The sequence below is a fragment of the Hemiscyllium ocellatum genome, chromosome 11 (assembly GCF_020745735.1).
Source record: "Hemiscyllium ocellatum isolate sHemOce1 chromosome 11, sHemOce1.pat.X.cur, whole genome shotgun sequence".
In the NCBI taxonomy this organism is placed as follows: Eukaryota; Metazoa; Chordata; class Chondrichthyes; order Orectolobiformes; family Hemiscylliidae; genus Hemiscyllium; species Hemiscyllium ocellatum.
In genome coordinates, this window is record NC_083411.1 from 74,731,205 (window position 1) to 74,803,293 (window position 72,089).

General features: G+C 40.6%; 1 protein-coding gene across 1 annotated transcript; it reads left to right on the top strand.

Moving 5' to 3' along the window:
• Nucleotides 1-1,558: 1,558 nt before the first annotated feature.
• Nucleotides 1,559-52,069, top strand: aifm1 (apoptosis inducing factor mitochondrion associated 1). Its single transcript, XM_060832211.1, has 17 exons — nucleotides 1,559-1,709; nucleotides 10,833-10,969; nucleotides 17,478-17,583; nucleotides 19,690-19,722; nucleotides 26,491-26,618; nucleotides 27,988-28,118; nucleotides 31,744-31,834; nucleotides 32,163-32,247; nucleotides 33,423-33,499; nucleotides 37,958-38,066; nucleotides 39,509-39,616; nucleotides 41,028-41,116; nucleotides 41,238-41,378; nucleotides 45,080-45,222; nucleotides 45,349-45,473; nucleotides 46,421-46,617; nucleotides 51,781-52,069. The coding sequence occupies exons 1-17, from the start codon at nucleotides 1,622-1,624 to the stop codon at nucleotides 51,850-51,852; spliced, it is 1,860 nt and encodes a 619-aa protein (XP_060688194.1). The 5' UTR covers nucleotides 1,559-1,621; the 3' UTR covers nucleotides 51,853-52,069.
• The last annotated feature ends 20,020 nt before the right edge of the window (nucleotides 52,070-72,089 follow it).

Below are 72,089 nucleotides of genomic sequence, written 5' to 3' on the forward strand. Positions count from 1 at the left end.
GACGTGGGGGTGGAAGGTGTTGGTAAAGTGGATGAACTGTTCAACCTCCTCGTGGGAGCACGAGGCAGCGCCGATACAGTCATCGATGTAACGGAGGAAAAGGTGGGGCGTGTTGCCAGTGTAGCTGCAGAAGATGGACTGTTCCACATATCCTACAAAGAGGCAGGCATAGCTGGGGCCCATGTGGGTGCCCATGGCTACTCCTTTGGTTTGGAGGAAGTGGGAGGATTGGAAAGAGAAGTTGTTCAGAGTGAGTGAGGACCAGTTCAGTCAGTCGAAGGAGGGTGTCAGTGGAAGGGTACTGGTTGGTATGGTGGGAAAGGAAGAAGCGGAGGGCTTTGAGTCCTTTGTGATGGGGGTGACTGGTGTCTGGTTGCTCCTCACCCTTTCCCAATTTACCACTCAGATGAAAATGTTTTTCCTACTGAAGTAGATAACGTCACACTCATCCACATAATACATTATCTGCCATGCATTTGTCCACTCATTCAACTTGTCCAAATCACCCTTAAGCATCTTTGCAATCACCTCACAGTTCTCCCTCCCAGCTAGCTTTGTATTCAGGGCATTTAGTTTCCTTATCCAAATCATTAACATTTATTGTGAATATAGGTAATTCTTCTATAACATGATAGTTGCATTCTTGTTATAGAAAAATCGCGCTTTAGAAACAGAGTTTCAAGTGTTGGCAGTGTGTTCGCGTTACTGCCAACGCACACGTTATAAAAGGTCATACTTTAGAAACAATGTCAGAGACAAAAAAAAACTGCAGATGCTGGATTCCAATGTAGACAGGCAGGAGGCTGGAAGAACGCAGCAAGCCAGCCAGACAGCATCAGAAGAAGGAGAAGTCAATGTTCCTGGCCTAACCCTTCTTCAGGACGATGATCCCAATTCATCAGTCGCATTACAGTGAATTCATGTTAACGAAACGCATGTCATTGCAGAACGATTTGCAACTGGGGTCCAAGTTTTAAAAGTTGAAAATGTGTTGCTGGTTAAAGCACAGCAGGTTAGGCAGCATCCAAGGAACAGGAAATTCGACGTTTCGGGCATAAGCCCTTCATCTGATTCCTGATGAAGGGCTTATGCCCGAAACGTCGAATTTCCTGTTCCTTGGATGCTGCCTAACCTGCTGTGCTTTAACCAGCAACACATTTTCAACTGTGATCTCCAGCATCTGCAGACCTCATTTTTTACTCCAAGTTCTAAAACCTGCGGTGTCCCATAGTCACTGTCTGCCACTCAGAAAAATACCTGTTCTGTTCTTGCTCCTTGTTTCCTGTCTGCCAACCAGTGATCTACCCATGTCAGTACACCAATCCCATACTAACCCCTCATGTGGCACCTTAGCAAACTTTAACTTGCTTCCCTTTGGTGCAACTTTGTGGCTGTTTCTCCTGCAGCCTTCCCCGGGGTGGGACCTGTGACAGCGCCCTCTGTCGGCCGCGAGTGTTCCCCTGGTGGGGGAGCCGCAGACGTGTCTGACCGGCGCCTGCGCAGAGTCGGTGAGCCGGCTGAGGCGAGGGCGGGGGAGGGGAGGGGAAGGGAAGGGGAGGTGGGTTTGTGTCTTGTGTGGCCGCGGGAGGGGCGGTTTTGGTGGAGACGGCGAGCCGGAACCATGCTACGGTCCGCGGCGGTGTGGCAGCGGCTGGTGCCGCTGGGCGGAGCGGCGTCCGCGTTGGTGAGGAGTAGCGCCAGGAGGCGAGGTGAGCGGGGCTGGGGGTCTGGCGGGGCGCCCCTGTAGGCCGCGGCGTTGCTCTCTGCCCATTTGCATTGCTCTCATGCCGCTGGGCCAAGGTCGTGGGAACCTCCACAGGGTCAAACTTTCCGTTGCCGTGGCCTCCTCCCTCGCCAAGCACAATATTTGTCCCGTTGGTGCGGGCATGTGCTCCGTGCACCCTTCCCTTCACCTTGGTAGGCTACAATCTAGAAGTTGCAACCTGTGCCTTTCAGGGTGATCTGTTTGCTCTTTGCATTTGCCCACTTAACTATTACAAGCGGATCTGTCCACGAAAATACCTGTCCGCGGGCGCTACTCATTTCTGTGTCTCGAATTTTTTTTGCTTTCCTGTTAGTTTTTATGACCAGTTTCCATTGAAAGCTGCAGAGGTCTTAACTCTGGCATTCGGCATTTTCTTTACTGGTCCAAGGTCAGTGTCACCAAGAGGTAAATTAAACGGGGAAGTCGCATTCCGTGCAAAAAAAATCTTCAGGACGTGATGCAGAAGCAGAAACTAAAACAAAAACAAAGGTGCTCAACAGGTCACAGAGGCAGAACTAACATTATGTCCATAACCTTTCAACAAAGCTGGGAAGGAATACAATGTTTAAGTACGTAAACATGCTGGAAAGTGGGGGTTGGGAGGCTGGAACAAAAATTAAGTTCTTTGAACGTGTTGAATAGGGCAGTGCTTTTGATTCAGGCTACTTGGACTTCAGCAAGGCTTTTGATAAAGTCTTGCATGGGACACTGTTAGCAAAGCTAAGAATCCATGGCATGCAAGGAAATTTGGAAACTGGATCTGCAGTTGGTTGAATGGCAGGAAGTATAAGGTGATGATTGAGGGTTGTTTCTCCAACTGGAAATCTGTGTCCGTTGGGGCCCCACCAGAGGTCTGTGTTAGGGCCTTTGCTGTTTATGTTTTATATAAATGATTAAACTTTGGTACGCACCACCCCCTACTGTAACATCATCTTTAGATTTAGGGTTAATCAGTAAGTTTACAAACTTTATGAAAATTGGTGGGGTGATAACTGGATATATATAACAATAGGCTGGTCAGATGTGTTGATCAATGGCAAATGGAATTTAATCTGGCTAAATGCAAGGTGTACAATCAAGGCAAGGGAATACATGAGTGAGGACCTTGAAGTGCCAAGGATCAATTGGAATAAGCTGTGTATGGTCAGTGATCCCTTAAGGTAGTGTGACATGTAGATAAAATGGTTAGCAAGACTTATGGGATACTTGTCTTTAATAGAGAGTTTAAGAGCAGGAAGATTATGCTGGAACTGTATAAAACATTGATCAGGTAATGGCTAGAGTATTGTGTATAGTTCTAGAATCCACATTATAAGAGGGATGTGCAGAGGAGACTTAACTGAAACTCTCCGGCCTAGGCAACACCTTGTTATAAAGAGATTGGACAGAATATTGTTTCCCTTAGAGCAGAAGAGATTGTGAGGGGGGATAATTCAGATCTATAAGTTATGTGGGGTATAGCTAGGATAAACAGGAAGAAACGTTCCCCTTGATGGAGAAATCAATGAATGGGGCATAAATTTAAGGTGAGGAGCAGGAGGATTTAAAGGGGATGTGAGAAATCTTTTGTTCACCCAGAGGCTGGTTGGAATCTGGAACTCGCTGCCTGTAAGAGTGGTAGAGACAGAAACCTTCAACAGTTGCAAAGTGTTTAGATGTGCACTTAACGATACCAATGCATACAACGCTGTAGATCTAGTATTGGAAAATGGGATTAGAAATGTTCGGTACCTGTTTTTGACTGGCACAGATGTGATGGGATGAAAAGCCTTTTTCTGTATTGTAGATCTCTGATGGGATGAAATGATAGAGGTGATGAGCAAGTTGAAAGAGAGTTAGTGGAACAAGTAGATACACATACAGGGAGTCGAAAGATCTTAAATGACAAAGATGAACCATTATCATCCCATTACTTTTGGATAATTGATTAGGGTAGTGGTTATGGTTTGAAAATCTTGAATTTAATGTTAAGACCAAAGTGATTAGGATGTCTAATTGAAAGACGGGGCTGTCTTTCTTGAGATGCCTGTTGAGCTTCATGAAAACAGTGTAGGAGAGTGAGGATGGAGAGAGACAGAATCAAGAAGGCAAGCAACCAGGCACTCAGGATCACGCTGGTGTGCTGCAAAGCAATTTAGTTTGTCACCACTAGTGGAGACTAAACACTGGTCAATGTATACAGTATACTAGATTGCAAATGAATTTCTGTTACCAAGGTGTTTGGCTTCATGGTCATTGGGAAGGATGGTGATGTAAGTTTAGTTGCGTGCCATAGAAACAATTGATTGTGTTAAGAGCGTGCCAAATTATCTGAGATGGATTATTCAATTTGGAATATTGAACAGAGTGGTGGGGCAGAGTAAAAGATACATTTGCTGGTGACGTGCTACTGGAACTTCAGGAAATTTGAATGATGATCTACTGAAGATGCTCGAGGGTGAAGACAGGGGGAATATATCATGGTCAAGGAGGGAGGGAGGGAAAAAGGTGAAACAGACATGAGATGGAGACAATCAAGAGCCCTTTCAAACACAGTGGTAGGCACCCTTGGTGGCTGTTCTTGATTAGTTTGTACATTTCTAAATGCTCATTATTTTTATCTTAAATTATCAATTCTAAGAATTTTCTCACAATTACATAAGAGCGTGAGAAGCAGGAGTAGATCCATATTGCACTATGAACTTGCTCCACTATGAAATAATCTAATTTTGGATCTCAGTTGCTCTTTGATGCTTATTCTCCATAACCACTGAATTGTATTTAGTTCAAACATCAGTGTATTTGGTGCAACCAAATTAGGTACAGATTTCCAAAAGATTTACGATCCTGAGAAAAGAAATTCCTCCTGATCTGATCTCCACGTTAAGTGGGCAACATTGTTCTGAAACTGTCCCTTTATTCTCCATTCCTGTATGGGGAGGCGGGAAGAATTTTCTCAGTATCTACTGTGTCAAGAATTTTATGTTTTAATTCTTCAAAACTCCAAACAGTATAGGCCTTACCTGCTTAAAATTTCCGCCCTTGTTTTGTGAATAACAGTATTACATTTGCTGTTTTCCAACCTGCAGGGACCATTCTAGAATCTTTTCTTTTTTGGATTATAGCCAATGCATACACTATTTCTGCAGCCACTTATTTTAAGATCCTGAGATTCAGACTATTAGAGCTGCAAATGTGTTGCTGGAAAAGCGCAGCAGGTCAGGCAGCATCCAAGGAGCAGGAGAATCGACGTTTTGGGCATGAGCCCTTCTTCAGGAATGAGGAGAGTGTGCCAAGCAGGCTAAGATAAAAGGTAGGGAGGAGGGACTTGGGGAGGGGCGTTGGAAATGCAATAGGTGGAAGGAGGTTAAGGTGAGGGTGATAGGCCGGAGTGAGGGTGGGGGCGGAGAGGTCAGGAAGAAGATTGCAGGTTAGGAAGGTGGTGCTGAGTTCGAGGGTTGGGACTGAGACAAGGTGGGGAGAGGGGAAATGAGGAAACTGGAGCAATCTGAGTTCATCCCTTGTGGTCGGAGGGTTCCTAGGTGGAAGATGAGGCGCTCTTCCTCCAGCTGTCGTGTTGCTATGGTCTGGCGATGGAGGAGTCCAAGGACCTGTATGTCCTTGGTGGAGTGGGAGGGGGAGTTGAAGTGTTGAGCCACGGGGTGGTTGGGTTGGTTGGTCCGGGTGTCCCAGAGGTGTTCTCTGAAACGTTCCGCAAGTAGGCGGCCTGACTCCCCAATATAGAGGAGGCCACATTGGGTGCAGCGGATGCAGTAAATGATGTGTGTGGTGGTGCAGGTGAATTTGTGGTGGATATGGAAGGATCCCTTGGGGCCTTGGAGAGAAGTAAGGGGGGAGGTGTGAGTGCAAGTTTTGCATTTCTTGCGGCTCTCAGACTATTAGACCCAGGGGACACTTGTGAACCCTCAACTTCATATGTTTGTCTGATACTTTATTCTCCAATGACGATGGTTGTTTTATGTGCCTCCTAAATAATGTTAGTGTACAGTTACTCAGTTTATCTTTTTCTCCAAATTTAAGCAGTCTCTAAGGTACTCCCTTTGAAATACAAATTTATGCATTCAAGCTGCAGTCTTGTACTTGAGTACGTAATCTGTGCTTGCACCATTGCAACAGTGTTACACTGTGTATCGTGTCCTTTTGATAAGGTCTGAGGAGATTTGCTCTCGGGTGGGGGTAAAGAATTCGATGGCACTATTTGAAGTAGTGCAATATTTCTTAATTGCTGTTTTAACTGCTGTTTATCACTCATAAGTATCAGGTACCAACAATCTGATAATTTATTTTATTGTCTCTTTTGGGACTTTCTGTGCACAGCATGGGTGAGGGCACTTGTCGTATAGTGGTAATATTCCTACCTCTGAGCCAGTTAGACCTGGGTTCATCCTACCTGCTCCAGATATCTGAACAAGTTAATTAGAAAATACTTTGTACAGTTTGGATACTGCAATTCCTACAGCTACAACAGCTACGGTTTAAAAGTGTATTGTTTTCGATAAAAGACTTTAGATTCTCCTGAGATTTTAAAAGTTGCTCAGTAAGTGCAAGTTTTTTTGTGAGCAGCTATATTGACTATGCTCTGATCATTTAGTATGGTTTCCAAATTTACTAGTTAAAAATTATGGCCAGGGCCCACTATTTCGTCAGTTATTGTCAACAGATAATCACATTGTGCCTAAGCCGAGTGATATAACCTCATTCGTTTTATTTCTTTTCCCCAAAAATTCCTTTTCGCAATATGAACAGTTATTCTTTACTTACTATTATATATCACCCCACTTAGGCCATCCTTGTAGGCCTGCTCTCCATTGTCCCCCTGCTCCCTCGGTTACTCCACTAGCTTTGCAACTGCTACACCAAAGTTTCACAACAATTTTCAAACCTTGAAATATGTTCGTAGTGGGAAAACATTTGGGAAGTGCTTCCTTAATCCTTAACATTTTGTCTGATTTTATTCTTGAGTGATCCTACTCTCTGTAACTGTTCCTTTATATTTTTACAAGAATATGTATTACTATTCTTTTCAATATTATGTACTCTCTATTTTTAAGTTTCAATATTATGTACTCTCTATTTGTCCTTCTGATCTTCCTGTTACACTTCCGCATCATTCATTTTGCAGAGAAGGTGACTAGAGTCAGAGTCCTACAGCACACAGACAGGCTCTTAGGTCCAAACTGGTCCATGCTGACCAAAATGTCCGTCCACACTAACCCTATTTCCCTACACTTGACCTTCTAAACCTTTCCTATCCATGTAATTAACAAAATTTAAAAGGCATTTGGACAATGTACCCGCCTCAACCACTTTCACTAGCAGCTCATTCCATCTGTACACCACCCTCTGTGTAAAAAAAGTTGCTCTTCTAATTCTTTATTCTTTCCCTCTAATCTTAAATTGATGCCTTCTACTCATCGATTCCCCAGCCCTGGGGAAACAACTGAGTGCGTTTATCCTATCCATGCATCTCATGATCTTATGCACTTCCATAAGACCCCCTCAATCTCCTATGCTCTAAAGAAAAATGTCCTAGCTTGTCCAACCTCTCCCTATAACTCAGACTCTTGGGTCTAGGTGACATTCTTGTAAATTTCTTCTGCACTCTTTCTAGTTTAATAACATCCTTCCTATAACAAGGTGACTAAAACTGAACACTGCATTCCCAAGTGCAATCTCACCAATGTCCTTTACAGCTGCAACAAAACTTCCCAACTTCTATGCTCAGTGCCCAGACTGATGAAGGCCAGTGTGTCAAAAGCCTTTGTCACTGCCCTGTCTACCTATACCCCTACTTTCAGAAAACCATGCACCTGAACTCGAAAATCCCTCTGCTCGCTACACTTCATAAGGCCCTACCATTCACCGCGAAACTGCTACCTTGATTTGACGTTCCAAACTGTAAGACCTCGCACTTATATTAAACTCCGTTTGCTATTTCTTGGCCCATTTGATTGACATCCTGCTGCAATTTTTGATAACCTTCCTCACTCTCTCTGATACCACCTATTTTAGTGTCGTCTGAAAACTTACTAATCATGCCTTGTGCATTCTCATCCAAATCATTGAAATGATAATAAACAGCAATGGGCCCAGCATTGACCCCATGAGGCACATACCTCCAGTCCGACGAGCATCCTTCCTACTATCAAGCCAATTATGTATCCAGTTTGCCAGCTCCCCCTCGATTCCATGCCACCTAACCTTCCAGAGCAACTTACCATGTGGAACCTAATCAAAAGCCTTACTGAAATCCATATAGACTACGTCTACTGCCTTGCCCTCATCAACCTTCCTGATTACTTCATCAAAGAATTCTAACAATCCTGTGAGGCATGATCTCCCATGCACAAAGCCATGCTGACTGCTCCTAATAAAACCCTGTTTTTCCAAATACATGTATACCTTATCCCTCAGAATCTTCTCAAATAATTTAACTACCACAGATGTTAAGCTAGTTGTCATATTGCAGCATTTGTAATCCAGAAGCTCCTGCTCATGCTCAATAGCTAGTGATATCTAAATTCCATGAGTAAAATCTGGAATTTAAAGTTAGTCTCAACCACAGTGACCATGTTGGAAATCTCTGTGTGGTTCATTAATGTCTGTTAGGGAAGGAAATCCGCCATCCTTAGCAGGTCTGGTCTACGTATGACTCCAAATTCACAGCATTACGATAGACTTTTAATTGTCCTCTGAAATGGGCTAGACGGCCAAACCGTTCAAGGGTAACTAGAGATGGGCAACAACTGCTGGCCAGCAACTCCCATATTCCATGAAATACCTTTTAGAAGGTATTCTGTGTATTAAAGTGTTACGTTATAATAACTGATTTGTGCTGTGTCCATCTTTTCATTTGAAAATTTTCAGTGGCTAGATCTATTGGCCTATCTATAAACTTTTGTGCACTCTTAGTATAACTTCTATGTCTTCATATTGTAGAACTTTGATTTTTTTTAGGTCCAACATAGTTGTTTTTGCACCTAACCAATCATGTCCAGTACAAAATGAAAATCTACCCAAAATCTGTCAATGTATTGCAGAAATTATGAAATACAAAATTGTCAGATATAAGTGTACTTTAGTACTTTTTAACAACATTCTTGAAACATCATTTTGTAAATACCTATCAAGCTATGTATTGCCCTTGATTCAGAGCTATTCTTGCTGGAGAAATCAAAGCATTTTGAAAAAAAGAACTTCCATGTAATGGATAGTGTCTTGAGCAGATAAATCAGTAAATTGTTCATTATTTTGTATTCATTAGCATGCTGGAAACAATTCACCAGTGTTGTATCTCACAAATTTAAATCTGAGAAATTAAATTTAATAATTCTAATTAATTAATTAAAAGAACAGTGTTAGCTGGAGGAGCTGGGGTTGTTGGCCTGAGAGCAAAGGAGGTTTTTTGGGACGTTTGACAGAGGTGTAACAAGTTAAGGCAAGTTCAGATAAAATGGGGGCTTGGTCTTAGCTGATCGTACAATGACTGAAAAACGTATGTTTAAGATTTTGGACAAAAATGTAGGGGGCATGTGAAGAACAACTTGTTACACGGTGAGTGATAATGACCTGGAACTCTCACTATAATGGTGATGAAAGCAAAATGATCAGTAATTTCAAAGGAATTCAGTGCATACTTGCAAGAAATGATTTGCAAGACTATAAGAATAGAATAGGGAAATGAATCTGACTGGATTGCTTTACGGGCTGGCATGGCCTCCAAATGACTGGCTCAATAAGTCTATACTGGCTGTTGTAACTCTTATTTCCACGTCGTTTCAATCTCTGATATAAGAGTGCGAAACACTTGGGAATGATTGCATACTGTTTACTAAAAACTGTAGTTGAAGGTGGCAGATTTAAGCTTTTCATTCCTGGGATCATTCTCATTAACCTCCTCTGAACACAGTCCAGGGCCAGTGCTTCCTTCCTGAGAAGATGGAGTCCAAACCTGCGCACAATACTCCAAATGTGGTCTTATCAGAGCCTTATAGAGAAGTACATCCCTGCTTTTATATTCAAATCCTCTTAGGCAAATGCAATGATAGCATTTATTTTTTCTAACTACTGACCCAACCTGCAAGTATAGCTTGAGAGAATCCTGGACTAGAACTCACAAGTCTCTTTGCTCTTCAGACTTGTGAATTTTCTTCCCATTTAGAAAATAGTCCATGCTGCTATTCTTCCTACCTAAGTGCTTAACCTCACACTTTCCCACGTTGTACTTCATCTGCCAGTTCTTTGCCCACTCTCCTAACCTATCCAAATTCTTTTGCAGCCTCTCTGCCTCCTCAATGCTACCTGTTCCTCTACCTATCTTTGTACCGTGTGCAAACTTAGTCGGAATGCTATCAGTTCCTTTTTCTGGATTGTTAAATATATAAAGTGAAAAATTGTTGTCCCAACACTGAGCTTTGTGGAACACCACTTGTCACTGGCTACCATCCTGAGATGGATCATTTTGTCCCCACTTTCTGCCCTCTGTCAGATGGCCAAGCTTCTATCCATGCTGGCATCTTGCCTCCATCACCATGGGCCATTATCTTAACTCTGTAGAATCCTGTGTTACAGGCTCTCTTGAAGTCCAGATAGATAACATCCATTGGCTCCCTTTGGTTTAACCTGCTTGTTACCTCCTCAAAGAATTCTAACAGATTTGTCAGGCATGACCTCCCCTTGATGAAAACATGCTGACTTTGCCCTATATTACTATATACTTCCAAGTATTCAGAAATCTCATCCTTCACAATGGATTCCAGGATAATACCCATGACTGAGGGTAGGCTAATTGGTCTGAAATTTTCATCTTTTGCCTTACTCCCTTTTTAAACAGGGGTGTCATGTTAGTGATTTTCCAGTCCTCTGGTACCCATCCTGATTGTAGCAATTGTTGAAAGATCGCCACTAACTCTGCTAACTCCTTCAGCTCTCTCCGTTAGTACACTGGGATGTAATCCATCTGGTCCAGGTGATTTATCCACCTTCAATTTGATAAAATTCTAATCTTATTACTCTTAGCCAGCCTTTGATAATTCTCTGACTCTTTTGCAATAATTTTGTCTTTCAGGCACTTTGCTACAACGATGGAAGCTTCCCTTAGATCTTCAAATGAACAGACAAATGGCTAGTGGCATTGAACCTCGTGGCTCTGGCACTATTTATTTTGTGCTTTTTGGCTTGACAAGTTTAGGAGCTGGCACATATGTAAGTAACACACGCCTCAATAAAAAGAATGAGCTTTTCACTTCCTCTGTCGATAACCTGCTTTTCGTTCCACTCAGTTTTCTCTCTCTTTAAATGCATTACATTTTTTTGTTTAGATAATTAAGGTGGCTGGATAAGAGATTATAAAAGACTATGTGGATTACATAAATCATTTAAATTTTCCTTACTGTTTCCTCTTGATATCATTACCTTCTAGATCACTTCTTGATTATAAGTTTTATTGTAGTAGCACGTTCTCTCATTTCTTATCATTATGGGATTTTCAGTTAACTTCATTGATCTAAAGTTCATAAATCAGGTTTATGTATAGGAGTAGAATTTATCCTGTATTTTTAAAAACAGTGCAAGTGCAGAAGGCATTCCCTGTAAATGCAGTAGACCCTCTAATCTATCTTGCAATTTGCAAGATATGGCTGACAGTGGCAATAATTTATTCTAATAGCTTCGAGAGAAGTGTGCAGCTTTGGGATACAATGAGCTTGGAGACAGTGGAGGGGAGATCACAAGATGAAATGAAGTTAATGACTGCTGTAGACACAGTAGCCTGACATTCCATGGTGGGGTCATGATCCAGGGAAAAGGAGGTGGTATATCAGCCTCTGCAGTATAGGAAAGATGTTGTTAAACTTGAAAGGGATCAGAAAAGATGTACAAGGATGTTGCCAGAGTTGTGGATTTGAGCTATAGGGAGAATCTGAATAGGATGGGGCTTCTTTTCCTTGGAATGTCGGAGGCTGAGGGGTGACCTTATAGAGGTTTATGAAGTGAATGTGGATGTGCTGGATGTAGGTTTGCCCACTGAGCTGGAAGGTTCATTTTCAGACGTTTCAACACCATACTAGTTAACATCTTCATTGAGCCTCCGGACGAAGCACTGCTGATGATTCCTGCTTTCTATTTGTATGTTTGGGTTTCTTTGGATTGGTGATGTGATTTCCTGTTCTTTTTCTCAGGAGGTGGTAAAGGGGGTCCAAATCAATATGTTTGTTGATAGAGTTCCGGTTGGAATGCCATGCTTTTAGGAATTCTCATGCTTTCCTCTGTTTGGCTTGTCCTAGGATGGATGTGTTGTCCCAGTCGAAGTGGTGTCCTTCCTTTCCTGTATGTAAGGATAGTAGTGACAGAGAGTCATGTGGTTTTGTGGCTAGTTGATGTTCATGTATTCTGATGGCTAGTTTTCTCTGTTTGTCCAATGTAGTGTCTGTTAGAGTTCTTGCACGGTATTTTGTAAATCACATTAGTTTTGCTTGTCTGTATAGGGTCTTTCAAGTTCATTAGCTGCTGTTTAGTGTGTTGATGGTTTTGAGGGCTACCATGATGTTCGAGATATGTTTGATGTAGGGGAGAGTGGCTCGGGTTTCTGGACGTGTTTTGTCTGCTTGTTTGGGTTTGTTGCTGAGAAATCAGCAGACTGTGCACATTGGGTACCCATTCTTTTTAAACACACTGTATAGGTGATTTTCCTCTGTGTAGTTCCTCTGTGCTGCTAAGTGTGGTGACTCGTTGAAATAATGTTCTGATGCAGCTTTGTTTGTGGATGTTAGGGTGATTGCTTCTGTATTTGGTCCGTATGTGTTGTTTTCCTGTAGACACTGGTTTGAAGTTCTCCATTGGCTGTTCGTTGTACTGTGACATCTAGGAATGGCAGTTTGTTGTTGTTTTCCTCCTCTTTTAATGAATTTTATGCCAGGAAGGATATTATTGATGGTCTTGAAGGTTCCCTCTAATTTGTTTTGTTTACTGATGACAAAGGTGTCATCCACGTAGTGTATCCACTACGTAGTGGGTTGGATGGTTGGCAAAGCTGTTTATTAGAGTCTCTGCATTACTGTCTGTGCTAAGAATCCTGATATCGGAGATCTGATTTATAAAATACCGTGCAAGAACTGTAACAAATGCTACGTTGGACAAACAGACAGAAAACTAGCCACCCGGACACATGAACATCAACTAGCCACAACACAACATGACCCTCTCTCACTAGTATCCTCACGTAAAGATAAGGAAGGACACCACTTTGACTGGAACAACACATCCATCCTAGGACAAGCCAAACCGAGACAAGCATGGCATTCCTACTGGAACTCATCAACATTGACTTGGATCCCATTTACCATCCCCATGAGAAAAAGAACAGCAAATCCCATCACCAACCCAAAGAAACCAATCATGTAAATAGAAAGCAGGAATCGTCAGCAGTGTTTCGTCCAGAGGCTCACCGAAGGTGTTAAGTAGTATGGTGACGAAACATCTGGAAATGAATCTTCCAGCTCTGAGCGTAACTACATCCAGAACCTCAACCTGAGCTACAAATCTTCTCAAAATTCAATAAAGTGAATAGCCATGGCCTTTCTCCCAGAGTAGAGGAGTACAAAACTAGGTGGCATCGGATTAAGGTGAGCAGTAAAAGATTTAAAAGGGACCCAAGAAGCAGTGTTTATATGCAGAGGGTGGTGCTTGTATGGAATGAGCTGCAGAGAAGGTGGTGGAATTAAGTACAATTACAACATCTAAAAAGCATCTGGATGGGTACATGAATAATAAGGGTTTAGTAGGATATGGACCAAATGCTCTTAATTGGCACTGTATCAGTTTAGGATTAATTGCAGCCAAATGAACCTAGGTTTCTGTGTGGATGTTACTTTGAATGTTAAATAATTTAATTTCAAGCGTATTTAAAATGAAGACAAATTTTAAAGAAAATCGTGAACAGAATTGGTCAAAGAAAGGACAAATCAACAGGACAAAAGACTGACGAGGATTTCCTATACTGTATAGCACCATTTTATCTCTGGTATTGTGATTTGATTTACTTCAAATTTTTAACATAGACCTGGCTGATATACCTCTTAATTTTCATTTTTCTCTGATAGGTATAAAAATAGTGTGTAATATGTCTATAGAATGGAAATGTATATTTTAAATTTAATGTATTATACATTATTGCAGCTAAGCCTTTGCCTTTTCTTAACAGCTCTTATTTGCCAGGTGACATGGCATTAGGTGATTTGTTCTTAAGGAGAGCTGGCTGGCACAGGCTTGGTGGGCAGAATGGTCTCCATGTGCTATAAGAATTCTGTAAAAGTAGATTAGAACTGAAATAAAAAGGCTTTGAAGCTAAATGATTTTCACCAGTTCATCCAATTTTGATTTGTCTTCCCTTTACACTTTTCCTGATTAGTTTCTTTCTTGTTCTATTTTAACCAGTTTTTCAAACTGCGTACCATAATACTTTTCAAAGTGCTTGACATTCCCAGCTCTGTCAGGAACAGCAGCAACAGTCTGATGTGCTGTTTCGTTGTAGGTGGAGATTCATTGCAGGAGTTCCATAAGCCTGCCAGTTTTATTATTGTATTTCAAATATTCCTTCCCATGTTTGGCTACTGGAGCCTTTTTGGCATTTTTTAAAATTAGGTTTCATTTCATGCAGTGTTGTCAAAAAGATATCACAGTCAATAGGGTGAATGGGAAATCTTAAATTGTTATAATTTATACAATTAGAGTATTTATGTACATTACTTCGAGCATGTGTAAATACATCATGGTGCAATCCCAGTTGAATGTGGAAACCAAATTATGCATTTGTGTATCTTGGAATAAGTGCACTGGATCCTGTTTAAAACAAAAATGGTTTTTATATGGATTCCAACTTTTTCAAAAAGGATCATGGGGACACCAAACTCTGCTGCAATCCCCATGACAACATCCTCACCAATCAGAATCAAATTCTTAGTCTGAAAATTAAAGTTGACAGTTAATTGTTCTTTCTGCATCTCCATGCCAACTAATCAGTGCCCTTTTATCATGCTGTATAAAGTTTCTCTTTTTTTTTCAAGCCTTTTTCTTGCATCCAAACTTCCTTTGTTCTGATGTCAGTTTGTCTAATCGCACTCCTGTTCATCACCTTTCACTATGTTCTGACATTAAAGGTACTATATTAATACAAGTGACTGCACTGCTGAGGTGAGTGAGTAAGGAATGCATATAAGAAAGATAGAAGAGCTTAATATTATTTAAATGAAGAAACCTGCAGCATTGAGGGATTTTGGATCCTTGTGTACAAGTCACGAGTACAAGTAATAGGGAAGGCAAGTGGCATGTTAATCTTTGTATTCAAAAAGGTTGGAGTATGAAAATATTGCTAAGACTATACAAGGTTTTAGTTAGACCACACTTCGAATTCTGTGAACAGTTTTAGTCCCTTTTATTTAGGAAAGATATATTGTCATTGGAGGCAATCCAGAGAAGTTTCATGAAGTGGATCCAAGGAATGGAGAGATTTTCTTATGAGGACAGGTTAAGTAGGTCTGTATTCATTGGATTTACAAGAATGAGAGTTGACTGTTTTGAAACATAAGACTCTTAGCAGGCATGACAGGATAGGTACTGAGAGGTTGTATTCCCATGAGGGAGAGTCTGGGACCAGGGGGGACGTTCTCAGAGAGATATCTGGGTGACCCTCACCCCTTAGACAGAGGAGGAATTTCTTCTCCGAGGATAGTGCATCTGAAATTCATTACCACAGTGGGCTGTAGAGGTTGGGTTACGAAGTATATTCATGACTGAGATGAGAGATTTTTAATAAGGGAATCACTGGTTAGTGGGGAAAATGCAGAAAAATGAAATTAAGGTTTATTTGATCAGTCATGATCTCACTGAACGGCAGAGTGGCTTCCTTTTGCTCTTATGTCTAAGCTTTTATTTTCCATCTGGATGATTGGAAATGTAACCTCATTTTCTCTAATCTGATCTGCTAGTACCTCCCCATTAATCTATTACTACATTGTTTATCCTGGTCTCTACTTAATGTTTGCCCTAATTAACCTCATTCAGACTTGTAGTTCTGGCTGTTGCAAAACATCATCCGTACAGTAGATTCAGATAGATGCAGCACTATTTCTCAACCTACGTTAATCTATTGTAGGGATAAAAGTTTAAAATTCATTTGTATCTACATTGTGTGTTGAACATTTACAAAGGTAATTTGTTTTCTGCCTAATCCCTGGAAGCACTGAAATGTTGAGGTGCATTTTGCAAACATTTGCCATCCTCCTGTAAGCTTTCCGACAGAATCGTGTCTTGACCTAACAATGAGCACCGATGAGCTGTTGATTCATGGAGGACATCATTCCACTTAAATTGTTTTTCACCTGACTTTCTTTCCCCTTGCTGTCCTGCTCCATACCACAATCCAGTCATGGAATACTGAATCAAACTTTATTATCCCAACTGAGGATACTAAATATAAAACTGCTGGTCTATTCATTTATATTTCACTGAGCATTGTCTTCTCCTCCTGGGTTAACAGAAGAGCAAGATCATTTAACATGGATAAAATAGTATGCAAATGAATTCCATTGTCATTATCGTTAGAAATAAAGGAAGTCTTGGTTTAATATTGACACGGCAAATGTTATTTCACTTTTTTTCTCATAAAATTGTAAAAAAAATTGTTTTCTGTTGCAAGTTTGACTTTAACACTGTTTTTCACAGACCTATGTTCTCTGACCAACCTGCTTGCTTTCCCTTTTCTCCAGTGCTTCCACTCCTGCATTCAGTTGTAAAGTCCCTCTTCCTTCTCCAGCCCCCATTCTTAACCTCGATTCTTACTTTTAAAGCCTCCAGTGTCCGTTACCACTGTTAGGACTCCTCCTGCTCCAGCATTGCTTATGTTTTATAGAACATAATATAGCATAGTAGAGGCCCTTTGGCCCTTAATGTTGTGCCAACCTTTTATCCTACTCAGATAAATAAACCTACATACCCTTCATTTCACGATTGTCATGTGCATATGCAAGAATCACTTAAATGTCCCTAATGTATTTTGTTCCTGTCCCTGCCCTTAGCCTGCCTTTCATTCCTGTCTCCGTGTCACCTTTAATGTCTCCATTGTCTTCTCATCACTGGGGACATTTTGCATCTCTATTCTCCTGACTTTTGTCCTGAACTTGCCCTGAAGTCCTGGGCTCTACATAGTGGTAGAAGTTAGTATGTACAGCAAGTTCTAGACTTACAGTGCTACTTGCACTGACCATTTTGTGAAACTAAATGGAGCTGAATCAATTAAAAAATCATCAGGTGGGTGTTATTTTATCATTTATTTAAATTTATACAGTATTGTATTATATTTATCTTCATTTAGATGTCATTTCATTTATATAAGTAGACATTTGAGAATGTACGTCATTTCATCTTAATGTTTTACAGATGTTTTCTGCTGAGAAATTTACACCTACACACTGTAGCCTGTACATTTTTTCTTAGACAAATGTCTAAAGGAAACTAACTCTGGTTTTAACATTGACTTCTGTGGGAATCTGATTCACATCCACTTTTTACATCAGCCAAACTGTGAAAGCTAAATGAATGACAGCAAAATAAAGATATGAGAGAATGTACACAGAAGTTGCATTTTTATTCTTGATTATTAATTTGGATTGTTGAACTTTTAGAATTGAACTAACTGCATATTCATATTACTTGACAGGTATATAGGACAATAAAAGAGGATCGAGAAAGGTACAAAGCAAGAGTAGAAGAAATACTTTCAAGATCAACTGCAGAAAAGAAACCTGAAAAGTTGTCGATAGAGAGTATGTATGCTTATTACCTCACTCCCACAAATGTACAGTCCTGAAGTGGTGCCATTTCATGTTTGGCAGCAGCCCTTTGGAATTATTGTGTTGAGAGTAGTAAGCTGTGAATCAAATTATAAACTGGGAGACTTTGAACTTGGAGTGTGGGGCTTTGTCATTGAATCCTAATCTATACCCTTTTGCCTTAGCTCACATTTTCCACCTGAACTACTGGACTGCAGTTAAAAGTCAAAAAGCTGTCTGATTTTGCTTCTCCTTTTACCTCCTGCCACACCTGCTTTGGTTGAGGCCAGTTACAGTGACCCTGGTATAATTCTGACATTGAGCTGATTTATACTGTAATGAGCCTTAAATTGATTTCATTGATATGACTCTGCATAATAATTGCCAGTATATGTATTGACTGAGCCAGCAGGACCTTTAGAAAATGATGAATAGTTTGCTTGATTCTGTAATAATTGGGGGAAAAAAAACTTACCATTCCAAAGTTCTGTTGATCTTAGCGAGTTTTGAGAAGATTTGTAGCTCAGCTTGAGGTTTTGGATGTAGGTTTGCCCAATGAGCTGGAAGGTTATCTTCCAGACATTTCGTCACCCTTTTAGGTAACATCAGGCATCAGGCGAAGCTCTGCTGACAATTCCTGCTTTCTGTTTATATGTTTGGGTTGGTGATGTCATTTCCTGTGGTGAAGTCACTTCCGGTTCACTTTCTCGGGGTGGTAGAGTGAGTCTAACTCTGTGTTAGTTGATTGAGTTCCGATTGGAATGCTATGCTTGTAGAAGTTCTCGTGCTTGTCTTGTCCTAGGATGAGTGTGTTGTCCCAGTCGAAGTGGTGTCCTTCCTCATCAGTATGTAAGGATACTAGTGTCAGAGGATCATGTCTTTTTGTGGCTAGTTGGTGTTCATGTATCCTGGTGACTAGTTTTCTGCCTGTTTGTCCAATGCTATTTTGTAAATGACATCAGTTTTGCTTATTGTCTGTATAGGGTCTCAGACCCCCCTGGCAACATGGTAGCCCACAAACCGACCAACACACTAAAACAGCAACAAATGAAGTTGAAAGACCCTATGCAAACAACAAGCAAAACTAATGTAATTTACAAAATACTGTGCAAGGACTGTAACAAACCCTATATTGGGCAGACAGGCAGAAAACTAGCCACCAGGATACATGAACATCAACTAGTCACAAAAAGACATGACCCTCTCTTACTAGTATCCTTACATACGGATGAGGAAGAACACCACTTCGACTGGGACAGCACATCCATCCTAGGACAAGTCAAACAAAGACATGCATAAGAATTCTTAAAAACATGGCATTCCAATCTGAACTCTTAAAAACAAACACATTGACTTGGATCCCATTTATCACCCCCTGAGAAAAGGAACAGGAAGTGACTTCACCGCAGGAAATAACATCACCACAGGAAATGACATCATCAACCCAAAGAAACCCGAACATATAAATAGAAAGCAGGAATTATCAGCAGTGCTTTGCCTGCTGCCCAATAAACATGTTACCTAATAGGGTGATGAAACGTGTGGAAACGAACCTTCCAGCTCAGCGAGCAAACCTATATCCAAGTTCTGTTATCTAGTTTAAAAAAAACTATGCTGTGAGAAAGTTTATCTTCCATTAAGTATAATTATTAAATGGAGCGAACACCTGTATTTTGCTTTTTAAAAAAATCACCAGGGAAACTCAGCAGGTCTGGCAGCATCCATGGAGAAAAATCAGGGTTATTAATGTTTTGGGTCCAATGCCTCTTCCTCAGAACTGATGGTAGCTACTTGTATTTTGCAGCTTGCTCTGTTCACTATTGCAGAAAATTGGAAGGAAAGTACAGTGAAGATGAAATTCTCAGACAATTAACCAGTGTTAACCAATGTCTTATGTGGAAGAATGACTGCCCCTAGTTAATTTGTATTCTAATTTTCCTCTTCCTCTGTGAAAGTTTTTTTTACAATAGTTTTTTAATAGTGCAAGGTAAATTTATTTTTTGATTTCATTCTATTGAGTCTTAGAACTGACATGCTTCTTTACAATACTGTCTTAATTAATAATGTTAGAAATAATAAGTTGTACTTTTAAATTTGTAGGTGAAAAAGAAGAGGCGGTACCGGCAGATGGAGGTGAATCTTGTATTGCATTGTTGCTTTGTTCTTCCAGACCATGGCATCACTCCCAGCTATGTAAACAAGCAGTACTGGTTAGAAATTCCGGTGTATTTCATGTTTTCCTTCATTCCTGATTCTGGCCAAGTTAATTTATGGTTTACATCGAGTTGGATGAAGAATGAAAAGTTTCCTTTTATCTTTGCAGGAATATATGTAGGACTGCAAGCGTGGTATTTGGAAAGTTAGTGTCAAATGCCCTGTTAAACTTTAAACCAAGCCCATTGCAACTTTTGAAATCTTATCTCTTGTCTATATGATATCGATATTCCAGTACTTTCAATTGGGAAGAGAAAAATGGAAAAAGAGAGAACTTTATTTTAATAATAATTAGTTTTGTTTATAAAGTACTGCCAGATGTAGTGCAGGTAGCAGGATGTGGATAGTAATATGAGAATGGTTCAATAACACAATCAGCATATAGATTGGGTAAACCAATTGAACACTGAAGCTGTGGATTGTGCTAGGATTGGATTTCTTGACCAGTATGTTAAGCCAAAGTGAGGGCATGCTGTTTTTTGGTCAACTATTATGTAACTGAAAAGGACTAAATAACAATTTTGTCATAGAGCTTTTTGGGATAAGTAACCATAATATGATCCAATTTAATGTTATGCTAGAAAATGAGGTAGTTTAATCTGAAACAAGGGTATTAAATTTGAATTAAGGGAAATTATGGAGGCATGAGGCATAAATTTACTGAGATAGATTAGGAATATACATTAAAAGGCAACATAATAGGCAGTGGATATATTTTTTAAAACTATTACATGATTTACGTTAACTATACATTCCTTCAATGTTGCTACCTGTGGCTAACAGAGGAAGTTCATGGTTATATAAAGTTAAAAGAGGAGGCCTTAAAAGATACCAGAAATAGCAATAAATGTCATCAAAGAAGGACCAAGAAATGTTTAAGGAGAGGGATAATTGAATGAGAGTGCAGTCTTACTAAATACATAAAAAGGGACTGTAAAAGCTGCTATAGCTACATAGAATCATAGAATCCCTACAGTGTGGAAACAAGACATTCGACCCAACAGGTCCACACCCAGAATCTACCCCACACCCCCATCCATGCAACCCTGCATTTCCCATGGCTCATTCACGTAACCCATATCTGTGGATTATATGGGCAATTTAGCATGGCCAATCCACCTAACTTGCACCTCTTTGGACTGTGGCAGGAAACAGAGTACCTGAAGGAAACCCATGCAGACACTGAGAGAGTATGCAAATTCCACACCGACAGCTGTGCAAGGCAGCAATTAAACCAGGGTCCCTGGCGCTGTGAGACAGCAGTGCTAATCACTGAGCCCCGTACAATGAAAGGAAATGTTTGGCTAAGGCCAACATGGGTCCATTACAGCCAGATTCTGAGGAATTTATAATGCTGAGTAGAGAAATTGCAGAGAAGCTAAAGATTACTTTGGGTCTGTTTTCATTGAAGAAAATAAAAGCAGTCTCCCAGAACTAGAGATCCAAGTGGCTAGAGAGAAAATTGGAGTTGCAAGAAATTAACCTTCATAAGACATTGTACTGGAGAAAATAATGAGGCTGAAAAGAGAGAAATCCTGAGGACCTGATGTAGGGCTGGACAGTATTGAGACAGTTGAAGCATTGATGATCATCTTTGAAAATTCATTAGATTCTGGAATGATTTCTGCAGATATAAAAATAGCAAGGTAGTATTTAAGAAGTGAGTGAGAGAGAAATCGGAGCTGAAGATATGTTAAATTTACATCAGTCAGAGGGAAATGTTCAAATCTGTTACAAGGGATGTGATAATAGAAACTTGGATGATAATGATCAGATTGGCATAGTCAGCATGGATCTGTGATTAGGAAATCATGCTTGACACACCTGTTGGTATTTTTTTGGAGATGTAATGGGCAATCCCTGGATTGCGAATGAACATAAGAACCAGGAGCAGGAATAGACCATCCGACCCTTCGAGCCTGCTTCGCCATTCAATAAGGACATGGCTAATCTTTTTGTGGACTTGGCTCCACTTGCCTGCATTTTCACCATATCCCTTATTTCCTTTATTTTTCACAGAAGTACCTACCTTAGCTTTAAAAGCGATTAATGAAGTAGCATCAAGAACTTCCCTGGGCAAGGAATTCTATAGATTAATAATCCTCTGCAAACATTCTATCTGTCTCTATTTTATCGATCCCCTTCATAATTTTATGTTTCTAGAAGATCCCCTCTCATTCTTCTGAATTCCAATGAATATAATCCCAGTCTACTCAGCCCCTCCTCATAAGCCAACCCCCTCAACTCCAGAATTCCTCTGCACCCACTGCAGTGCCAGAACATCCTTTCCTTAAGTAAGGAGACGGAATCTGCACACAGTACTCCAGGTGTGGCCTCACCAAAACTTTGTACAGCTGTAACATTACTTCTCTGCTTTGAAACTCAACCTCTTTAGCAATGAATGATAAAAAATTCCAATTGTCTTCCTAAGTAACTTGTTGTACCTGCAGACCAACCTTCTGCAATTCATGTACAAGGACACCCTGGTCCCTCTGCAAATCAGCATGCTGCAACTTTTTACCATTCAAGGAATAATCATTTTGCTGTTCCTCCTACCAAAATGTATGACTTCACATTTACTAACATTGTATTCCATCTGCCAGACCTTTGCCTATTCACTCAATGTATCGATGTTCTTCTGCAAAGTTTCACAGTCCTGTACACACTTTGCTCTGCCACTCATCTTAGTGTCATCGGCAAATTTTGATACCATACACGTGGTCCCAACACCGATCCCTGAGGCACCCCACGAGTCACTGATCGCCAGCCAGAATAGCACTCATTTATCCCCACTCTTTGCTTCCTGTCAGCCAACCAATCCTCTATCCATACTAATACTCTACCTCTAACGCCATGCATCCTTATCTTATGCAGCAATCTCATGTATGGCACCTTGTCAAAGGCCTTTTGGAAATCTAGGTGCACCACATCCACTGGGTCCCTGTTGTCCACTTTGCTTGAAATGTCTTCATAGAATGGGTTCCAACCTGGAGTCCATTCACAGGTCAATTTGTATGCAGGTCTGGGACAGTGTAAAGCAGTTGTTCATAAGTAAAAGAAACATTCATATCCTGGGCCTTTAAAACCCTTGTATGGGATTGAATTTATAGGTACAAGCATTCATAGGTTTGACGTTCGTAAATTATAGACCCACTGTAGTAACAAACTGAATAAAGGTGAACTGATGTTCACAGTACACTTAGGTTTCAGGAGGCTTTTGATAAAGTCTCCAACAAGAACCTGGTTGGAAAAAAATTCAAGCACAAGAGATAGGAGACAATGTACTGTGAGAAGATTTGTGGCTCGATGCTCGTTGTAGTGGTTCTGTTCGCCAAGCTGGGAGTTTTTGTTGCAAATGTTTCGTCCCCTTTCTAGGTGACATCTTCAGTGCTTGGGAGCCTCCTGTGAAGCGCTTCTGTGCTGATTCCTCCAGCATTTATAGTGGTTTGAATCTGCTGCTTCCGATTGTCAGTTGCTGTCCGCTGCAGTGGCCTGTATATAGGGTCTAGGTCGATGTGTCTGTTGATAGAATTTGTGGATGAGTACCATGCCTCTAGGAATTCCCTGGCTGTTCTCTGTTTGGCCTGCCCTATAATAGTGGTGTTGTCCCAATCGAATTCATGTTGTTTGTCATCTGAGTGTATGGCTACTAGGGATAGCAGGTCGTGTCGTTTCGTGGCGAGTTGGTGTTCATGGATGCGGGTTGTTAGCTGTCTTCCTGTTTGTCCTATGTAGTGTTTTGTGCAGTCCTTGCATGGGATTTTGTACACTACGTTGGTTTTGTTCATGCTGGGTATCGGGTCCTTTGTCCTGGTGAGTTGTTGCCTGAGAGTGGCTGTTGGTTTGTGTGCTGTTATGAGTCCTAGTGGTCGCAGCAGTCTGGCTGTCAGTTCAGAAATGCTCCTGATGTATGGGAGTGTGGCCAGTCCTTTGGGTTGTGGCATGTCCTCATTTCGTTGTCTTTCCCTTAGGCATCTGTTGATGAAATTGCGCGGGTATCCGTTTTTGGTGAATACCTTGTATAGGTGTTCTTCTTCCTCTTTTTGTAGTTCTGGTGTGCTGCAGTGTGTTGTGGCCCTTTTGAATAATGTCCTGATGCAACTTCGTTTGTGTGTGTTGGGGTGGTTGCTTTCATAGTTCAGGACTTGGTCTGTGTGTGTGGCTTTTCTGTATACCTTCGTGGTGAATTCTCCGTTCGGTGTTCTTTGTACCATCACGTCTAGGAATGGGAGCTGGTTATCCTTTTCTTCCTCTCTCGTGAATCGGATTCCTGTGAGTGTGGCGTTGATGATCCGGTGTGTGTTCTCTATTTCTGTGTTTTTAATGATTACAAAGGTGTCGTCTACATATCTGACCCAGAGTTTGGGTTGTAATTGTGTTAAAACTGTTTTTTCTAACCTTTGCATTACTGCTTCTGCTATGAGTCCGGAGATTGGTGAGCCGGTGGGTGTTCTGTTGATTTGTTCATATATCTGGTTGTTGAATGTGAAGTGTGTTATGAGGCATAGGTCCAGTTGTCTGTTATGTATGTCCAGCAGGTTGGATATTGTTTCTCTGGCTATTATAGGGCAGGCCAAACAGAACAGCCAGGGAATTCCTAGAGGCATGGCACTTATCAACAAATTCTGTCGACACATCGACCTAGACCCTATATACAGGCCACTGCAGTGGACAGCAACTGACTACCGGAAGCGGCAGATTCAAACCACCATAAATGCCCGAGGAATCAGCACAGAATCGCTTCATAGGAAGCTCCCGAGAACTGAAGATGTCACCTAGAAAGGGGACGAAACGTTTGCAACAAAAACTCCCAGCTCGGCGAACAGAACCACTATAGACAATGTACTCTCACGGATTATAGCCATGTCAATAGTCTTGAAGGTAGTTAATATCTCTTAGTTTGGTGGAAAATAATAGTTTGATTGTCATAAAAGAGGCAAAAGAGTCCCGTTAATTTGGCGCGTTGTGGTACAAAAACGTAAACTACAACTTAGGGCAAATGAAAACTATATAAATGCTCTGAAATTTTCAGTTAATGTGCAAGAAAGATTAGTACACTACATGGACCCAGTATTGTTTTTGTCTAGAAATTGAAAGAGCCTATATGAAAGCAACTGAGGCAGAATTGCGACTTTTAAAAGGAAACGTCTTATGTCTGTTCACCATTTCAAAGTTAGCTCTATTCACTTGACTGTTACCAAGAATAGGGGAAAAGTTTGTGAGGAAATGTTGAGCAGCTTGGGCCTGTACTGATTGGAATTTAGAAAAATGAGGGGTGACCCTATAAAAACATAGAAAATTCTTTGGGGACTTGACGGAGTAGATGCAGAAAGGTTGTTTCATCTCATGGGAGAGTCCAAGACTAAAGAACATAATCTCAGAATAAGGAATTGCGCATTTAAGGTGGAGATAAGGAGGAATTTTATCCCTGAGGGCAGTTAATCTAAGGAATTATATACTGTCTCCCCCAGGGCAGTTGAAGCCGGGCCATTCTGTATGTTCAAGTCGAGAGATATTTTTAATCAGCAAGTGAATCAAGGATTGTAGGAAAGGACAGGAAAGTGAAGTTTTGGATTATTGGATCAACCATGAGAAAGAGGGCAAAATGTTAGTCATTTGGAGACGGTGCCTGTTTAATCACTGTAAACAAAAGATGCGATCACTTTTGGAAACACGTCTTTGATGTAACTTTTCTATCGGGACCTTGAGATCTTCTTCAGATAATCCGATTTTTAGATAATTGGTATTCATATAATCAAGGTTCCCCTGTAAATAGAAAGCAGACATCATTAGCAGTGCTTCGCCAGGAGGCCCACTGAAGATGTTACCTAGTAGGGTGACGAAATGTCTGGAAATGAACCTTCCAGCTCAGCGAGCAAACCTGCATCCATTGGCATTATATGTTCATTGCAGGAGAGGAACCCAGGTCACAGAAGCCAGGGATGATGAAAAGTTCAGTGTCATTTGTTCTTGATTGGTTTCGTGTGCAATTTAATTGCCCTGTTAACTGTAGGAGAGCAAATGATGATGTCAAGAGAAATAATTCAAAACAGAGATACCTCAATTATCCAAATATTGGATTAACCGGCGAGATCACACGATTCTGATGCCTGGCTAAATTATGTTATCTGGCATTCGATTATCCAGAATTCAACTGAGTGAACAAAATATTCCCTGCCCATATCCTTTGGATAATCGAGTCTCCTCTGTAAATGCTTCAGTTAAAAAAGTCTAGTTAAGGCCCTTTTGCAAAAAGATATTGCTACCTTTCTAATTGTTGAAGCTTGTAAACATGAAGATGATGTTTCCAAGAAGCACTTTTGAGATAATAATTGTAAACATTTGATGAAATGCATGCTTTTTTTGAGCAAAGTATGTTATTTGCAATTTTCATGATTGCTACTTGATACAATTTCTACCTGTTCTGTTTGTTAATTAATGTAACATTACATAAGGTGTGTGCTGACCCGTTGCCAAATCCATTAGAAATAACATTCGTGGCAATGAGTAGCCACTTTGTAGTTTTGAATATGTTGTCACTTGAAGACATTCCTGGAGATGCATATTTTACCTATTGATTGATGGTAAATTTACTTATTTGTTTGAGGTTTTGATAAGATCATTGCTAATGCTGAATCCTGTGCAGATAGAATTTGGTTAATAAAGATGTTCCTTCCTTTATGACAGCATCAACAGTTGTGCCAGTCAGTTCTCGGCCTGATATCCCATCACATGCTCCTTATCTTCTGATCGGTGGTGGAACTGCTTCATTTGCAGCAGCTAGATCTATCCGTGCACGAGATCCTGGAGCAAGGGTTGGTAATGATTCGCTTTTCATTAGACATTTATCTAATTAAATGCACATTTGGATGACTGCATTCCATAATGTTTGTGGGTGGCGCAGTGGTTAGCACTGCTGCCTCACAGCGCCAGAGACCTGGGTTCAATTCCCGCCTCAGGCGACTGACTGTGTGGAGCTTGCACGTTCTCCCCATGTCTGCGTGGGTTTCCTCCGGGTGCTCCGGTTTCCACCCACAGTCCAAAGATGTGCAGGTCAGGTGAATTGGCCATACTAAATTGTCCATAGTGTTGGGTAAGGGGCAAATGTAAGGGTAGGGGTATGGGTGGGTTTCGCTTCGGCGGGTCGGTGTGGACTTGTTGGGCCGAAGGGCCTGTTTCCACACTGTAAGTAATCTAATCTAATCTAATGTTTAGGTGATTAAGGCAGTCCTCAGGACTGTGCCACTTTCAATGTGCGCTATAGTAGCAGGGCAGAAAGTGGAGACCTACAGTTGATTTCAGGACCTGCTCTTACAGAAAGGAACATCACCTGGCCTTCTGGCTCCTGATTGCTGTTCAGTGACACCTTCTGTAGGCCAATGCATTAAAATGTCAGTTGAAGACTGGATAGTTTTTCCTACAGTTGACTATCAAGTTGATATTGTGTGTTCTTCAGGATCATACAGAGAGAATAGACATTTGAGCTAAGTATTGAAACTTGGTTAGTACCAGTGAGGCTTTATTTCCAAGAAGGATGCATTGCTTTGAGAAGTAGAAGGGAGAAATAAATCATGTACAGTAGCCTGAACAATGATGTATTCTCAATTTATAGCAGCAAATTTAATTCTGTTATATTTCCTCAAAAAAAAATGTGTATCCCTCTTGCAACCTGCCCTTCCACTTTTTCTTTGAGGGAATCTGCAAATTTGGCTGCAGTAGATTTGCTTACTCCAAGTCATTAATATATATTGTAAACTGTTACAAGTTCAGTACTGATCTCTGTGGAACCACACTGGTCACAGGTCACCAACATTTTAGAGTACTTAATATTGATTCTTTGCTTCACCAGATGAAAATGTAGGACAGGAATTAAAGCTGAATATGAGGTGAGGACGTAAGCATCTTATTATAGCATATCATCTGACTCATCTTGAGAGTCTGTCAGGTACTTTGGCAAGGCATAGAGGTAATAGAATCGAAAATGAACTTCAGTTGATGAGATAGAAAATTAGCGCAGAATCTCATTTGGCTAAGAACTAAAAAGCATCTTCCCATCTGTGATATGGCATATCTGTTGTATTGCTGTCTTGGTTGTCAAACAAGTCAGAAGTGTCTAACAGCATTTTTATGGGGTATAGTCACAATCTAGATTTTTAAATGCTTGGTATTTTCTATATGTTTCAGGTCTTGATTGTTTCAGAAGAACCAGATTTGCCTTATATGCGGCCACCACTTTCAAAAGAGCTGTGGTTTTCTGATGACTCCAGTGTACCAGAAACATTGAGATTTAAGCAGTGGAATGGAAAAGAGAGAAGGTCGGCATTTGACATTGTTGAAACTAAGTCACTTTTTTGGTGCATCTTTTCTGTTCCAACTTTACAATGCAAAGTCCTCACACCGCTTTGAGCCCCATATCTAAGGAAAGAAATGCTGGCAATGGAGGGTGTCCAGAGGAGGTTTGCAAAAATGATCCCAGGGATGAAGGGCTTGTCATATGAGGAGCAGTTGAGTCTGTACTCTATCGAGTTCAGAAGGATGAGGGGGAAGCTGCTCGAAATACTGAGAGGCGTGCAGAGAAGATATTTCTAGGAGTTGCAGAAACTAGGACAGGAGGGCACTACCTTCAGAGTGAAGAGTTGACCCTTTAGAATTGAGATGAGGAAGAATTAGACCCGGGTTCAATTCCCGACTCAGGCGACTGACTGTGTGGAGTTTGCACGTTCTCCCCGTGTCTGCGTGGGTTTCCTCCGGGTGCTCCGGTTTCCTCCCACAGTCCAAAGATGTGCGGGTCAGGTGAATTGGCCAAGCTAAATTGCCCGTAGTGTTAGGTAAGGGGTAAATGTAGGGGTATGGGTGGGTTGCGCTTCGGCGGGTCGGTGTGGACTTGTTGGGCCGAAGGGCCTGTTTCCACACTGTAAGTCTAGTCTAAATTCAGCTAATGAGTAATTAATCAGTGGAACTCATTGTCACAGAGGGCTGTGGAGGACAATTATTGAGTGTATTTAAGACAGAGACAGGTAAGTTCTTGATTAGTAAGGGGATCAAGGGTAAATGGGAGAAAAGGTTCGAGAAGCATGGACAGCCATGATTGTATGGTGGAGCAGATTGATGTCCAAATGGCCTAATTCTGTTCCTATAATCTTATGGTCTAACAATAAGAATTTTTGATTTCTACGTTTCTCATTTTTCCAAAAAAGCATTTTGGAGAGAACACTGAGTGATGGGCCTCCTTTTCCTTCTTTTTGGAATGACAATTAATTGAGATAAAATACATGTGAGGAAAATGTCAAATCTTTTTCACAAAATTCACTTCGTATTTTCTTCTTCTACGGTACATTACTACTTATTTAAAAGAGGCAGAAAGATCATTCTTGACCATTGAGCACCCCTTCAAAACCAGTTTTTGTAGCCAAATTGACCAGATTATACACAAGCAACAAATACATGGAAAAGCTAATTTAGATGATGGGTTCAAAGTATGCTATCTTAGTTTGCAAATGACACAAAAATGGGCAGAAAAGTATGTTGAGAAAAAGACATGGAGATTGCAAATGGATTGGTTGAGTGATTAAGCAAAAATCTGACAAGGGGAGTGTAATGTGGGAAAAATTGAAGTTGTTCACTTTGGCAGGAAGAGTGAAAAAGCAAATGGGAAACGACTGCAGAAGTCCAAGGTATAATGGGATTTAGCTGTTTTGATGTACGTGTCAGATAAAGTTAGTATTCAGATACAGCAAGCAATTATGGCTGAGGAATATTGTCTGTTGTTATAAGAGGAATTGAACATGAAAATATGTCCTTCAGTTATACAGGGCTTTAGTGAGACCAAACCTTGAAGATTGCACAATTTTGGTGTCCTTATTTAAGGATGTAAGTCTGTTGGAAGTGACTTAATGAGGTTTAGCTAGAGTGATACTTGGAATGACTAGGTTGTCTAATGAGGAAACAAACTGATTTATTTCCGTTGGAGTTTAGAAAATGGAAGGGTGACTTGATTAAAGTGTATACGATCCTGACTTTTCTTAACAAGGTGAACATTGAAAGGATATTTCTTGTAGGTGTATCCAGAATTAGGGGCACTGTTTTTAAATTAGGCATTAACTTTTTAGAACAGATGAGAATTTTTTTCTGAGAGTTATGCAAAGTTAGAACTCTGCCTCAGAAGATTATGGAGCTAGGCTCATTGATATTTTTAAGGCAGAGGTAGATTTTTGTTAAGCAATGGAATGAAAGTAAATGGGACACAGAATTCAAAACTCAAACAGATCAGCCGTGATCTTATTGAATGGCTGAATTTCCTTATCCTGCTCGTAATTTGTATAACGTATCCGTATTTTATCAGAAAAAAAACGAAAATGGCATATACAGAGGAACCTTGATTATCTGAAGGACATGGGTGTGAAGAATTTTGTTTGATTAATGGAATGCTGAACAACATAGTTTAACCAAGATCGGGATCTTGTGATCTTGCTGGATAATCCTGTATTCGGATTATCGAATACGGGATAATCAAGGTTCCTCTGTACAAAAACAGTGAAATACATTTTAGAAAAGTGATGCTAAAGAGTTCCTGTAGTAAAGCGGCCTATTAGGATCATAGCTTCATGCTGAAGATCAGTAGAAGTTCGCTAAAATGGTGAATTTAAGTATTTTAACCATGGATCACTTAATTAGTGAGGTAAACATTAGAGAATAAAACTAGTAAAACATGAGTGCTCCTATTTGCACTAAAAATTCAAATGCCATAATTTCATCCTTTTTGTATTTACAGTGCAATTATATCTAGTATTTAATAAGGTGGTGCGGTCATATAGTTAGTAAGCTTAGTGATAGTGTGTTGAAATGTTAAATTGGAAGACCAACTGCTGAGATTGTGTTCATTATACAAAGAGAGACAATTTATACATAATGGCACTTGAGGGAATTAACATGCAAAGGCTAGACTTGAGCCTCTAATTAAGGAATTGCATTTTGTATTTTCTTAAGTCATCTGCCTGGCAGGTAACCAGTCTTGGGTGTTCTGAATTTCAATGCTGTTAAGTGTCACCATTTTTAAAATGTTGCTTGCTTTGTTACTCTCTGTAATTCACATTTACCACATTGCCTCCAAAACTAGATGAAATGTCTCTGAAACCAACTAATCACGTAATTGGAATCACTGAATTCAAATATCCCCACATATTTCACCCTGCATCTAAAATGTTGTGAAATACGTAGAGGTTAAGATGCTGCAAATCAATAGGATAATCAAAACATATTACAAAGGTAGCAAGAATTACAGGTCATTCTCATATAGTAGGTGTTTCATTAATGCAAATTCGCTATAATGTGATTGATGAATTGGGATACTGCTTCTTTTAAAGCAAGAACTTTTAAAGCATGTATTAGTCAAAATGTGATTCCGGCCCCATTAGTTTAAATGGTGCTGCTTTGACTCAATTTTCTTACAGCATGGGATTGCACGAGAATGGTACTACTCTGTTATAGCAGAACTGTTAATCTGCCAAAGAGAACTACAGAACAACCTCGGTTATCCGAATGGCAGTTATCTGAATTTCAGATTATCCTAACAAGATCTCTCAAGGTTCCGTAAAAACATTATCCTTATCCGAGTAGTCAGTTATCCGAACAAAATAGTGCTTCCTATCTCGTTTGGATAATCGAGGTTGTTTTGTAAATACATTGGCACTAAAATCTGTGATTTGAGTGGCTACAAAATCACTAAAGGCTAGGCATTCAGATTCCTAGCTTCTTCGTGGGATATTAAGCACAAGATTGACTGAAGTTTTTTCTCCACTATCTAGAGAAGGTGCATGAATGCTTTTGTACCTAGTAACAGAAAGTTTAAATTAAAGGCCCTGATTTTTAAGTTGTCACGTTACTTCTCAGTTTCAAAAGACGTAAGAAGAACATAGTTAATCTGCCATCTTCGTTTTACAGCATTTTCTTCCAGCCCCCATCTTTCTATGTCAGTCCTCAAGACTTGCCTTTTGTGGAGAATGGAGGAGTGGCTGTATTGACTAGCAGAAAAGTGAGTCCAAAATCAAAAGATTGTACCAGCTTATTATCTGAGTTTGTATTTAAAAATGGTGGAGATGCTCCATAATTTTCTATAATTCAATATGTGCTTGCTTAGTTTTAGAAAGGGTTTGTCTCAGGAACTGCATGTTCTTGCACTTGATAGAAATGTTAACAGGACTTTCCATTTCTCATTTTGTTTTAGTGAACTTGCTCTGACATTTTGCTCTGACATACTTGATACCATATGAAGTCAAGCTTGGGTTTAAAAAAAGAAAATTCTGTGTGGGAGGCCTTTTTTAATTTCAAGATGTATATGCACTCTACATTTGCATCTCTAGGTCTTGCACATGGATGTCCGAGGGAATAAAGTAAGATTGGACAATGGTTCTGAAATTGCTTACGATAAATGTTTAATTGCAACAGGTAAATGTTTCTTTTCAATCATACATGACCCTTTTGAATTTAATTTATGACCATATCTGAGCTGCATATTTATTGCAATTTATATTTTATTTGTAAGTTTAAGTAATTTGTGCTACTTAGTTTCAGTATTAAGCACAAGTAAGCTATGGTGGAAACACTTTTATGGATTTCATATGTTGTGAACAGGAAATACCTTTAGAAACTATGGTGCAAAACAAGCTAATTTTGTTTTCTTTGGCCAGTGTTTTATTTTTCAGATATGCTACTCAGGCCATAATATTCTTTTTCAGGTTCAATGCACAAAGGGAGGAGAATTACACAGTTCCATAAACCCAACCTGTCAATATAGTCACCTGGACACCCCTTATTTTCAATCTGGGGAAGCAGGTTGGATTAAGATTCCAGAAGCCCAAACAAGCCGCCTGCCCCATTCACCCACTTATTACCATCCTTCAAGAGGAAGTGACTTACCCAGTGTCACCCAGGATCATATTCTTAGAGGATTACATGGGGTTATTTTGACTCTTCAGGAAGGTGGCCTGATATTCAAAACAAATCCACAAAGTTTCGACCTGCTCATGGCTGCTATTAAATGATCAGCTGATTCCTCAAAACATGCGTGTGCAAAACCTGTCCTGACTCCACTCCTGTCCTAGTGATAATAGGAAGTACTGTTTTCAGAAGTGGGACTTAGGATTTTGGTCATATTACCACAACTGAGTCTCTCATGCCTAAAATTTGGGCTTTAATTTTTCTTAGTCATAGTCACAGAGTCAAACATTATGGAAACAGACCCTTTGATCCAACCAGTCCGTGCCAAACTTAATCCCAAACTAAACTAGTTCCACTTCTCTGCTCCTGGCCCATATCCCTACAAACTTTTCCTATTCATGTATCTGTCCAAATGTCTTTTAAATGTTGTAATTACGCCTGCATCTTTGCCTGACCTTGCCACACAGTACTCCTACAATCATATAGTGCAAGCTCAAGAGCTCAGTGAGTGACAATTACAAGGGGGGAGCCCACAACCCACTGACTTTATAGTATGCCATCTCTGTTTCACTATTGCCGTATGAACATTTTTAAAAAATGATTCGAAGAACTTTTGCTTAAGTTTGTTCTTCCTCCTCCCCTTTCTCTCTCTTTCTTATTCAACCTTCTCCTTCTGTCCCTAGGTGGTACTCCACGTAACCTTCCAGCACTTGAAAGAGCAGGAGAAGAGGTGCAAAAGCGAACAACTCTATTCAGAAAGGTACAATATTACTTCTGCGAGTTTGCCACAACCCCTGGTTCAATTTTTGTAGATTTTCTTTTTCACTTTCCTAGCACTTAAACTGCAACTCATTGTCGAAGACAAGGTTTTGAATATAGGACAGGAGCATTCAGTCTTGACTTGTATTAAATTAGCTGATTGAGGGAGAGTATTAGAAATGCTACTCAATACCCCTCAATTATGGGTAGGTAAATTATCTGGATTTGAATCCTGATTGTAACCAGTGATCCTTATTCACTGAATGCGTGCGTTTGAACAGTTATCCACATCTAAAGGAGGGTCTGATGCTGTCCAAAGTCAAGCAGGTTATTAATGCTTCCTGTCTGGCTGCTCACAGAGCTAATTAAGGGAATATTGAGAATGCCAACCCTTTATGGAATGTAGGAGATTCAGAATGATAAAGCAATCAGACATTTCGACATGCTGCTCAACTCACCTACATTGTTTGATCCCAGCAGACATGGTGTCCAGTCATTTTGTTCATTGCAATTTTACTTTATTAACTTGGATTATATCTCATTGCAGTAAAAGATAGATATGATCTATGGGCTGATTCAGGACAATTACTAAGCTAACATGGACTATTTAAACAAAGGAAATCCCTAAATGCAAAGCAATTTAAAAAAAGAAACTCAGCTACACCAGAAATAAAAAGTTGAAAATGTTTATTATTATGTTTTATTCTTATTTTAGATATTAATTGTAAAGGTTCAATTTGTCTTTCTACAAGGATCTATCTCATGGCAATTTTCCTTTTTAGTTTTCTTAATTAATTAACTTAGATATATCAATTCTTCTAGCCAGGCCTAATGACTTGCATTATAATGCTCAAGCTCTATATTAGTTTGAAGTAAAAATAGGCAATGAATTTTGATCCCCTAACTTAGTTACATTTCTTTCACAAACAGCAAATCTAAAAGATAGCTGATTTTACAAAGCAATTATGGTTTTCCAATCTTAATTCAGTAACACCTACCCAACACCAATACATAATCATAAGAATGTATACTGCAAATTCTATTTGACCAACCTCTATAGCTGGTGCACTTCTTGTAGTAGGTTTATTTCACCATATCTTTGCTGCAAACATTCTCCTTTCTCCCTACGTGTCCTGAACGTATTGAACAATGATGTGCTGATTCACAGTTATGAGACACTCTCAATATATTTCGCTGAGTATGTGTGAGCTTAAAAAAAATGCTTATTTTCCAATAAGTGCATACTTTTCTTCATCCAATGTTTATGTACACAATGCTTGGCATAATTTATTTCCTTTTCCTCCATCTCATCCACCTTTTCTAAACCTTGAGTCTCTGAGTCTAGTTGTAAAAATGCAGCATTTGTATACCTTTAACTTGTACAGTAAACATTTAGTCAAGAATTGAATGGAATTAATTTAACTTTGCACCTCTGTAGCTAAACAAGTCTGATGCTAACTAGCTAAGCCATCAGCCAAGTTAGCAAGCAAGCATAAACTCCCTTGATGTTAGATGAAATGTTCTCACATGCTACACAGCTCTCAGTTGCAGGAAATGTTGCTACTTGTGCAGTGAGGTTTTGGTAGTGCTAGCAATGTAGGTAAAACAAAACAAGACTGAGAGAAAGCAGGAGCATGACATTAAGATAGAGGATAAGCCATGAACATCATTGAATGGCGGAGATGGCTTTTAAGGTCTAATGGCCTACTCCTCCTGGTTTCTCTTGCTATGTAAAGTGTAAAAATTTGCAACATCATTATTGGATTTCAGTTCCACTAGTCATAAAAAGTAAAAAGTGTATAAGATAGAACATCTAATCCAGTTCAATGTATGATTACCTTTCCAAGTTCATAGTGACTGCAAACATTTCTGCACTTGCAAATGATAGCCAGCATGCATGCACTGGAACCTGATTAAGGATATTAGCCTGCTGGATGTTTTTCTTTGCTCACATGGCTCGCCTCAAAATCTCTTTGGCTGGCTGTGTACTACTATTAACTGTGAGGCCTGAGTGAAAGTAGTCTACTCTGTCACCATAAAGCCAGTGAACTTAAATTAACCTTAGCAATTAAACTTGTTCAATATGATATAGCTGAGACATTGTTAGATGATTGTAAAGTAAATTATAAATTCATGCTATGGGGGTGTAAGAAGCAACTTTGCTACCTGTACAAAATACATTGCATCCTTGCAGTAGCTAATTATTGATCATAAATTGTCCATTACATTCCATTAGCTGTCTACTAACTGAGGACTTAAGAAAGGGAGCTACTTGAGACAGTGGATTCAGATAGGGCGTTCAAGTTACAACCAAGGAGATGGAGGAAGATTTACAGATATTAAGTCGAAGTAAGGGAGGAAATATTACAAGAAATTTTGGTATGTTCAAAGTTAGCCCTTGAATGTGAACTGATTTGCTGGGTATGGGACTTAAAATCATGAATAACCCCAAGCATAAAGCAAACAAAAACAAAAAGCTGGTTTTGCCTTAAATTTCAGATGGAAATAAAATCCAGTCCACTGGAGCACATAATAAAACCTATCCCAGTTTGAAGCAAAATCAGTTTTTCTCTATAAATTTTATTGAAATTTCAAAATGGACAACAAACAATATTATGTTGAATAATGAGACTTCTGTTTGCTCAAAAATCTCATAAACCATAAAGTGATTTCTAAAATCCCAAGCCGAATTGTTTATATTATATGTGACAACAATACTGCCATTCATTCCTATGTACGGTTGTCTGGAGGAATGATTTCAAAGTCCAGTGGCGAACATGTTGTAGAATATTTGATGCAAGTCTAGCTGACTAATTAAATTCAAAAACAGAATATCTCATCTAGGGTTTAGTTTTGTTTGACAGGAGGGAAAGCGAGCTTAGTATAGTGATGGAAAAACAAATTATAATAGTACATTTAGAATTCTTGATAATAACGTGAACATTTTTATGGGCAGGGTAATTCCAAGAAAGTGGACAACAAACAAAAATCATATTATGCTCTTATACTACGAGAGATCTTTTAACAATAGATTACTTAAACCTAAAAACACATACTATGCTTTAATTGAAAAGGTTTGGAAATAAAACCATAGTTTGTATTTTGTAATTTAATATGTGGTTAAAAGTTGTTAGAAAAAATAAATTAAATATGAAATAATGCTGTGACTGTATTTGTGTATATGTTCATGAAGTGGGTTGTGAGCAATGTCTCCTCTACTTGATACAAAATTCATAGACTGCATCATAGAGATGATTCTGACTCATGGTGCAAACACTCAAGTTGAATAACTGTCCTTGGCATTGAAAATAAATCAACTGTTGTCTCCACACATCTGCTATCTGTTTTGTTCATTGGCTTTTCAAAGGCTGGGTAATAAGTCAGAGCTAGCATAATTCAGGGAAAATGATTATTAATACCCTTATCTTTAGTCTTGTCAACTGTTTCTATGCTTTGGATAAGGTTCCCATATTATCTCCAGTTGATATTTCTTGAACTTTTTGGATCAGTTATATTCATTCAATTCCTGCACATAGATGCGATAAAGCATTTCGTTGCAATCTAAATGATAATTAATCATTTTGTTAGCAGTTTTTAAACATATAATGTTATACTTCTTACCTAAAAGCAAAATTGTTTGGGGATGGTAATCAATTTTTATTTTAGTAATTAAAGGTCAGAGGATTTTTTTACAGCAATATTTCTATAGTTTAAATTTATCTGCTATTGCCATTAACTTTCTGTGGCTTGACAATGGGATTCTTAGAAGAGATTCTAAAATCCAAGTATAACCACTAACCCCCGACCTCTCATTGTAAATCGACCAAATGCCGAGAGAACACAATTTGGTTTAACTGGTTTTCTTGGGGAGAAACAGAATTATACTTAGAAATCTTGAGAGTACAAAGTTACTTGAACAAATTGTCATAAAATTGAGGAAATAATTTGAAATGTTTAGTACAAAGTCAATTAGGTCCCATTAGTGAAGGCTAAAACTGCATTAGAATTTTTAAAAAATTTGCGCTTGTAAGAGTGAAGCAATGAATTGAACATGTTTTCAAGTGTTTAAAATTACACACATGTTCAGGAAGAGAGAAACTTTGCAGGAGACCGAGACAGGTCTTGCATCCTTCCAAAATCAAATGAAAGAAAGTCTTTTCTACATACAGAGGTCAGCATACATGAAACAACTATTCCAATCTGGTTCCTAATAGTGCCCAGTAATTGGCATTGAATTAATGTGATATCTCACCATATGGATGGCTTTTGTACAAAATACAACTTATTTGCCAAGTTACTATGAGTCGGGATTAGTACAATTCTTGAACTAGCATCAAATTTATGCTGTGACCTGGAGCATAATAAATAGTGTTTGGGACTTTTTTTTAATTATATGTTCTTTGCAGAAGAAATCCACAGAAACCACTTTCTCTAATGTTGACTTTAAATCCTCTTGCAGATAGAAGATTTTAAATCATTGGAGAAGATTTCAAGAAATGTGGGGTCTATTGTTATTATTGGTGGTGGATTCCTGGGTAGCGAATTGGCCTGTGCTTTGGGAAGACGTGGTATGTTTTCTTTTAGTTTATTATCGTGAGCAATTGAGTAGAATGACCTATATTCTCTGGCGTTTAGAAGTGTTTCCGATTTTTAAGGGGGTGTGACAGCAAAATGCTAAGAGACACTTACCCCTACCTGGAGAGTCTAGAATGAGGGAGATCAAAGAGATTGACTATTTAGGACCGAGGTGAGAAATTTCTTTTCTCTAATGGTTGAAGGTTTTTGACATTCTATATGCAGAGGATGATGAATTCTTGGTTGATAAGTATATTAAAGGTGGAGATTGATAGATTTTGGACACAAATGGGGTTGGGGAATTTGGAAGTGAAGCAGGAAAATTGGATGAGAAGTGAATAAAATTAATCTGTGACATTGAATCACAACAGACTTGAGGTACTATATGTCCTCCTGTTGATATTTCTTATCAGATTGAGGGCTAGATTTTTTGTACATTCATAGCAGATGGATTGGAAACCTAGTTGAGAATGTACTTGTACTATGTTCTTGCAAGGCATGTTTCTATCTGTCTCTGATAGGTAAGTAGCATTTGTGGAGGAAATGTTATTAAGTTTTGGGGAAAATCAGGGTATGTTATTAATTTACTAGATCCTTTTGAAGTTGCATCATTTTAAATTAATGTGGTCTGGTCTGAAAGCTATATTGTATTTCATATGTCAGCTGCTTTTGGACTAATAACTAAAATCTATACATTCGTTAAACTAAATATGGATTTCAGTTGAAACAGCTGTTAAATACAAGCATATGGCTAACATTGCTAGACTGAAGATAACCTCAAATTTACACACATTAACTGCTGACATGTCATCTTTACTGACGTGAGCCCTTAATGTTAATGGTAGCTCTCCCGATAGTGCTTTGGGTTCAAACATAAACACTCTGTCCCATTGTGTGCTTGAGTTGCTTATCTCACCTGAGACCATCTCTTTGCCTTGATTTGACTTTATACCAGTGGAATAAGGTTTGGGAGAAAAACTGGCCAGGTTTAGAACATGAGTCAAGATTAGAGTGTTGCTGGAAAAGCACAGCAGGTCAGGCAACATCCGAGGAGCAGGAAATTTGACATTTTGGACAAAAGCCTTTCGTAAGGTTTAGAGCATGCTGAATGAATGGATGACTACTGACATTCTCTGTCTTGGTCACAAGTATAGAATGGCCAAATCAGTGAGAGATTTTGTCCATTTCATCGAGAGTTGCATATCATGGGACCTTCAGGAGGGAAAAGAGGTCTGTTAAGCATAACAATGCTTGGCTAATCTGTCCTTCTAGTCAACAGATATGTGTCCTCCATGTGTCAGATGTCTCAATTAACAATTTTTTTTGTGTTTGCAAATAATTCTCGTGATGATCAGCAAGTATTAAATGAACAAAGACTTACCTCCTTACCTAATAATGTTATAGTTTCTTTTAACTGTAATATGATAAATTACAGCAAAAAATACAGAACTGGAGGTGATTCAGCTATTTCCAGAGAAAGGAAATATGGGCAAAATTCTCCCTGAATACCTTAGCAACTGGACAACTGAGAAAGTAAGAAAAGGTAAATATTCCTGTTTGCTCTTTGTAGAATCTAATTTTGCAGGATTTAGTTGGCAGAGGGCATTAAACTCTGAAACTTTATTTCTCGGTGTATTAAAGTAAAACATACTTGCAATTTCTGTGAAGTTTTGGCTAATATTAAAGAGATATCAGTAAACAAATCTCTACATATATATAAAAAATCAAATTTTAAATCTTGTGAAAGTTTAAGAATCAATATGACAAGGGGAAATGACTTTTATTTACCATTGATGGGAAAATCCTATCTCTCTCCCCTTTGTGTTTTCTTCTTCCCATCAAAGATTTTGTTTTGCTGATTACTTCAGATTAAATTGTTTCATTCAGCATAGATGTATCGTGTTCTGTTTTGTGTCACACCATAAAATGAAATGTTTTGGATCATTACTCTTTTGGATTTGTATTATTACAAGCTTTCTGGTAGGGGTTAAGCAAAAAAACTATTCTTTAAAATTAGCTTTAAGTAAATTGCAGGAACAGGATTACGTCATTTCATTTATCTAGTCAGTGTCACTATTCTGTTAGATATGACCAATTTCTTATTAGTATGTCAGCTTGTAGCTCAGTTCATAGCACTCTTCTCTCTGAGTCAGAATGTTATGGATTCTGGAGATGAACATACAGATTTAGACTGATAGTGTGATGCTGGAAAAGCATAGCAGGTCAGATGGCATCGACAAACAGAAGAATTGATGTTTTTTAGAACTCCTAATGAAGGGCTTATGCCGAAACATCAACTCTCTTGCTCCTCAGATGCTGCCTGATCTGCTGTGTTTTTCCAGTGCCACACTTTCTGACTCTGGTCTCCAGCATCTGCAGACCTCACTCTCTCCCAGATGTAGACTAATACTCCAGTACAGTAGCAAGAGGGTGTTATGTTTCGGCTAACAGATCAAATTGAGGCCCTGGCTGCTCTCGGGTGTCCTGCGACAAACCCCTCAACAAACTTTCCTGAAACAGAGGTTTTTATCCTATTCTTTGAGTACTGGTGAAGTTGCATATGGAGGGTATTGTAATCACATTGGTGTCTTGTGTCCTGTAGATAGTGGACAGGCTTTGATGGGTCAGAAGGTGACTTATTTGCTATAGAATTTCTAGCCTTTGACCAGCTCTTGTACTGCAGTATTTTTGTGGCTACAGTTATAATTCCCGAGGATGCTGATAGTGGGAGATTTACTGATGGTAATGTTACTGAATATCAAGAGGTGGTGGTTAGATTTTTTTTGTTGAAAATGGTCATCACTTGTGTAGTACGAATATTATTTGAAACAAAAATTGCATGGTACGAACTTAATGGTCTCTTATTCAGTGAACCACTATGTACAAAACCTTTTCTTGATTAATATAGATCAGAAATACTGCAACTGTTATGTAACAAGATTCTTTTTCTTCAGAGGGTGTTAATGTCATGCCCAATACAGTTGTGAAATCTGCAAAATATCAAGATAACAAAGTTATTCTGAAACTTAAGGATGGGCAAATAGTGAGTATTCTTAACATAAATTTGCAAGTCCATAGATGTGCAGTATTTAAAAAGTACTTCAGTCTTGTTAATCAAAGGTCCAGTTAAACCACCTTCAGTTGCTTTGCTGTCCTGTTTGCAGATGAAGACTGATCATGTTGTTGCAGCGGTGGGTCTTGAGCCTAGTGTGGAATTAGCAAAGTCAGCAAGGATGGAGGTGGACTCAGACTTAGGTGGATTTAGAGTAAATGCAGAATTGCAAGCACGCTCAAATATTTGGGTGGTGAGTATATTGACCATAGTCTTTTGGAAACTGATTTTTAAAAGCCATAGAGTCATAGAGATGTACAGCATGGAAACAGACCCTTCGGTCCAACCCATCCATGCTGACCAGATATCCTAACCCAGTCTGGTCCCACCTGCCAGCACCCAGCCCATATCCCTCCAAACCCTTCCCATTCACATACCCCACAAATGCCTTTTAAATGCTGTAATTGTACCAGCCTCCACCATGCCCTCTGGCAGCTCATTTCATACACGTACCACCCTCTGTGTGAAAAAGTTGCCCCTTAGGTCTCTTTTATATCTTGCCCCTCTCCCCCTAAACTTATGCCTTCTAGTTCTGGATTCCCCCAGCCCTGGGAAAAGACTTTGTCTATTTATCCTATCTGTGCCCCTCATGATTTTGTAAACCTCTATAAGTTCACCCCTCCACCTCAGACACTCCAGGGAAAACAGCCCCAGCCTGTTCAGCCTCTCCCTATAACTCAAATCCTCCAACCCTGGCAACATCCTTTTCAATCTTTTCTGAACCTTTTCAAGTTTCACAACATCTTTCCGATAGGAAGGAGACCCGAATTGCACATGGTATTCCAACAGTGGCCTAACCAATGTCCTATGCAGCTGGAACATGACCTCCCAACTCCTGTACTCAATACACTGACCAATAAAACAAAGTATACGAAACGCATTCTTCACCAACTATAACTATACCTATGACTCTACTTTTAAGGAGCTACGAACTGCACTCCAAGGTCTCTTTGTTCAGCAACACTCCCTAGGACCTTACCATTAAGTGTATAAGTTCTTCTAATATTTGCTTTCCCAAAATGCAGCACCTTGCATTTATCTGAATTAAACTCCATCTGCCACTTCTCAGCACATTGGCCCATCAGCCCACCATAACAGGAATATACTTTCTCTGAATTCTCATTATCTCATTCTTGAAGGCTTCCTATTTTCCAGCCGTCCCTTTACCTGTTAATATCTGCCCCAATCAGCTTTTGCAAGTTCTTGCCTAATACTGTCAAAATTAGCCTTTCTCCAATTTAGAACTTCAACTTTTAAATTTGGTCTATCCTTTTTCATCACTATTTTAAATCTAATAGAATTATGGTCGCTGGCCCCAAAGTGCTTCCCCACTGACACCTCAGTCACCTGCCCTGCCTTATTTCACAAGAGTAGGTCAAGTTTTGCACTTTCTCTAGTAGGTACACCCACATACTAAATCAGAAAATGTTATTGTACACACTTAACAAATTCCTCTCCATCTAAACCCTTAACACTATGGCAGTCCCAGTCGATGTTTGGAAAGTTAAAATCCCCTACCATAACCACCCTATTATTCTTACAGATAGCTGAGATCTCCTTACAAGTTTGTTTCTCAATTTCCCTCTGACTATTAGGGGGTCTATAATACAATCCCAATAAGGTGAACATCCCTTTCTTATTTCTCAGTTCCAGCCTGGATGTATTTCCAGGAATATCCTCCCTCAGCACAGCTGTAATGCTATCCCTTACCTAAAACGCCATTCCCCATCCTGTCTTGCCTCTCTTTCTATCCTTCCTGTAGCATTTGTATGCTGGAACATTAAGCTGCCAGTCCAGTCCATCCCTGAGCCATGTTTCTCTAATTGCTATGATATCCCAGTCCCATGTTCCTAACTATGCCCTGAGTTCATCTGCCTTCCCTGTTAGGCCCCTTGCATTGAAATAAATGCAGTTTAATTTGTTAGTCCTACCTTGACCCTGCCTGTCCTGATTGTTTGACTCTCTTCTCTTCTCAACAGTAGTAGTCTCAGATTGATCTCTTTCCTCACTATCTCCCAGGGTAAATTCTCCCGATCAGCTCTTAGCAAATCTCCCTGCCAGTATATTAGTCCCCTTCCGATTTAGGTGCAATCCATCCTTCTTGTACAGGTCACTTCTCCCCCAAAAGAGATTCCAATGATCCAAAAATATGAATCCTTCTCCCATACACCAGCTCTCAGTCATGCATTCATCTGCTCTATCCTCCTTTTCCTGCCCTCACCAGCTCGTAGCAGTGGGTGTATTCCAGATGTTACTACTCTCGCGGACCTCTTTTTTTTTCAGTTCCTGCCTAACTCTCTGTAATCACCCTTCAGAATCTCAACCTTTTCCCTTACTATGTCGTTGGTTTCAATGTGGACAGTGACCTCTTACTGGTCCCTTTCCCCCTTGAGAATATTCTGCACCTTCTCTGAGACATCCTTGATCCAGGCACCAGGGAAGCAAAGCACCATTCTGATTTTTTACTGTTGGCCACAGAAACGTCTGTCTGTACCTCGGACTAGAGAGTCCCCTAACTCAATTGATCTCTTGGAAGCTGACGTACCCCTCGTTGCCATAAAACCAGTCTTAATTGCAGAAACTTGGCTGTTTGTGCTACGTTCCCCTGAGAATCCATCACCCCCTACATTTTCCAAAACAGCATACCTGTTTAAAATGAGGATAGCCACAGAACACACCTGCACTAGGTGCCTACCTCTCTTAGCTTTCCAGGAGTTAACCCATCTATATGACTGTATCTGAGACTTTCTCCCCTTCCTAAAAATGCCATCCATCACATACTGTTGCTATTGCAAATTCCTCATTGCTTCTAACTTTCTTTCCAACCGATCCATTCGATCTGATAAGATTCACAACCAACAGCATTTATTGCAGATATAATCCGCAGTAACCCTTAAATTCTCTTTAAACTCCCACATCTGACAAGAAGCACATATCACTGTATTAAAGGCCATTTTTTTGCTCCTTCACAATCCAGAAAATAACACCATCCTATTCCTCTTCAATACACTGCCCCAGATTAGATTAATAGTTATGGCTTCTGTTCTAAGTTTAATCAAGAAACCTATCTCAAAAAACATATAATCAAAAAAAATCCACTCTACTAACTTCTGTAGACTTTCCGTAGGCCACTTAAAACCATTAACTTATCTGATTCTGTGCTGTGAACTTCACCCAAACAGTTCCTCCAAGATCAGTTGTGAATTTCGCTATTTGTTAATTTTCCCAGACACTCTGATGTCCAGCGATACATGAATTCAAACAGCAACGGGAGTACTGTGCAGGTTCAGTCTGTTGTCAGTTTTTTTCTGTCTCTGTCTCTGTCTCTGTCTCTCTCTCTCTCTCTCTCTCTCTCTCCTGCACTGACCTCACCATGTGCTTCCTTTGTCTGTTCTTCTCCCTTTTAAAACTGCTGTTGTTTTGACTTTTATTTCCAAAGTTCCAAAACAATGCAACAGCACATAAAACAATAATTGCTGCTCCTGGAATTTGAGGAAATCACCTCCAGCACCTAAAACACCTCAAAAAAGGAGCAGCTGTTATACAGCCAGAAATTTTTCCTGTCCTCCATCTTGAATTACCCAGAATCCTTCATATTTTGAAAATACATCATTAGTGACTTGTATTGTTTCAGGGTGGACGTGTCAAAATGTGAAAGTATGATCTATGTTTCATGTAATTTATTTATATATAATCTCTATTATTTCCCTTAGCAAGTTGTTTTAATTTCAGGTAAAGATAAATTTAGGTAAAGTTGTGAAATTGAGCAGTTATGCCAACGTTTTCCACTTAAGAAATATACAAATATTAAATTCAATCTTTCAGAGGCAAATTGTGCATGACCTTCTTAACAAAACGTGTAATGTTTATTTGAGTTTTCTTTTTGTTCTGCAGGCTGGAGATGCTGCTTGTTTCTATGATGTTAAATTAGGAAGGAGGCGTGTGGAACACCATGACCATGCTGTTGTGAGTGGCAGGTTGGCTGGCGAGAACATGACTGGAGCTGCAAAGCCTTACTGGCATCAGTCAATGTTTTGGTATGAATTAGCTTTGTATCTAGCTTCAGTACGTTTTTTTTTAATGGCAACAAAGGTTCGTACTAACCAATTTTGTAACAATATGTAACATGTTTTTCCAGATCTAACTAATTCTTTCTTTTATAGGAGTGACTTAGGGCCCGATGTAGGATATGAAGCTATTGGTATTGTAGACAGTAGTTTACCTACTGTGGGAGTATTTGCTAAGGGAACTGCTAAGGACACCCCCAGAGCTGTGACACAAGAATCTGGTAATTACAGAACGTTTTCTTCTTAGAAACAAATATATGGCACAATTGATCTGTAATCAGCTTGTTTGTATTGTTTGTGTTTTTATATGTCCAATGTTTTATAATTCTGTTATTGGATTAAATATTTTTCTTTTCCTTAAACAAACTAATGCTGTATTAAAATGACATTAGAATTGGTGGTTCATTTTTATTTAATATCTTTCAAAAGTCTGCAACTTTTTGAAATAAGTTGCCTTTGAAGTGTTTGACCTGAATTTAAATATACAGTGTGACAGAAAACAGACAGTAGCGGAATGGATGTCCTGCTGAATTGACTTCAGCAGAATGGAAAATCAGGTTAGGCATATAACATCCATTTTCAATCTCTGGAAAGAAAATAACTAGACCTGAGACGACCTGTTGCTAAATTTAAACACCAGAACAAACCTATCCTTGTTATTATCTAGTAGGATCTACAGAAAGCCAAATGGTTTGAGGAAACAGATGATGGTAATGTATTAATTATAAGGGATAATGGGTGAGCAGTTGACTGTCTGTATGAGAAACAATTATTCATCGTGGTTGGAATTCGTGGTGTCTGAACTAGAAATAGAACTGACTAAAACGTATATGACTGGACTCTGTCTAACCAGTGTTTTAGTTGTAATGTTTAACAATCCTCGCTCCCTGCTGTTTGCTGGTATTAGCTGATGATAAGGTTTTAGTAAAAATGCTATTAGTGGTAATATTACTCCAAGACAAAAAGATTGCAAATCTCCAGGATTCTGGTTGTCAATAACTAATCAGTGGCTGTTGCTTTATAGGGTATATGTTTCTGTAGATGGCATATGAAATTGCAATGGAACGTACCCTATGTGATTGGAATATTAGCGACTCATTAAGCAGTTTCTTTCCTCCAATCAGATCGTTGTAACCATGATTGTTTTATGTTTTGTTCTTGAATGCAGGGACAGGAATCCGTTCAGAAAGTGAAACCGAAGAAGTAGCCACTTCTGTAAATGTATCTGCTGGTGCTGCTTCTTCAGCTCATCCACCTCAGGAAGGGGAAGACTACGGAAAAGGTGTCATCTTCTATTTGAGAGAGAAAGTGATTGTGGGAATTCTGTTGTGGAATATCTTTAATAGGATGCCGATTGCCAGAAAGGTTAGTTGCGCGTTATTACATTGCATGTTTTGTATAGAAATAAACTATTTGGTCTAATTAGATTGCACTGGTATTTTTGGCCCACATGAGTCTCCTTCCCATCCTACTCCTAATTCTCACTCTATCAATGTATCTTTCTATATCATGGACTTAACTCATACCCCTTTTAAATACGTTTGTACAATTGTCTCAACCATTCCAGGTAGGAGCAAGTTCCACATTCTAAGTCACATTTTTTGGGGGGAGCCAAGGTGGGGTGGTTGAAGAGTTTCTTCTGAATTCCGTGCTAGATTTGTGAATTTTTATTTTGTAGTCTCTAGTTTTAGATTCTCCACAAGTGCAAAATTCTTATCTATCACAACCATCTTTATAATTTTAAAGATCTCTATTATATTATCCTTCTCTCCTACACAGAAGAGACAGACTGACTGACTGACTGTTTAGTTGCAATTTTTTTTAACTGCACTAATTTAGCTGCCTAGTAAAATACAGGCACTAAGCAACTTATTTGGCTCTGGAGCCATTGTAATTGTGTTTTAATGATCTACAGTAATCCTACCAGTGCATTTACTCAATTATTTATATTCTTTAAATTAATATAAGCAAATTTAAATTCATAACAAGGCCACTTTTATTGCTTGGGATTGGAATGCAAACTTAAATAAAAACTTTTACTGGTGAAAATGAAGGATTCAAATTCTTCCACTCCAACTTGTGTCCTCCCTAAGGCACAAAGTACAGAGCCAATTGGGGTATTGATTGTGAACATGGTACAATGCCGTCCACTTTTGCGAGCTTCAAAGTCAACCATATCATCGTACTTATAATAAGCAAAAGAACTGCAGATGCTGGCAATCTGAAACAAAAACAGAAATGTCTGGAGAAACTCGACAGATCTGCCAGCATTTGTAGAGAGAAAGCAGAGTTAACTTTTCTGGCACCGTTCTGAAGAAGAGTTATTGACCCAAAACATTAACTCTATTTTTCCCTCCACAGATGTTCAGACCTGCTGAGTTTCTCCAGCAATTTCTGCTTTTGTTTCATCATCTCGAGACTTTGTCCAGGCCCATTGGACTCATTTTTTTCTCAATCTCCCAACTTTTACCTGTCTGCCTGCCTGACAATGCCCAGGCATCTCTAGCAGTGGTTTCTTACTCATATTTTTTCTTTACAACCTTTTGCATTCTCTTAAGGGTCTGTTCTTAAACCTCATCCACGTCACTTCCTTATCTATTTTCTGGAACAGGAACTTAAATGTATTCTAAGTTTCCACATAAGAAAGAAAGATTGTGCTTCTCCAAATTCCTTCACTTGTTGGTTTAGAATTTCTGCTTTGAACACAATTGTGCACAAAATTGATTAATTTAGCTAAAGTTCATCTGCATAATGACCAGTATAAAATCTGCAAAGAACTAGTGCAACTTGTTAACATGATGCTATTGCTCCTTTTTCTATATTTAAAAAACACCTCCGTGTATTTAAAAATGGTAACGATGCAGAATAATATGTTTGCCAGACCTAAGTATTTGTTTTCATTAGTGTATCCAGCCTAAGACTTATGAACAACCTTGTCAAAAATCATTGAAAATGTCTTTTATACATTATGCTGAACCATTTCATAGTTTCAGTTTGTGATGCAGTGTGATCCCAAGAGCATTGGTTTAATTTGTGCACCAGCTGAGATTATCACAAAAGATTCTCCTCAACTTCTTCCCTCGCCTAAGACGTGGTGCCCCTCAGACAACTGGTGATGGTTTAACCTACCTGTAATGACAGAGCAGCCCCATGGTCTGGTAATTAGAGTATTTCCATTGGTTCTAACGCACTTGAAAAAATGAACGAGACCAGTTGATGGATTTTTATAAAACTAAATTGGGATGGCAAAATAAATCCTAACCAATGTAATTGATGGTAGAAAATATGAAAAGAAGTGATTTCTTTTCATATGGCGGTTTTCAGATGGTTTCATCTGCAATGCTCAAATATGCAGAAACTTTCTATGCAGTTTTGTGTTGGTCTCAACCTTCTCCAGCTAATGCTATCCCTTTGCCTGTCAGTAATTCCATTTCTGTCCCTATTCACTGCTTCATGTTGACCCAGACTATTCAGAACCACAGAAGCCGATTTCATCTGAAGGTGAACTTCCAAATCTATATTTTAACAGCAATGTGTTCATTTTTAAAGCTACTTTCAATATAAATGGACCACCCCATCAAGATAGAAATAAATAAGATGAGAAGAACGCGAAGTGACCCTCATTTAAGCATACAAGATTCTTGTGGGTTGAGAAGGTAGATGCAGGGTGTTTGTTTCCCCTTTTGGGAAAGTGTTAGGACTAGAAGGTCAAAATAAAAGGTTGCCCATTTAAGACAGGTGAGGAGGAATTTCTTCTCTGGGTAGGGAATCTGTGGAATTCTTTACCAAGAGGACTGTAAATGCTTGATCATTACGTCTAATGAAGGGTGAGAGGGGCAGATTTCTTATCAATAAAGGAATCGAGGCAGAAAAATAGAGTTCAGAATTAGCAGATCAGCTATGACTTCATTAGATAGCAGAGCAGACTCTAAGGGCTGAATGGTCTACTACTTCAACCAATGGTCTTGTAGCTCTTATCTAAAAGTGGAGAACCTACTAAGAGGGTTGTTAAAGATCTTGATTTTATGATGGGTTCAAGGGACAGAGATAGAGGTGAAGAGCTTGAGCAAAGGAATTCCAGAGCATGGGTTTTGGATAGATCCCAATGGCAGAGAGAGAAAGGAATTGTTGTAAAAGAGACCAAAGTTGGGAGAGTTTGTTGGACTTGAGACCTCTTGAAGAAAGGGAAGGGAGAGTGGTTTAAACACAAGGATAAAAACCATAAAGTTGAGATATTATGTTGCTGAGTACCATTTTAGTCAACAAGAGTAAGGATGCTTGGAAAATCAGTCTTATTGTGGGATAGATTACAGACAGCAGAGTTTGAGGTGGTAATGAGATGAAAGGATAGGAATCCAGCAAGAAAAGCTTGCAGGCATTCATTCTGGAAATGACTCTCGCATCTCAGGATTTCTTGACCATTCTTCCAGTTTTATTAAAACCCAAAAAAAAGTGTGTTCTCACAGTATACGTTTTTGATCTCCCCTCGTAATTTCTGCTGCTTGGTCTAAGTCGCTACTTTGTTTAGTCACTGTGAACAACCCAGAGACGTTTGCTACATCACAAAGAGAATGCTATTTGATTTTGTTAAAGTCTCTGTTCACTTCATTCTTCAAAACTTTTAAGTGTCCCATAGTCATCTAGGGCTAAAGAGCTGAAAAACTAGCAGCTTCTAAAAGTTTGTCTATTGTACAAAATATGGAGCCGGTTAAATGTTAGAATGGAACTGCTGAGCTATGTCATTTCAAAATGCGTTGCTTTTCATTCTTGTTTATGTTAATTAGACAATATAATTTGTTGAAGGCATTCATGGTTAAATGACCATACCTATATTAGTAATTTGCTCCAGCTCCACCCCAAATCCCACTGGGGAAAAAGACTTGCATTTGTAAAGTGCTTTTCATGACCACTAGACATCTCATTAGTGCTTTACAGCCAATAAAGAACTTAGAAATGTGTCGCTGTTGTAGGAATCACAACGGTCAGTTCACACACAGCAATTTTCCGACAAACAATGTCATAATGATGATTTTTTTTTAATTGATAGATTAACATTTACTAGAACACCAGTGTTAACTCGCTACTCTTCTAAACAGTGCCATGGAATCTTACATCCATCCCAGTAGACAATTGGTGCCTTTATATGATGTCTCCTCCGAAAAATGGTACCTCTGATAATACTGTGTTGGTTCTCTGGAGGGTCAGGATAGATTTTTATGCTTAAACACTGAAGTGAGACTTGAATCTGAACCTTATGACTCAGGCAACAGGGCTCCTATCTGAACCACGGCTGACATATCTGCCCCTGCCAATATATTTCTGTTGAAATGTTTTTAAATGCTCAGCTCCTTAAATAAACACCAAAAACATTAAAGTCTTTGCATGCAGCACTGTTTATTTGAACAGCTACTTCAATGTATGAAGCTATTTGTTGAGAAATGTTGTCTCATTTCTGTGAAGCTCGCTATGGGATGTTCATTGTTATTGTTACTGCAGTACTGCAAAACATCTCTAACTAAGAATGCACAATTTGCTTAAGGCTTTTGGACAGTAGCTGACTGATGCAAAATTGAAATCAAATAGAAAAACTTCACAATCTTAATTTGACAGCAGAGTAAAACACATATCAAATTAATCAAATCTCTACCACATCTTTTCCTCTATGGTGAATTTCCTAGTCTAATCCCACCAGGAGCATAAAGTTATATAAAGCCTTTCATGATTTTGATGTCCTGCCATGCTGCCGCTCATGTAATTTGGCTCCACACAGGGGCAGCTAATTCATGAACTTGTTCACAGTAAGTGAATAAACTGTATTTATAGAGCCATATTCAGCCATTCAGGGACTAATAATTAATAATGTGGCTGCTACCTGTAGGATGGATAGCAGGAGGAGTATTTAAACAGTAGATCAGTAGGAAAAAGTCAGAGGAAATCTGACTTTTATTAAGCACATTAATTAATTTAATTTCAGTATTACATACTAATAAACCATTTCTGACACCTGTAACTTAATATTCTAATCGGATTTGTTCATGTTACTGTGTGTTAAAAGCTTAGAATTGCTTCATAATAAAAGCAGAACTGAGCAACAATGAGAAAAATTACATGGAACTTTTTAAAGTTCCAGTCAAAAAAAGTGTTTTCTGTTCATGGATCATAGAATTATCTTGATCAATTAATTAATTGCCATAGTAGCAAGATCCTGCTTCATATTCACATTTCTCCACACACATTCTCCTCTGTCACTCACTGTGTCTTTCAGGAGACAATTTAGAATCACATTGGTAGAAACTTTAGGGACAATTCTCCTATACAAGTTTCATACCATATCGGAGATGGTCTTGGGTCCAAGACTACTCAGTCCAGGCCACCAGTGGTTTGCCACATTGGAAGCTGATGATCAGAGTGTACACGCTTGGTGGAGGAAGTGTATGGTGCAGTGGGGAAACCCAAAGGAAGGCATTTTAACACAATGCTGCAAAGGTCTCATGAATCCCTCTTATAAATTTGCTTTTTTTTCCATAGGTCATTAAGGATGGTGAAGAACATGATGACCTCAATGAAATTGCGAAGTTATTCAACATTCATGAAGATTAGAATACCCAAAGTTTAACTGTGTATATAAGAGTCTAGATTTTTTTTAAATTGTAAACATTCTTTCATGCAGGAAATCAAGAGCTTGAATTTTCAGAGGAAGAAAGTAATATTTTGTGAACTTTCCCATCATCTACAATTTGACCAAGTAAACATATTTGTACCATGTGCACACAGTGATCAAGATTTTCTGAACTAAATATTAAATGTAAAAAAATTACATTTTGAAAGCATATTTCCATTTAAATTTTTCATGGTTTTTTTTGTTCAGTTATGTTCTTAGCTTATGTACCGATGTAACAATGAGGATGTGACAAGACAGCTCAGATTTAAAGATTTAAGTTCCACATCAGTTTCAGATTGATAATTCAAAACAGACAGGAATAATTGGACATGGAGTCTATCTTGTTGATGAGTCAATTAATACATAAAATTGTGGGGAGTTTCATAGGAGCAGCATCCAAGCTCTGAGTGCAGATCACTTAGTTTCCCCTAAGCGTTATGAAAAGCTCCTAAAAGTATTCAGAAGGCAACCTGAAAAAAAAAAGAACATTACCATGGGTAAAAGATTTCTGTCAATATAACTGTCAGTTTCTTCATGGAAAAGGCTAATTTTTGCAGAAACAAAATCCTTTAAGTTGCTCTGTGTCTCGTCACTTCAGGCCTCTTTCCCTTAACTGCTTCACTGATTTATGAACAGTGACCATATTATTTTCGTTTCTAACAGCTCAAACCAGTTCTCCAAAACTTCATTATCTTACAACATTATTGAAGGACTTTAGGGCATCAAAATTTGAAAAGAGAAGTATATTTACAAGCAGCATTCAAATTTTGGTAGCGTTGCTTGTTGTAAATTTTAGAGTCATATTAGGTTGGTTGAGTGCCCGAAAGACACTGTAGACCATAGTGTTTCGCTAACTTACCATTCTTGGAGTACTCTCATCAGTTGGCCACCATCATGGTTTTACAGCCAAGCCCACACTGACAATGGCTGTAAAGGGACTTTCTGAGCATACTGTATGTAGTAACCAGAAGCAAGTTTCTCCCTAAGCTGAGAGTTGTTCACCACCACCACAGCAGTCATTTTAAAAGTCACCCTGCATGTGAGGTGATATTTTATATAAGCCAGCAGAGAGCTTTCTATTTGATTCCCTTCAGTGAATACCTAAAAAGTCTGAGGGAGACTTCTGTGATCAATGATTGATTCCTTAAGAATTGTTGTGAAAATCCTCTTAATTTGTATCTGTCCAGAAGGTACTAACTTCTGCTGAGGCATAGTTCCAAAGATTCATGCAGCACCCGTCAGGAGGGCAAAAAGGGGACATGAGATAACTTTGGCAAATAGGGGTAAGGTAAATCCAAAAGGGATTTTATAAATACACTAAGGAGAAAGGGTAATTTGGGAAACAGAGTTGAAAAATGTGCTGGAAAAACACAGCAGGACAGGCAGCATCCAAGGAGCAGGAGAATCAACGTTTCCGGCATAAGCCCTTCTTCAGGATTCCTTATGCCCGAAACGTTGATTCGCCTGCTCCTCGGATGCTGCCTGTCCTGCTGTGTTTTTCCAGCACCACATTTTTCAACTCTGGTCTCCAGCATCTGCAGTCCTCACTTTCTCCTAACTTGGGAAACAATAAGGACCCTCAAAGATGAGAAGGTAGACTACTTGTGAAGCAGCAGGAGATGGGTGAGATACTAAATGAGTATTTTGCATTAGTGCTTCCTGTGGAAAAGGACATGGAAGATGTAGAATGTGGGGAAATAGATGGTGACATTTTGAAAAATGTCCATATTAGAGAGGGAGAGATGTTTGAAACACATAAAAGTGGATAAATCCTCAGGACCTGATCAGGTGTACCCTAGAACTTTGTGAGAGGCTAGGGAAGTAATTGCTGGGCCCCTTGCTGAGATTTGTAATATCGATAATCATAGGTGAGGTGCTGGAAGACTGGAGGTTGGCTAACATGGTACCACTATTTAAGAAAGATAGTAAGGAAAAGCCAGGGAATTATAGATCAGTGAGCCTGACAAAAGTGTGGGCAAGTTGTTGGAGAGAATCCTGATTGATAGAATGTACATGTACTTGTAAAGACAAGGACTGATTATGGATAGTCAACATAGCTTTGTGCTTGGGAAATCATATTTGACCAACTTGATTGAGTTTTTTTAAAGAAATAATAAAAAAGATAGATGAGGGCAGAGTGGTATATTTGATGTATTTGGACTTCAGTGAGGTGTTCAAGGTTCCTCATGGCAAGGTTAGATCACATTGAATACAGGGAGAACAAGCCATCTGGATACAGAACTGGCTCGAAGGTAGAAGACAGAGGGTGGTGGTGGAGGGTTGTGTTTCAGACAGGAGGCCTGTGACCAGTGGTGTGCCGCAAGGATCGTTCCTGGATCCACTGCTTTTTGCCGTGTATATATATGATTTGGACATGAACATAGAGGGTATAGATAGTAAGTTTGCAGATGACACCAAAGTTGGAGGTGTAGTGGATAGTGAAGAAGGTTACCTCAGAGTACAACGGGATCTTGCTCAGATGGGCAAATGGGCCGAGCAGTGGCAAATGGAGTTTAATTCAGATAAATGTGAGATGCTGTATTTTGGAAAGGCAAATCAGAGCAGGACTTGTACATATAATGGTAAGGTCCAGGGGAGTGGTGCTGAATAAAGAGACCTTGGAGTGTAGGTTCGTAGTTCCTTGAAAGTGGTGTCACAGGTAGATAGGATAGTGAAAAGGGCATTTGGTATGTTTTCCTTTATTGACCAGAACATTGAATATAGGAGTTGGAAGGTCATGTTGCGGCTGTACAGGACATTGGTTAGGCCACTTTTGGAATATTGTGTGCAGTTCTGTTCTTCCTATCTGAAGGATGTTGTGAAACTTGGAGGGTTCAGAAAAGATTTACAAGGATGTTGCCAGGTTGGGGGATTTGAGCTACGGGAGAGGCTTAATAGGCTGGGGCTGTTTTCCCTGGAGCGATGGAGGCTGAGGGGTGACCTTGGAGGTTTACAAAATCATGAGGAGCATGGATAAGGTAAATAGACAAAGTCTTTTCCCTGGGGCCGGGGAGTCTAGAGCTAGAGCGTATAGCTTCAGGAGGAGAGGGGAAAGATATAAAAGGGACATTGGGGCATAGGGTGGTGAGTGTATGGAATGAGCAGCCAGAGGCTGGTACAATTACAACATTTAAAAGTCATCTGGATGGGTATGTGAATCGAAAGGGTTTAGAGGGATAAGGGCCAAATGCTGGCAAATAGGACTAGATTAGTTTAGGACATCTGGTCAGCATAGATGAGTTGGACCAAAGGGTCTGTTTCCATGCTATACATCTCTATGACTGGTAGCATCACTGCTGAACAGAAATTTGGTTGGACTAGACATCTGCACATTAATATTAGAGTTGGATTGACAGTGATCAGAAGCAGAAAATCAGAGCAAATTTGCTTCCCCTTCCAAATCTTTAAAAAAACAATATAATCCAATCTGGGTACTGAGGCTAATTGTAATGCACGTGCCTCATTTTGCTGGCATCTTTAATTCTGCGTAGACCAAGTCTCAATCTTGGAGTATTACTTACTTGTACAGCCTGGCATCGCTCTGGTGTACTTGCCACAAGTTAGGGCTTTCCAAAGCCTGCTGCAGTTTAGACGAATTGAATCCAGTATAATTAAAGTTGTTTTTCATAAATAGAATTTAAAAGCACCACACCAGTTGAATTTATCTGTGTGGGGGAGGATGGGACATGAGTGTAACTGAAAATAAATGTATGGCATGTAAGGAGGCAATTGGCCTGTCATGCCTGTCTCAACCAAAGAGAGGAGAGAGGTCTTGATTGGAACATAGTTGGTTACAATACCTCAAGTGAACATGCAAGTTTGCTTAAACTCAGTCAGTATTTTATGGTTTTCCAATCTTCTCAGACAATTGGCTCCAAACCACGGCGTCAATCCCCTCCGTCCTTCTGCCAGTTCCTTTAGATCTATGCCATGTGGCGATTTACCCCCCACTAAGGGAAATACATCAAATCATATATAGCATAAAAGGAAACCATTTAATCCATCAAGTCCCCACTGCAGTCCAGTTAATTACCTTGCAAGTTTAATTCTTTCCAGTGCGCATTGTTTTCTGCTTTTAATAGCAGGTAGCAAGTTTTTAGATTCCCTACAGTGTGGAAACAGGCCTTTCGGTCAAACAAGTCCACATCGACCCTCCAAATGGTAATCCACCCAGACCCATTCCCCTATCCTGTATTTTCCTGACTATGGCAATTTAGCATAGCCAAGTCACCTAACCTGTACATCTTTAGATTGTGGGAGGAAACCGACACACATGCAGGGAGAATGTGCAAACTCCACACGGGCAATCGCCCAAGGCAGGAATCAAACCCGGGTCCCTGGCGCTGTCAGGCAGCAGTGCTAGCCACTGTGCCACCTCAAAGTCGTGACCACTCAATCTGTAAAAAAAAATGTTATTTCTTTTTCCCATTTCTGGGACACCTTTTGTTCAAAATATTAAATCAGTGGCCCCTAATCTTTGTACTGTCATGTAATAGGAATAGCCAATCTGTTACCCTTACTATGAAATCTGTAGCAACTGTATCTTTTGTGTGTTGCAGTTCCTTTCTGTACTGTTGCCTGTCCATTGTGCCATGGTCTGGGATTCGCTCCCTTTAGGGTATTGCAATTCCCTGCATCTCACATAGGGAGTATTGTTTGGGAATGGCAGAAAGCTGCAGAACACCTGCTTTTCTGGGTGGCCTCTACCTGTGCGGTGGCCCGTTCCCAGAACATGTCGAGGCAACTTTTCTCCTCCCTGATGCTCCGCTGTGATTTCAGCCGCTCCTCAGACTCCGAGATCCTGAGTTTGAGCTCAAGCAACTGGAGACATGTCTGATACCCACAGTTCTTGAAGAACTTCCTCCTGAAGTTCCTGTGTAAAATTTAACCTGTTCTTTCTATGTAACTGCAGTGGGGCCCATTTCAGCTTTATAGACCACATTTAAATGTGCCCTTGGCTTTCTCTTTAGATCAACTGGGATTGTTTTATCTAGTCTTTCGAAGGATTACTACACTCATTTATTCCTGGCTTCATATAAATTCTGTACCTCTCCCGTGAAATCACCTCCATTATGTGGCCAGACCTAACATCAAATTATCTTTTTGTTTGCAGTTCTAGACAAGGAGGGCTTTCATTTTTATTCATTCCTGGGACTTGCGCATCACTGGTTGGCCAGAATTTATTGCCCTTACCTAGTTGCCCTTGAGAAGGTGGTGGTGACTGCCTCTTGAACCACTGCAGTCCACCTACTCCCACAATACCTTAAGGAGGGAATTCCAGGATTTTGACCCAGTCACACTGGAAGAGCAGCAATATATCCCTGAGTCTGGGATGGTGAGTGAGTTGGAAGGGAACTTGCAGGTGCTCGTGTTCCCATATATTGGTTTGATGGTAATGGTTGAGTGGAGGACATTCCGGGCCATGAGGTTACAGATTGTGCAGGAGTACAATTCTGCTGCTGCTGATTGCCCGCAATGCCTCATGGATGCCTGTCTTGGGTTGCCAGATCTATAAGAAGTCTGTCCCTTTTAGCACGGTGATAGTGCCACACAACATGATGGAGGGTATTCTCAATGTAAAGGAGGGACTTCATTTCCACAAGGACTGCAGTGGTCACCCTTACTGATACTATCATAGACAGAAGCATCTGCAGCTGACAGATTGGTGAGAAAGAGGTCAAAAATGTTTTTCCCTCCTGTAGGTACCCTCCCCACCTGCCACAAACCCTGTCTAGCAGCAATGCCCTTTATAACCCGAGCAGATTGATCAGTTATACTGCTGCTGAGCCACTCTTGGTGGTGGATATTGAAATCCTCCACCTAGAGTACATTTTACACCCTTGTCACCCCTGGTGCTTGTTCAACATGGAGGAGTACTGATTTATCAGTAGCTGAGGGAGGGTGATACATGGTAATTGGCAGGGTGTTTCCTTGCCCATGTTTAACTTGAAGCTATGAAACATTATGGATCTGGAGTCAATGTTGGGGACTCCCAGGAGAACTATCTCTTCATTGTATACCACTGTGCCACCTGTTAGGTCTGTCCTGTGGGTGGGACAGAACATATCCAGGGATGGTGATGGTGGTGTCTGGGACATTGTAGTTTATGCTTCCATGAGTTTTCTCTATACCTTCTACACTGATTCCTTTGGTAATTGAAATCTCCTATCATTCTTGCCTGTTTGTGTTTGTGCTTCTCAAATGTTTGACTATATATTTGTTGTTCTGCCTCTGACTGTTTGGGAGTCTATTGTACACTCCTGCCAATGTTATTGCCCCTTTTTAAGTTCCTCAGTTCCAAACCATGTGGCCTCACTTGATCCTTGGTAGCATATCATTCCATCTCACACCATTCTGTTCTCTAGTACCTGCTCGATCCTGTCTGAAAAATCTCCTTTACAGCTGCTGTTGCCTGCTTTTCTTGAAGTCGTGATTGACTTCTGTGTGCCATGTTCACTAAGCTGCTGCACTGAAGACCTTTTTTGAGTGTTGCTGAATCCTTATGTTACCTATTCTCTCAGCTTTCCTTCCTCTGCCTTCCACACTTCATTCACAATTCATGGCCCTCCATTTTCAACTTTGCTGAGGTTTCCTTATCCACACCAAGCTCATGAAATCTTCTCGGTCACTGGTACTGAGGGGTGCTCAAGTGCCATACCAATGCCTCACCCACCCCTCTCAAGACTACCACCTGCCCCAAGTGTAACAGCCTGTGGTAGCCATATCAGTTTGTACAACTACCTACAGACTCGCCCTGAGAGTAGAGAGTTATCCTTGTCTGCAGGGACACTCTGCTGACAATGATGATGCTCAAGTGGAACTCCTCCAGCATTTACAGGTTCCACCTACCCCAGAACCAAACGCAATGTACCAGCAATCTAAACTGAAAATGTGTTGCTGGAAAAGCGCAGCAGGTCAGGCAGCATCCAAGGAGCAGGAGAATCGACATTTCGGGCATAAGCCCTTCTTCAGGAATGAGGAAAGTGTGTCTAGCAGGCTAAGATAAAAGGTAGGGAGGAGGGATTTGGGGGAGGGGCGTTGGAAATGCAATAGGTGGAAGGAGGCTAAGGTGAGGGTGATAGGCCGGAGTGGGGTTTGGGGGTGGAGAGGTCAGGAAGAAGATTGCAGGTTAGGAAGGTGGTGCTGAGTTCGAGGGTTGGGACTGAGACAAGGTGGGGAGGGGAATTGAGGAAATGGTTGGAGGGTTCCGAGGCAGAAGATGAGGCGCTGTTTCGCCAGCCGTCGTGTTGCTATGGTCTGGTGATAGAGGAGTCCAAGGACCTGCATGTCCTTGGTGGAGTGGGAGGGGGAGTTGAAGTGTTGAGCCACGGGATGTTTGGGTTGGTTGGTCTGGGTGTCCCAGAGATGTTCTCTGAAACATTCCGCAAGTAGGCGGCCTGTCTCCCCAATATAGAGGAGGCCACATCGGGTGCAGCGGATGCAGTAAATGATGTGTGTGGAGGTGCAGGTGAATTTGTAGCGGATATGGAAGGATCCCTTGGGGCCTTGGAGGGAACTAAGGGGGGAGGTGTGGGCGCATGCCCAAAACGTCAATTCTCCTGCTCCTTGGATGCTGCCTGACCTGCTGCGCTTTTCCAGCAACACATTTTCAGCTCTGATCTCCAGTATCTGCAGTCCTCACTTTCTCCTACCAGCAATCTAAAGCTGTCTTTCATAGCTGTCTGTTTCTGCATTCATTGACATACGGCACAAGACTAATCCATATTACTATCTTGTGAGATTCCAATTATTATTTTATAAATCTCTATCATCTATTTGGAGGACCACATTTCTCACTTTACATATGTCATTAATATCAATACGGAATATACCCGTTGGCTGTTACCCTGCCTCACACCGAGGTGGCAATGCATTATTTTGGAATTATGTCTGCACATTGTAGAAACATCTCTGTTCCACTCACTATTGAATCCCCTTTCACTGCTGCTTTCCCTTTCTTCCTGCCACCCATTTGCTGAGTCAACTGTGGCACGTTGGCTTTGGCTCCACTCACCACAAGGACTGTCACATCCACTGTACACCTGTTAGAGAGTAAGTAACATTGAGCGGCTTTCCCTCTCTGCCCTACCTTCAAGCTGCAGGGTGAACACAGGATGCATTGCAGTGATGCTAACTGAGGCTTAATCTCCGAAGTCCAGAGCTCAACCTTCTCCAGATGATAACGGGTGGTTGTTTTGGGCACAAGAAGGAATTAAGGTGCCTCACCATGTCATTATTGGGCTGCTATTTAAACTTGTCAGAAATAAAGTTGTGACTTGGGCATCATGGTGGCTCAGTGGTTAGCACTGCTGCTTCTCAGTGCTAGGGACCCATGTTCAATTCCTGCCTTGGGTGAGTGCATGGTGTTTGGGTGTTCCCTCCATGTCTGCATGAGTTTTCTCTGGGTGCTCCTGTTTCCTCCCACAATGAGCAAGTTAGGTGAATTGGCCATGCTAAATTGTCCATATTGTTCAGGAATGTGTAGGTTAGGTGCATTAGTTGGTATAATGCAGAGTAATGGGGTAGGAGATTGGGTCTGGGTGGATTGCTGTTCAGAGGGTCGGTGTGGACTTGTTGGGCTGAAGGGCCTGTTTCCACACTGTAGGGATTCTACAAATGTCTTGCCTAATCCAGATAAAAGAAAGCTTCACCAGTTCCTCCCAAATGGGCCTGTTCCCAAGTGTGCTGACATCATCCTGTGTGCTGTTTTTAATCTGTTTCCCTCATGTGTCTCTCTTGAGCTTCTCTGAGGCTTATTCTACTTGAAAATCTTCTGCCCTCTGCAGGTTTCCACTGGCTTAGCGATCTGCATTCTTTCAGTGATATCGGAAAGGTGCTGTCACTGATTCTTTCTCCATTCTTTAAGCTGGTATCTTATAATATTCTCTCTCTCACACATACATACACACACAAATGTTGAACTCCTTCCTTGGTTAGAGTTTCACCTTGGATAAATCTGAAACCATGTTCCGTCAATACTGTACTGGACCATCGGGATAGATTATGTGCTCAGGTGGGTGAAAGTACTGAAATTGGCACCTATGGGGGAAGAAAAAGAATATGATTGGCACTATCATTTTCAGACTAGGTATTAAATATGCCAAAATAGAGTCAGAGATGTACAGCATGGAAACAGACCCTTCGGTCCATGCCGACCAGATATCCCAACCCAATCTAGTCCCACCTGCCAGCACTTGGCCCATATCCCTCCAAACCCTTCCTATTCAAATACCCATCCAAATGCCTTTTAAATGTTGCAATTGTACCAGCCTCCACCACTTTCTCTGGCAATTCATTCCATACATTCCCCTCTCACCCTAAATCTATGCCCTCTATTTCTGGACTCCCTGACCCCAGGGAAAAGACTTTGCCTATTTACCCTGTCCATGCCCCTCATAACTTTGTAAACCTCTATAAGGTCACCCCTCAGCCTCCGACGCTCCTGGGAAAACAGCCACAGCCTGTTCAGCCTCTCCCTATAGCTCAAATCCTCCAACCCTGGCAACATCTTGTAAATGTTTTCTGAACCCTTTCAAGTTTCACAACATGTTTCCAATAGGAAGGAGACCAGAACTGCATGCAATATTCCAACAGTGATCTAACCAATGCCCTGTACAGCCGCAACATGTCCTCCCAACTCCTGTACTCAATACTCTGACCATAAAGGAAAGCATACCAAACGCCTTCTTCACTATCCTATCTACCTGCGACTCCACTTTCAAGCAGCTATGAACCTGCACTCCAAGGTCTCATTGTTCAGCAACACTCCCTAGGACCTTACCATTAAGTGTATAAGTCCTGCTAAGGTTTGCTTTCCCAAAATGCAGCACCTCCCATTTATCTGAATTAAACTCCATCTGCTACTTCTCAGCTCATTGGCCCATCTGGTCCAGATCCTGTTATAAGCTGAGGTAATCCTCTTTGCTGTCCACTATACCTCCGATTTTGGTGACATCTGCAAACTTACTAACTGTACCTCTTATGCTCGCACCCAAATCATTTATGTAAATGACAAAAAGTAGATGGCCCAGCACCGATCCTTGTGGCACTCCACTGGTCACAAGCCTCCAGTCTGAAGAACAACCCTCCACCACCACCCTCTGTCTTCTACCTTTGAGCCAGTTCTGTATCCAGATGGCTAGTTCTCCCTGTATTCCATGAGATCTACCCTTGCTAATCAGTCTCCCATGGGGAACCTTGTTGAACGCCTTACTGAAGTCCATATAGATCACATCTATTGCTCTGATCTCATCAATCTTCTTTGTTACTTCTTCAAAAAAATTCAATCAAGTTTGTGAGACATGATTTCCCACGCACAAAGCCATGTTGACTATCCCTAATCAGTCCTTGCCTTTCCAAATACATGTACATCCTGTCCCTCAGGATTCCCTCCAACAACTTGCCCACCACCGAGGTCAGGCTCACCGGTCTATAGTTCCCTGGCTTGTCTTTACGGTCCTTCTTAAACAGTGGCACCACATTTGCCAACCTCCAGTCTTCCAGCACCTCACCTGTGACTATCGAAGATACAAATATCTGAGCAAGAGGCCCAGAAATCACTTCTCTAGCTTCCCCCAGAGGTCTCGGGTACACCTGATCAGGTCCAGGGGATTTATCCACTTTTAACTGTTTCAAGACATCCAGCACTTCCTCCTCTGTAATATGGGCATTTTGCAAGATGTCACCATCTATTTCCCTACAGTCTATATCTTCCATATCCTTTTCCACAGTAAATAATAATGCAAAATATTCATTTAGTATCTCCCCCATTTTCTGTGGCTCCACACAAAGGCTGCCTTGCTGATCTTTGCAGGGCCCTATTCTCTCCCTAGTTACCCTTTTATCCTTACTATATTTGTTAAAACTCTTTGGATTCTCCTTAATTCTATTTGCCAAAGCTATCTCGTGTCCCTCTTTTGCCCTCCTGATTTCCCTCTTAAGTATACTCCTACTGCCTTTATACCCTTCTAAGGATTCACTCGATCTATCCTGTCTATACCTGACATATGCTTCCTTCTTTTTCTTAACTGAACCCTAAATTTCTTTTGTCATCCAGCATTCCCTATACCTACCAGCCTTTCCTTTCACCCTGATAGGAATATACTTTCTCTGGATTCTTGTTATCTCATTTCTGAAAGTTTCACATTTTCTAGCTGTCCCTTTATCTGCGAACATCTGCCTCCAATCAGCTTTTGAAAGTCCTTGCCTAATACCATCAAAATTGGCCTTTTTCCAATTTGGAACTTCAACTTTTAGATTTGGTCAATCTTTTCCATCACTATTTTAAAATGAATAGAATTATGGTCGCTGGCCCCAAAATGCTCCCCCACTGACTCCTCAGTCACCTGCCGTGCCTTATTTCCCAAGAGTAGGTCAGGTTTTGCACCCTCTCTAGTAGGTACATCCACATACTGAATCAGAAAATTGTCTTGTACACACTTAAGAAATTCCTCTCCATCTAAACCCTTAACACTATGGCAGTCCCAGTCTATGTTTGGAAAGTTACAAACTTTAACCACCCTACCATAACCACCCTATTATTCTTACAGAGAGCTGAGATCTCCTTACAAGTTTGCTTCTCAATTTCACTCTGACTATTAGGGAGTATATAATACAATCCCAATAAGGTAATCATCTCTCTCTTATTTCTCAGTTCCACCCAAATAACTTACCTGGATGTATTTCCGGGAATATCCTCCCTCAGCACAGCTGTAATGCTATCCCTTATCAAAAATGCCACTCCACCTTCTCGCTTGCCTCTCTTTCTATCCTTCCTGTAGCATTTGTATCCTGGAACATTAAGCTCCCAGTATACAGCCCATCCCTGAGCCATGTTTCTGTAATTGCTATGATATCCCAATCCCATGTCCCTAACCATGCCCTGAGTTCATCTGCCTTCCCTGTTAGGCCCCTTGCATTGAAATAAATGCAGTTTAATTTATTAGTCCTACCTTGTCCCTGCCTGCCCTGACTGTTTGACTCACTTCTGTTCTCAACTGTACTAGTCTCAGATTGATCTCTTTCCTCACTATCTCCCTGGGTCCCACTCCCCCACCTTACTAGTTTATATCCTCCCAAGCAGTTCGAGCAAATTTCCCTGCCAGTACATTAGTCCCCTTCCAATTTAGGTGCAATCCGTCTTTCTTGTACAGGTCACTTCTACCCCAAAAGAGATTCCAATGATCCAAAAATGTGAATTCTTCTCCCATACACCAGCTCTTCAGCCATGCATTCATCTGCTCTATCCTCCTATTCCTGCCCTCACTAGCTCGTAGCACTGGGAGTAAACAGATATTACTACTCTTGAGGACCTCCTTTTAAAGTTCTTGCCTAACTCTCAGTAATCTCCCTTCAGAGTCTCAACCTTTTCCCTTCCTATATCATTGGTTCCAATGAGGACAATGACCTCTTGCTGGCCCTTCTCCCCCGTGAGAACATTCTGCACCCTCTCTGAGACATCCTTGATCCTGGCACCAGGGAAACAAAACACCATTCTGCTTTTTCTCTGCTGGCCACAGAAATGTCTGTCTGTACCTCAGACTACAGAATCCTCCAACACAATTAATCTCTTGGAAGCCAACGTACCCCTCATTACATTAGAGCCAGTGTCAATATCAGAAACTTGGCTGTTCGTGCTACGTTACCCTGAGAATCCATCATCTCCTACAAACCAAAACAGCATACCTGTTTGAAATTGGTATATCCAAAAAAGACTCCTGTCCTTGGTGCCTACCTCTCTTACCCTTCCTGGAGTTAATCCATCTATGTGACTGTATCTGAGGTTTTCCCCCCTTCCTATAACTGCCCTCCATCACATACTGTTGCTGTTGCAACTTCCTCATCACTTCTGTCTGTCTCTCCAACTGATTCACCCAATCTGATAAGATTCACATCCAACAGCATTTATGGCAGATATAATCTGCAGTAAACCTTAAACTCTCTTTAAGCTCCCACATCTGACAAGAAGTACATATCACTGCAAAGGCTATTTTTTGCTCCTTCACAATCTACAAACCCAGAAATTAACACCGTCTTATTCCTCTATAAACACTGCCCCAGGTTAAATTAATAGCTACAGCTTATATTTTAAGTTTAATCAAGAGACTTATCTCCAAAAATATATAATCAAGAAAGAACCCACTGTACTCACTGATGCAGCCTTTCTATTGGACAGACTTAAAACAACAATTAACTTATCTGATTCTGTGCTGTGAACTTCGCCCAAACCAGTTCCTCCAGGATTAGTTGTGAAATTCACTGTTTGTTAATTTTCCCAGATGCACTCCGATGTCCAGCGACACATGAATTCAAAAACAGTAAAGGCAGTAACTGTGCAGGTTCGTTCGTTCGTTCATTCGTTCATTCTCTCTCTCTCTCTCTCCTGCACTGTCCTCACCATGTGCTTCCTTTGTCTGCTCTTCTCCCTTTTAAAACTGCTGTTGTTTTGACTTTTTTTTCCAAAGTTCCAAAACAGTGCAACCGCACATAAAACAGTAATTGCTGCTCCAGGAATTCGAGGAAATCACATCCAGCACCTAAAATACCTCAAAAAAAGGAGCAGCTCTTACAGCCAGAAATTTTTCCTGCCCTCCATTTGGATTACCCAGAGGTCTATCAGTTGTGAAATATAATTCCATGCTAACAGACAAATCATATTACTCTTTGAGTGAAAGTTAAACTACAAATTTGATTTGAACATTTTCACTCATTTATTCATTTTTGTTTCTCCTCATCTTAAGCAATTTATTTTATTAATTCTCTGTTGTTAACCTTTGTATGTTATTTCAGTTCCCTTCTTAGTCTGCACCCTGAAATGGCTACTGGGAATCTTGTGAACAATAAACAGTCTTATCATCCATTCTCATGATTTTGTAGTGACATGAAATCAGACCCAACAAATATTGTTGAATCTCCTTATTACTAATATTTCACTGGGTATCTTTGTAGAGAGAGGTTGGTGGGCAATGCTTCATTAAATCTCCCCTGACTCACTGTTACTGGCCATACACTGATTTGGCCAGCAGAGGGAGACAATGCTCCATGTAGGTGTGAAATTAGCCTGCGTTCAGGATTCAGTTTGTTGACTCCACAATTACCCTGGACTTTGTGAAAAAGCAGTTGACATTTAAAATAGATGAGTGGCTGTGCAGTGTCACTGTCTCAATTGTAAGCCAGTTTATGACAAAATCGAAAATGCAAAAACCACCGAGACCTAAAGTATCAATTCTGTTTCTCTCCATGGATGTTGCTAAGTGTTTGCAGCCCCATCCTCTGCCTTTATGTTAGATGGCCTGTATCCGGGTTACTTTGGTTTCAGATCTCACCCTATCTCAGCCTGTTCCATGGTTTTGTGAGTTCCGGGCTGGACTATTCCAGTTAGGGTTGGCACCTCACAGCAAAGGTATTCCTGGAGAATTTCTTTCCTCCAAGCGTTATAATGTTATTGATTGACCTTTGACCTATCATTTCTAAATTCATGCTCAGTGAAGCTGTTTTTGTTTGGGGTTGGGGGGGGGGGTAGTGATGGGGAGGGGGTTGGTTTCTTGAGCTGTGTTAAGAGCTAGCTATTAGTCTGGCTAAATATGTAAGTAGCTGTACTAATCCGAGGAGCTGCTACTGCTTTCTGGGTCCTCCACTGGTGTTTGTGGATGTTCCAGACTGGAAGGGGCAAGTTCAACCAGTTGCTCTTGAGTTAATCACTTGCTCCAGTAGTAACTTTATTCTCTGGTTGAGTGGGTTTGGGCTGGTTCATTGTTTTCTCTTTTTATCCCTCAAATCTCCACCTAAAGGCAGGTAAGCTTTGCAAACTTTATTTATTCCTCCACGGGATGCAGGCCTGAGAAGGTGGCGATGAGTTAGGTGTCTTGAATGGCTGTAGTCCCTGTGCTGTAGGTAGACCCACAATGCCCTTAGGTAGGGATGATGTGGAGGTGCCAGTGTTGGACTGGGATGGACAAAGTTAAAAATCAGATAGCTACCTGATGAAGGAGCAGTGTTCCAAAAGCTTGTACTTTCAAATAAAACTGTTGGACTATAACCTGGCGCTGTGAGATTTTTAAATTAGGTAGGGAATTCCAAGCATCTGACTTGGGACAGTGAAGGAGCTGTGATACAATTCCAAGTCAGGGTGGTGAGTGTCTTGGAGGGAAACTTGCAGACATCGGTGTTCCCATGTATCTGCTGTCCTTTTCCTTGTGGAATCTGTTGTAGTCTCAATGGTTAGCAGTGCTGCCTCACAGTGCCAGAAACTTGGGTTCAATTCCAGCCCCGTGCGTCAGTTTTTATACATTTCCCCATGTCTGACTGGGTTTCCTCCGGGTGCTCCGGTTTCCTCCCACACTCCAATGATGTGCAGGTTAGGTGAATTGGCCTTGCTAAATTGTCACTAGTGTTCAGGAATATGTAGGTTAGGTGTATTTGTCATGGGTAAATATAGATTAATACGGTAGGGGACTGGGTCTGGGTGGATTGCTGTTGAGAGAGTGGGTGTGGACTTGTTGGGCTGAATGGGTGTTTCCTCACTGTGGGGATTCTATGAAATAGCTATGGAAGACCTGCTAACCAAAGCACCTGTTGTTCTATTCAATTGCTGGCATTTGTGTTTGAACGAGAGAGACCAAATCCCTCAGAATAGCTGGGAGATTACGGATTTACTCTCAATCTCCCGGAGGCTATTGAAAACAGGGGGAATCCAAGAGTGCGGTGGTCTGAGCAGCTCTGTCTTGCTAAGCTCTGCATCCTAGCCCAGCAGTAGGGATATTTTTACCCCTGTCTCCCCACCTGACCTTTTTGCTGGAGAAAATTGACGTTAAACAGTTGTTTAAATCCATTTGTGGTGAAGCTTCGAGTGCCCAAATGAAACAGGCAGGGACTGTTTTTGGATGGTCGATCATTCGGGAGGCCTGAAACGAGTGTTCATTTATGAGTGCTGGTTGTTCAAGCATTTCCCAATTATCTAGCATTGTAAGCCATAATGTTGGTTTGCCAAGAGCTGATCTATCATAAACTAGCGATAGTTTGAGGGCCGGTTATCTAACATCTCTCAGCTATCCAGTAACGCACGCTATAATGGCGTTTACCTGATAACTGAATGCTGAGTTGCCTAATGCCATTTTTTGCAGGACCTTGGGATCTTGTTCAGGTGGTCCAGGATTCAGATGGTTGACGTTCAGATAGTTGAGGTTCTACTGTAAATTCTTTATGAGCGAGCGAGGATGACAAAAGGGAAGCACACAACCAAATCCCAACACACACAGACACTCGCCAAAGCCATTGGGCAGGCCTGCGACTGCGGACGCAGCTGCAGCTCCCTCAGCTGCCGAGAAAGAGGTACCTGCACAGCAGAATGTCGCGGAAGAACTCATGGCGATCAGAGGGATGATCAAGGAGTTGATGAAAGACAGAAGCCATTCCTGAAGAAGGGCTTATGCCAGAAACATCGAATCTCCTGCTCCTTGGATGCTGCCTGACATGTTGCACTTTTCCAGCAACACATTTTCAGCTCTGATCTCCAGCATCTGCAGACCTCACTTTCTCCCCATTGATGAAAGGCAATCATGCTCAGCTGGAGCCAGTTTCGGTTGTGCTACCAGAGCATGAGAGTTGGAAGGGCTCAGGAAGCGAGTTGAAGAGGTCGAGCATTGGAGACTGAGTTCGAGTCCTCGGCAGGGTGGATCCAAGCCCTTGAGAAACAGGTTCGGGCCTTGACTGCACAGGCCGATGATCTGGAAAATCGAGGTAGGAGGAAACATATCCGGGTCGTTGGGCTGCCGGAGGGAGTAGAAGGTGGGCAGCAGCAAGTTTGTTTGAAGACAGGCCGCCCCAGTTTCTTGGCTGGGATGCCAATGCGGACCGGGTGAAGGTTGACAGAGCTCACCAGGTCATAGTGCACAGATCCAGTCTGGATCAACACCCCCACCCAGTCCTGGTACAATTTCAAAGCTACAGGGACAAGCAGAGAGTCCTGGAATCTTCTAGAAGGATGGGAAAAGATCACTTATCAGGGAGCTAAGATAATGTTTTTCCAGAACTTTCCTGTGGCGGTGATCCGTAAAACGAAATTGTTTGATGAGGTCAAGAGGATGTTAAGGGACCTTGGTATTCAATATTTGATGTGATACTCAGCAATGCTTCATATTACACATGAGACGTCAGCACGGTCATTTGACTCCTCGGAGCAAATGAAAAGTTTCTTGGACACTTTAAAATAATTTGGAATAAGTTATAGACATGGACAATTATATTTGTCTTTTTTTGCTATGTTTCTTGTAATGTTATCCTTTTCTGAAAGAAGCTGCTGTTTTTTTCTCAGATTAGGATTGGTGTTGGTATATAGTTGGAGGTGGACAAAGTGTTCATTATTTTGTCTGTTTCTTTCTATTGCTTGGGTCTGGAGTGAGAATCGAGCTAGATGGGGGGACGGAGGTGTGTATAGGAGGTGTAGGCGCGCTCTATGGGCAGGGGGGTAGAGTCCCCCGTTAAGTGTCGTTTGTGTTTTGTAGTTAGTTTAGTTTTTTGGTTTTTCGTAAATAGATTCCACGAGTCTTGTATATGATCAGCAGGTCCAAGGTGATTGTAAAGTATCATGGTTGGCAGGGTTCTTAAATGCTACACCTGGAATATCAGAGGGACTCATTCGCCATTAAAAGGAAAAAAAGTGCTGTCTAGCCTCAAAAGGAGAGGCTGGATGTTGCCCTGTTGTAGGAGACTCACCTTAATGCTGAAAATGTGTTGCTGGTTAAAGCACAGCAGGTTAGGCAGCATCCAAGGAACAGGAAATTCGACGTTTCGGGCCAGAGCCCTTCATCAGGAATCAGATGAAGGGCTTATGCCCGAAACGTCGAATTTCCTGTTCCTTGGATGCTGCCTGACCTGCTGTGCTTTAACCAGCAACACATTTTCAGCTCTGATCTCCAGCATCTGCAGACCTCACTTTTGACTCACCTTAATGACAAGGAACACTTGAAGTTACAGCAGGGTGGGTTTGATTGGGTGTTTTTCTCATCCTTTAACACTAACAGCAGGGGTTGGTCATACACATCCGGAAGGGTCTCCCATTTAATTTAATAGATTGTGTTAAAGATGAATATGACCGGTTTGTTAGTTTTAAGGCCCTCATACATGGCGGGGAATATGGTATTTTGAAGGTCCACTGTCCTCCGGCCCATCCTCTTAAATTTCTGACTGATGCACTATCTAAGCTGATGGCCTTGGCGTCACGGCATATTATTATGGGGGGGGGGGGGGGTGAGACTTTAATTGCCTTATGGATCCTGTGCTGGATAGAATGCCCATAGGCTCCCCCAAAGTTTTCTCCACAACCTGAACAGTCGGGTAATCTATGTGTGGAACTGGGGTTGGTAGAAGTTTACAGAGATTTACACCCTATGGACAGGGACTTTACATTATTTTCCAATCTTTATAAATGGCATACTAGGATTGATATTTTCTTCACTCCCACAGCTCTTCTAGATTCAGGGGTAGTTTTGCTTGCTGAGCTGTAGGTTTGAGATCCAGACGTTTCATTACCTGGCTAGGTAACATCATCAGTGGGGACCTCCAAGTGAAGTGAAGCTGTTGTCTCCTGCTTTCTATTTATATCTTTCTCCAGGATGGGGTTCCTGGGGTTTGTGGTGATATCATTTCCTGTTCGTTTTCTGAGGGGTTGATAGATGGCATCTAGATCTATGTGTTTGTTTATGGCATTGTGGTTGGAGTGCCAGGCCTCTAGGAATTCTCTGGCATGTCTTTGCTTAGCCTGTCCCAGGATAGATGTGTTGTCCCAGTCGAAATGGTGGGTTTTTTCATCCATGTGTAGTGCTATGAGGGAGAGAGGGTCGTGTCTTTTTGTGGCTATCTGGTGTTGTGTATCCTGGTGGCTAACTTTCTTCCTGTTTGTCCTACGTAGTGTTTATGGCAGTCTTTGCATGGAATTTTATAGATGACGTTGGTTTTGTCCATGGGTTTTACTGGGTCTTTTAAGTTTGTTAATTTTTGTTTGAGAGTGTTGGTAGGTTTGTGTGCTACGAGGATTCCGAGGGTCTCAGTAGTCTGGCTGTCATTTCTGAAACTTCTTTGATATATGGTAAGATGGTTAGGGTTTCTGGCTGTGTTTTGTCTGCTTGTCGTGGTTTGTTCTTGAGGAATCTGCGCACTGTATTATTTGAGTATCCGTTCTTCTTGAACATGTATAGGTGGTTCTCCTTTGTTTTCCGAAGTTCATCTGTGCTGCAGTGTGTGGTGGCTCGTTGGAATAGTGTTCTGATACAGCTTCGTTTGTGTGTGTTGGGATGGTTGCTGGTGTAGTTGAGTATTTAGTCAGTGTTTGTCGGTTTTCTGTATACACAGGTTTGTAATCTTCGAGATTCGGTGGTATCTTGTTCAGTTGGGAATATTGCCATGTCTGATCATGCAGCAGTATATTTAGTGGTCAAAATTCAGGGTAAGGTAATGAGCTCACGGTACTGGCGAATGGATCCCTTCATCCAGCAAATTCGTTGAGTACGTTTGTAGGGAATTTGAAACATTTTTGACCTCGGGTACAGCTAGTAATCCATCCGTTCTTTGGGAGAATGCTCAGGCCTATGCTCGGGGGATAATTATCTCAGACTCGGCCAGTCAGAAGTGATGGAAGGAAGAGCAGCAGCATCTGCTCAGGGCACGACTGAAGGCAGCTGAGACGGCATATTACAGCAGACCGTCAGTGACTAAGCTGCAGCGGATGACAGCTCTCCGATCTACCTTAAACTCCCTGCTTAGAGCCAGGAAGGAACTTTCCTTTGTGAAGCAAAGCTTGTTTGAGCACGGTGATAGGCCGGGTAAATATTTGACATATCTGGTTAGGAAGAAGACTACCTCCCAATCTATTGCTTCTATTAAGGAAGGGAATGGGACACTTACTTGTAATGCTAAAAAGATCAATGAGGCATTTTGGAGGTTCTATCCTGACTGTGTCAGTCTGAATGTTGTCAGGATAAACAGGATAAAATGGAGTCTTTTTTTTAGGAACTTGGATCTTCTGGGGGTGTCTGCTGAGGAGGTATCTCTCCTTAGTGCTCCATTAACAGGAAGTACAGGAGGTGGGGGTGAGGCAACTTCAAAGTGGAAAGGCGCCCGGCCCTGATGATCTTCCTAGTGAGTTTTATAAAGAATTTGTAAACATACTGCGGATGATAGA

Coding starts and splice junctions, on each gene's coding strand:
- aifm1 (XM_060832211.1), top strand. CDS start 1,622: ATGCTACGGTCCGCGGCGGTGTGGCAGCGGCTGGTGCCGCTGGGCGGA. Junction 26,619..27,987: donor CACGAGATCCTGGAGCAAGG/GTTGGTAATGAT, acceptor TATATGTTTCAG/GTCTTGATTGTTTCAGAAGA. Junction 33,500..37,957: donor GAACAACTCTATTCAGAAAG/GTACAATATTAC, acceptor ATCCTCTTGCAG/ATAGAAGATTTTAAATCATT.